The sequence below is a fragment of the Gossypium raimondii genome, chromosome 6 (genome assembly GCF_025698545.1).
Source record: "Gossypium raimondii isolate GPD5lz chromosome 6, ASM2569854v1, whole genome shotgun sequence".
NCBI lineage: Eukaryota > Viridiplantae > Streptophyta > Magnoliopsida > Malvales > Malvaceae > Gossypium > Gossypium raimondii.
In genome coordinates, this window is record NC_068570.1 from 53,636,277 (window position 1) to 53,697,224 (window position 60,948).

Here is a 60,948-nt window from a genome sequence, read left to right on the forward strand (position 1 = left end):
GTCGTTTTGAAGTTTTGTATTGAATTTTCAAGACCATTTTTAAATATGTAGAGATATTTTAAGAGTAGATTTCTTTTAAAAGTATGATCTTTTTATTGAAGGAAATTCGATCATGCCAAAAGCTTTTAAAAAGAAATTTTGCTCGAGTGATATTTAATGTGATTTAATCCAGTAAATTAATCCTTAAAAAATAATCCAGTAATTGTCGATCAAAAGTACGACAACAAATATGGAAAGTTGCATAATGTTTTACTTATAAAATAAGTTGCAACTGAAGTTACATACAAGATGCGCAACGGGGACTAACACTATACTTGTTGACAACATTGACTTCTTGCAAGCAGTGCGATAACTGTGTTTTCTGAAAATATTTATTTATATTTTGAATTTAAAATTAATGTAATGTGATGAAAATTATTTAATTATATTTTTTACAAAAAATATTCAATTAATTTATCAAAATATGATTTTTCCCCAATTTTTTTATCATATAATTATGATTTAATAATATATGCCACGTGCATAGCAGATGTGTATATATAATGCATTCAAAATTATATTTGTAAAATGTCTTTTGGTAAGAGAAAATCATAAGGTTTCAATGCTAATTTAGAATATAGACTTAGCAAACAACAAAATTCAGGCAAAACAAGAAGACTCAGATTCAATGAGGCGACCGGAAACTATCTTTTACTGTTAGAATTGCTAGAACTTATGGCAGTTGTGAAGGCAAATAAACTCTGTTAACCGAGACAACCTTAATTTAAACCGAGTGAGGCACATTTTTAAATTATTTTGATGTAAGTATATGTGAGAAGGTAGTGAATAAATTTTGATGTACCAAATGAGTCAAACATATATCCAAAATCTCAATCACTATAAATTTGACCAGAGAGAACTTTTTAGATGATTTAATCAATGTTTGTATAGATGTTAAAATCTCAATCACTATAAATTGGGTGGGCAGTTGTTGAGTTCCAGGCCGATTGTGAAGAACAGGCTTTCATCTATATCGGTTGGGACTTCGGCCTTTTCTCGACTTCTAAAGCTTTGGCTGAAGGCGGTGACAGTGTTGGTGTCGTTGTAGGCTGGTAAAGAAGGCATGATTGGAGTGGGTCCATTGCATTTTTTGGCAGCGCAAGAGGCAAACTTGTATTCGAGAATGGCAGTAGTGGCCGTGTTGTCAAATGGTGCGTTTTGTGCTCTTTGGTAGTCTCGAGCTGCCATATAATGTCGAGATGGTGGCTGATCACCTTGGATAAGAACATCAGTGGTTTGGCCGGGGCCTAACATGAGGACGGAAGTGGTGAAGGGTTTGGTATAGGACGCATCAGCTCCAACAACAGTGAGCTTATGGTTGGCTACTTTGAAGAAAAGCGGCTGGTTCAAGGCGGCATTGATCACTCTGAGGAGATTCGTCTCCCCGGAGTCGATGGGAACTACTGTCGTCTCTGCAAAAAAGAAAACATTAGTTAATAACATCGGCTTTGTCACCCGAATGTGCGGTACGAATTCAATTGGTTCGGAGCAAATTACCTTTGGAGGAGCATTTGTAGAGATCACCAGATTGAGCATTGATGGTATATGCATCAGAGACATTTGGAGCTGCCCCTGTTCTTGTTGCTTCCCTCACCACATCAATGGGATTTGTATCCCACCATTCACCAAATCATAATCATATTCATCAACATAACATTTCACTTTGATCATCATAATCATTTGTATTCGTAACCGAAAAGGATTCCTTACCGAGAAGAATCGATGTTTCGTGTTTCAGCTTAGGGACGGATGACGAGAGCTCCATAAACAGTGGCTCTAAGCCATGAACTGTGAGCATGCCACCACAATGTTCCTTCTTGTCCTTGAACTGTAAATCTGTAAGTGCAACTTCCTCCCGGTCTAATCGGACACCGAGTCACGAAATCCGGTCCATCTGCCCATCCGGTTCTCATTTGCCGCACACCATGCCTGTATATCAAAGTGGTTAGGGTAATTCAAACGTGCAAATGACAACTAGAAATGAATGAAAGCTGATGACATGCGTGCATGGCATGCATGCATGCGTGCATGAATGAATTTGTGGTTATTAAATTACCAGTGGATGGTGACATTATATCGGGCTTTGTTGACAACTTGAACTTCAAGGGTGTCGCCATTCTTGATCTCCAAGGTAGGTCCAGGAAACATGCCATTAACGGTGATGATGTTGTGAGTCTTGCACAGCCTCTTCACTTTTGTTGCTTGAATCTGTTTCATTCACCAACCAACATCAAGTTTTTTATTTAAATGTCTAATGAAAACCAATTTATCAGAAAGATATATGTATCAAAAGAAACAAGTAAAAGAACATACAACAAATCGATGTCGTTGAACTTCAGCATTTGCAGACAATGCAAGGAAAATGACGAGAAAAATGAAGGAAAACTTGTTGAAAATCCCCATTTAATCAAAGCTTAGATAGCAAAAAGCTTTGCTTGAGAAGTGATATGAGACAGAGCTAGAGAAAAGGGGTTTTATAGGAAAGATAAGAGTTGCTGTTTAGAGGTTGTCAGATTAGGTTTTGATTGGGCCAAAATGGTGATTTTTTCACTTAGTTCAAACCTGCAACAGAGTTGTTGCACCCACTAGCCTATTAATACTGAATTATGTCTTCAATGCTTGCTTCACAAGGATTTTTCTTTTTCCTTTTGCTCTTTCTAGACCAACAAATTTTCTTATAATTCCTTTTAAATTTTTTTTTCAAATGAGTTAGATGATAAACTTGTTGTTTGAAAAGTAATCATACCCTATTCGTGTACATGTACTTAAAATTAATTAGATTGTTAGTTAAAAGCCAAATTAACCAAGTGAGCATGCTATCTTCTTGAGAACCAAATTAACCATTGCCCTTTTCATGTGCAATCTCAACCCTCAATATGTTATACCATCTTTCAACGTTTGACGTTAAATCGAGGTTTTTCAATAATATTTAAATATACTAAAATATAAAAGCTCAATTAATTTCTTGAGTTATTCAAGTTATGTATATAAGCATATATTAAGATGTTTGGATGTTAGATTTTATTAAAGTTTGAAGTCAAGCATTAAAATCTTGAACGATAGTATTTTAGTTTTTTTTAATTATTAAAATAATAATAAAAATATGCATATAACGGGATTTGAACTTAACTAATTATATTGAAAATTTTCAAGTTGACCACTCAACTATAACTTTATTTGAATTTATTTAAACATTTTAGTTTTATTATGGACATATATGTAAATAATTGGTTTCTACACGCATCTGTCACGGGGCTAGATCTTTCGTCTCGCGATCTATGCAGCCTTAGGCGATCCGTTCGCTCCAAACTCGCCTAAGTCAGCCTTTACACCAAAAAATGAGGATTCTTTTAGAATTCCTCTAAGGCACTAATTTGTATAGCGGAAGCAATTGTGCCAAAAGAAGCTACAAATGAATAACAGAAAGCCAAAGAAAGAATGCACACAGAGTGTTTGAGTAAATGCTCCAAGAATTATATTACTCTTAAGAATTCAACATACAATGGATGATCTACAAGTGAGGGGGAGACTCTCTATTTATAGTTGAGCTCCCCCAAAACCGACGGATAAGATTAAGTTACATCAACGGATGAGATTAACCATATCCCTTGATTTTAGGGATTTACAAGATATGTCATATCAAATCTAATCTAATCTTTACAAGATATGATTCCTATCAATCTTCTAAGATTAGTACCAAAATAGCCTAAGTTGTCATATCTTCATTATCGGGCCAACCAGGCTTCAATCTGACAGGCTTCTCCAACAGTTCCTTGCATCGAGCCAATTCTCGTGGGCTAAATGATCCCTATCTTATCGACAGACCTTCATGGGGCGCATCTTGTGCCATGTTCACGGGCTTTGCACTTTGGCCCGTGACACATACGCGAGTGATAGAATTTCTAATATTAATAAAAGATTTGATTAAATTAGTATCACAAGTTAACTCAACACTGACTCAAGATTGATGACAACACAATAATAAACAATTTAATCTATATTTTTCATTTTAATATTGTATATATTTTAATATTATTATTAATTAATTTCAAACCATACGATATTTTTAACACAAATTATTTATACCCTACTCATATACGTGTAGTCTTCATTTATACTTAAAATTAACTAGATTGATAGCTACATGCCAAATTAACTAAGTGAACACTTTATTTTCTTGAGAAACCAACTTTTAATTTGAAATTTTAACTCTATGTTATAGCTAAAAAATTCAAATTTAACTTGATTTTTTCAAGTTAAGTAACTCAAATTTAAATCAAGATTTTCCAATATCATTAAAGAATAAAATGCATATTAAAAGTATAAAATTTCAATTAGGTTGTTTAATTATTCAAATTAAATATATATAGGATGTTGGTATATTAGGGTTGATCAAAGTTTGAAGTCAAGCATGCTTAATTTTGATCAAGTCAACTCGCTTAATGTTAGAATTAAGTGACCGAATCCTTATTTAAATAAAATCGTGGTAAAATAAAATAAAAGTAAAATCCCTATAGAATTATACTTCTTTTATTTTATTTTAGAATAAAGTTTTTTAAACCTTATTGAACTTCATCTATTTGATATTGATTAGAATAAGGTGTTTCACTCCTATTAGAATATGGTTTTACAAGCCTATAAATAGACATAGTCTACTTCTCTTGTAATTAATCCGAATTCGACATAGTGAATTTTCTTCTCCTCTGCCCGTGGTTTTTTTCCCGAAAGGGTTTCCACGTAAAATTTGTGTGTTCTTTATTTTTATTTCTCTTTTCTTAGTGATATATTGTCATTATCAAAGTTATATTTCTACAAATTGGTATCAGAGCTTCTGGGTTGTTCATCTCAATTACGGTAATGTCATCTTTGAAGTATGAAATTTCGTTGTTGGATCGCAACACCAGATTTGCATTATGGCAGATAAAGATGCAGGCAGTTCTTGCACAGATGGAATTAGAGGAAGCCCTGCTAGGGGTAGATAAGATGCCTTCAACATTGACGGAGGGGTAGAAAAAACATAAGGATCGAAAGGCATTAACATAGTTACATCTGCATTTGTCTAACAAAATTTTGCAGGATGTGATGAATGAAAAGACCGCCGCTGGATTATGGAAGAGGTTGGAACAAATATGTATGTCAAAAACTCTAACTAGTAAGCTACATATGAAGCAGCGTCTTTATGCTCATCGTTTGGAGGAAGGTGCATCTGTGCACGAACACTTGACAATGTTTAAAGAAATTCTCTCAAATTTAGAGGCTATGGAGGTTCAGTATGATAAGATAGATCTAGGGTTGATTCTACTTTGTTCGTTGCTCCCGTCTTATTCAACCTTTAGAGATACAATTTTATATAGCTGAGAGTCTCTCGCAGTTGATGAGGTTTATGATTCTTTAACCTCGTATGATAAGATGAAGCATCTTGTGGTTAAAATCGACCCTCAAGGAGAGGGTCTCATTGTTAGTGAAAGACAATATCAGAATGTTGATGATGATCATGGAAGGACATAGGAACAGAATCCTCGTGGTAAATCTAAGGGTAGATCGAAGTCTTCAAACAGAGGTAAAACTTGTAACTTCTGCAAGAAGAAAGGGCACATTAAATCTGAGTGCTATAAGCTACAAAACAAGATCAAAAGGGAGGCTGCGAATCAAATGGAAAACAACCAGAAAATTTTGGTAAGGCTGATGTTGTAGAAGACTATAGCGATGGTGAACTTCTAGTCGCTTCTGTCAATAATTTTAAAATGAGTGAGGAGTGGATCCTTGATTCGGGCTGCACCTTTCACATGAGTCCCAATCGGGATTGGTTTACAACTTATGAAATAGTGTCTGAAGGTGTTGTTCTAATGGGAAATAATGCTTCATGTAGAATTACAAGTGTTGGAACAATTAAAGTTAAGATGTTTGATGGAGTTTTCAGAACACTTAGAGACGTACGGCATGTTCCAGAATTGAAGAGAAACTTAATTTCGTTGAGTACTCTTGATTTAAAAGTGTACAAATACACAGCTGAAAGTGGGGTTTTGAAGATTTCTAAATGTTCCCTCATTGTGATGAAAGGGCAGAAAAAGATTGCCAAGTTATATGTTTTGCAGGGTTCTACTGTTACTGGTGATGTAACTGTCGCATCCTCTTTCTTGTCAGGTGATGATATAACTAAACTTTGGCATATGCGCCTAGGGCATATGAGTGAGAATGGCATGGCAGAATTGAGCAAAAGAGGACTTTTTGATGAGCAAGGAATTTGCAAACTGAAGTTTTATGAGCATTACGTTTTTGGGAAGCAAAAGAGAGTTTGATTCACCAGAGGAATCCATAACACGAAAGGAACATTGGAGTATATTCATTCTGATCTGTGGGGACCATCTAGAGGGCCTTCGAGAGGTGGAGCTAATTATATGCTAACTTTTATTGATGATTTTTCCAGAAAAGTGTGGCCGTTCTTCCTAAAGCAGAAAAGTGATTTGTTTTTCGCATTTAAATCTTGGAAAACCATGATTGAAAAATAGACGGGAAAGTAAATAAAATATCTCTGCAAAGACAATGGCTTAGAGTTCAGTTCTGATGAGTTTAATAAATTGTACAAGTTAGAAGGGATCGTGAGACACTTGACAGTTCGTCATACTCCACAGCAAAACGGTGTTGCAGAACGAATGAACAGAACGATCATGGAGAAGGTTCGATGTATGTTGTCAAATGCCAACTTGCCAAAGTCATTTTGGGCCGAAGCAGCCTCTGCTGCATTTTTTTGATCAATTGATCTCTATCCGTTACCATTGAGAAAAAGAATCCACAAGAGGTATGGTCTAGTAATCTTGCTGACTATTCTGATTTAAAGATCTTTGGTTGTCCTGCGTATACTCATGTTGATAATGGAAAATTAGAACTGAGATTCATTAAATGTGTTTTTCTTAGTTATAAAGCTGGTGTAAAAGGGTATAAGTTATGGTGTCCTGAAAATAGAAAAGTTGTGATTATCAGATATGTTGTTTTTTATGAAACTTCTATGCTACCTAACTTATCTCTTAAAGACTCTTCTGATAAAGAAAATCAAAAGCAGGTGGAGCATCAGATTAATACAGAATCTACAACAGAGTCGACTACTGAAGCCAGTACAAAAATTCAAAATAGATTTGCTTCTTCACCATAATACTCTATCGCCAAAAATAGAACTAGAAGAGAAATTAAACCTCTAAAGAAGTATGTTGAGGCTGATCTAGTTGCTTATACTTTAAATGTGGCTGAAGATATAGATGCAAATCAAGAGCCATCTAATTATTCTGAGGCGGTTAGTTGTGAAGACTCAGAAAAGTGAATGTTTGCTATGCAAGAGGAGATGGAACCATTACACAAAAATAAAACATGGGATCTTGTGAAACTTCCTAAAGGTAAAAAGGTTGTTCGTTGTAAATGGGTGTTTAAGAAGAAAGAGGGGACTCCAAGAGTTGAAGAACCCATATATAAAGTAATGCCTGTTGCAAAGGGTTACAGTCAAATTCCAGGAGTGGACTTCACAGATGTGTTCTCTCCAGTTGTGAAGCATAGTTAGATTCGAGCTTTGCTTGGTATTGTGGCCATGCATGATTTGGAGCTTAAGTAGTTAAATGTAAAAACTGCATTTTTACATGGAGAACTTGAGGAGGATATTTACATGCAACAGCCAGAGGGTTTTACAGTCTCAGAAAAAAAGGACTATGTTTGCTTGTTGAAACAGTCCCTTTACAGTTTGAAACAGTCACTAAGACAGTGGTATAAGAGGTTTGATTCATTTATAACTTTTTATGATTTTAAAAGAAGTAGCTTTTACAGTTTTGTTTACTTTAAGAAAAACAGTGATGGTTCTTTTGTGTATCTACTCCTTTATGTTGATGACATGTTGATAGCAGCGAAAGATAAAGGAGAGATAAGAAAGGTCAAAGCCCAACTAAGTGAAGAATTTGAGATGAAAGATTTGGGACCAGCAAAGAATATACTTGGTATGGAGATTTTCAAAGATAGAAAAGCAAGTAAATTGTACCTAAGTCAAAAGGGGTACATTGAGAAAGTTCTTTGCAGATTCAATATACAGAATGCTAAGCTTATTAGTACTCCTTTAGCAGCCCATTTCAGACCTTCATCTGCTTTGTCTCCACAATCAGATGATGAGATTGAGTACATGTCACATGTTCCATACTCTAGTGCAGTGGGATCTCTCATGTATGCCATGGTTTGTTCACGTCCAGATTTATCATATGCAGTTAGTGCAATTAGCAGATACATGGCGAATCTCGATAAAGAACATTGGAAAGCAGTTCAGTGGGTTTTAAGATACTTACGAGGTATTACCGATGTTTGCTTACAGTTTGGAAGAACTAGAGATGGAGTCATTGGGTATGTTGATGCGGATTTTGCTGGAGACCTCGATAGAAGAAGATATCTTACAGGTTATGTCTTTACAATCGGAGATTGTGCAATCAGTTGGAAAGCCACTTTGCAAACTACAGTCGCTTTGTCTATGACTGAAGCTGAGTACATGGCGATTACTGAGGCTTGTAAAGAAGCTATTTGGTTGAAGGGACTCTTTAGTGAACTCAATGAAGACCTTCAAATCAATACAATATTTTGTGACAGTCAGAGTGTCATATTCCTTACAAAAGATCAAATGTTTCATGAGAGAACAAAACACATTGATGTTCGGTATCATTTTGTTCGTGATATTATTGCTCGTGGTGATATTGTTGTGAGCAAAACTAGTACTCATGAAAATCCTGCAGATATGATGACTAAGTCACTTCCTATAACCAAGTTTGAGCATTGCTTAAACTTGGTTGGTGTTCATTGTTGAAAATAAACCCTTAAGGGGTTTTATGGAAGAGGTGGAGAACTTGTTCGTTAAAAGTTCGCAATGAAGAGCTTGTTCATTAAGAATCCGTGTTAAGGTAGAGATTGTTAGAATTAAGTGACCCGAATCCTTATTTAAATAAAATACTCTGGTAAAATAAAATAAAAGTAAAATCCCTATAGAATTATACTTCTTTTATTTTATTTTAGAATAAGATTTTTTAAACCTTATTAAACTCCATCTATTTAATATTGATTAGAATAAGGTGTTTCACTCCTATTAGAATATGGTTTTTCAAGCTTATAAATAGACATAGTCTACTACTCTTGTAATTAATTCGAATTTGACATAGTGAATTTTCTTCTCCTCTGCCCGTGGTTTTTTTCCCGAAAGGGTTTCCACGTAAAATCTGTGTGTTCTTTATTTTTATTTCTCTTTTATTTGTGATATATTGTCATTATCAAAGTTATATTTCTACACTTAATAAAGATTAATCGAGCTAGTTTGAGCAGTTTAACTCTTATCTTCAATAAGTCTAAGTTTAAAACTAAAAATTGAACCACATTTTACATCTCAAATTGAGTTCATTTATATTGGGTTTTAAAATTGTTAATAAGTTGAATGGAAGTGTCAGACTACAATGGTCATTAACAAAAAAATCAAGATTCGTTTATGCAATTTGATTTCCCTACATCTGTGAAGTCTATCTCAATGAGTAATTTCATTATCTTTAATTCACAATAAGATAAGCGAATCACACTCTACCACCTCCAATATAGAAATCTCACATTTGCACTTAAATACTAGAATACTCACCTCTAAATTTCTCCCCTAAGAATTTAGATAGTAAACACTAAAGGTTTAAACTTCAGTTGCACTTACACAATAAGTTCCTTAATGAACAAACAAAGTGTTCTTAATAAGCTCTCATAATACAAGGCTCGTAATATATATATGTTGCCAAGTGTATTAATATGGTAGTGATTGAATACAAAACAACTCTTTAAAAACAACGGCTATAAAATAGCAAAAACAATATACTAATAAAATCCAACCAAACGTGAAGCAATGGAGATTTAGTCTAATTCCACAATGCAATCCCAAACGATTTTCCATAATCGAAAGGTTGTAATTATTCAATCTAATTCAATCTCCACAAAGCTAACGTATTGGTTTCTAAAGTAGATTTTTCAAAATATTATCATAGTCAAAAACTCAAAATTTTAATTTATTAAATTGCAAATCATAAATTTTGCTGCACTATCACAAGAATGAATGATAGTGACGATTACCGAGTGTCACTCCTAATGCTACATCAAATCTTATCTCAACAATTTTAATAAACTCAACTCCACCATATTATTATAATTTATCAAAGTCATTCAACGTCAGCCCCGTGAAAATGTAAAAGGGAAGATATATTGTCGACACGTGAGATTAAGCAAAGTCTGTTGAAAGTGTAGACTTAAAATCTAAAAGACTTGAATGTATTTTTTCAAAGAAAAGACAGATTGAATAAATAAATCAATAAATCGGTCCACTTTTGTTAGGTGGCAATTATTATTAAAATAAAGAGATTTTGATTGAGTCTAACAGTTGATTTCTTACCGACATGTCGGGTGGATACTTCAAATAGTCATTTGGAATTTTTATTATCATTGAATTTAGTTAGCTTGTCCTAAAAACAGTTAATAGGAAATGTTTTACACGCATGCTATCATGTTTGCTGAACTAGAAAAGTTCATACCAGTCTTGCTAGCTCAAAATTGTGTTTGTCACATTAATACACAAGTTGAAGTGTGTTTTCGATACTGATACTTGTAACTCTTTTTTAGCTTTTTTTTTTTTTTTTTGAATGATTGAAACTTTGAAAACGTTTAGTTGATCTAATTGAAAGAGGAATGTTGTTTCAATTTATGTTGTAACAATGCTTGTAATAATGTAGGATAAAAAAATAATAAATTAGATGTTGATATGTTGGGATTAATCAAAAACTTCAAGGCTAATAACTTTGCCATTCTCTTTTAAGGTTCTATTTATTTCCACCTATATTTTTGTGTTGTAACACCCCATCCCCGACTCGATCGTCGGATCCGAGCTACAATGTGTCACATTCGTTGTCCGACCCAAAAATTATTTTCTTGCATAGAAAAAAACAAATATTTTAAAAATTGAACCGGTTTGTGATATTTATAGCAATAATTTTTTTCTCGAAATATTATATGTGCTTTGAGTGAGACAAATGCTAGACATTCCCGACTTTCAACCAAATGACCTTCTCAACTATTCTCGTATCACGAACTGCCTCGAATTTGGGCTCAACCAATTTCGAATCAAATACAAAATTAAAAATATTTTTCTTACTTTCAATAGGAAAGTGATCTCTCTCTTATTCAAACAAGTAGAATTGTTATTCCTAGAAAATAGAATTTATACTTAGAAATAAATTCTAACTTATTTTTCAGCAAAATAACAATATTTTAAAGTTGTGTAAAACTTATACTTTTAGCCCGACCAATATCATCTATTTATAAGGAGAGGTAGTGAAACCCTAGTTGAATTAGTAGAATACAAATTATATTTATTTAATAGAAAAACAATCTCTTAGTTGAATTAGGAGAGAGAGGAGCGGCTAACCCTAGATATTTTACTAGGGTTGTCGCCCCTTATGCTTGTTATGAGGGGGTTTGGGGTCTTTCATGTATCGGATCCAATTATGTGTACTTTTTGAACTTTTAACCCGGCATTTTATAATTTAATCCAATCCAATACATATTTTTTATTTCTCAAAATAAATATTATTTATTAAATTAATTTAAATAAACCAATTTTTTAATTAAATAATTTTCTCAATCCAATTTTAATTTCGTTAAGATTATTACAACTTTACTATAAAAGAATCTATGATGAATATATTTAATTTCTACATTCAACAGATTCACAATAGTCAATTAATTTAATTCTATTTTCATGCTTCAATTAATTAAATAATAATTCAAAAAACTTAAATTAGTTCTCAGGTCATTTTCATACTTAGTGAGAAACCACATTCATTTTCGAGTGTAACACATTTCTCTAACTTTATCATTTCTATTCATTTGATTCAACATGCAATTTATTTTTTATTTCAACGAACTAGCGGAGGGACCGATTAGACATATAATTAGAGCTCAAATGATTATAATTAAGTTCCAACTTTTGGCCTCTTAATTATAAACTCATTTAGTCACAAAGTCATTCTACTATAGTATCGTGACTGAGCTCTCCCTAATAACATATCATTACAAAAGTTACTCGATTAGTGCTTGTTCAATGACATTGTCATAAGTGTGTTACATTCATAGGATATCCTTAATCTGTTTGAGATAGATTTATTCTCCCAATATTGTCATATTTTATCTCATGGTAATCATTAACTCTTCCTTCATGAAAAGTCAATTATTGTCAAATAATATTTAAGTCGGGCAAATTCCATATAAAAGCCCATTTTTTTAAAAATTTACCAAAATGGGCTCGGTAAATAATTATTTACCGGAATGGCCCTATTTCCCTGAAAGCGCATCCACGTCAGCGCGTTGTCAGGTGACGAAGCAGGAAAACGCTTCCTTAAGGACGTGTTTTGCCCGTGTCTCCTGCGGTTAGGGTTTTGGGTTATTGGATTAGGGTTAGGGTTAGGGTTTTGGTGTTTTTAGGTTTAGGGTTTTAGAGAAAAAATTAAATAAATAAGGGATTAGGGTTTAAGGTTTGTCAATTAAATTAATTATAATTTTTTTAAAATTGGATTAGGTTTCGTGTTTATTATTTTTTAAGAAAAAATCAATTAAATTAAGGTTTATGGTTTCTTGAGTAATTTAATTAAAAAAATTTAAAAATCAAATTAGGGTTTAGAGTTAAGGGTTTTTATGGAAAAATCAAATAAATTAGGGTTCAGGGTTACTTGAGTAAATTAATTATAAATTTTTAAAAATTTTAGATTAGGGTTTAAGGTTTAGGGTTTTAAGTAAAAACTTAAATAAATTAGGGTTTAGGGTTTACGGTTACTTAATTAAATTATTTGTTAATTTAAAGAATCTCTCACGTGGACGCGCTTTTGCTACAGTAGCTCCTGAAAAAAATAATTTCGAGTAGACGTTTCTGAGCAAATAGTGTCAAAAACGCTTTAAGTAGGATGCTTTGTCAGCAGTAGTACTGAAAGAAGCTCCCACGTGGTCGCGCTTTTGCTATAGTAGCTCCTGAAAAAATAATTTTGAGTTGACGTTTCTGAGCAAATATTGTCAAAAACGTTTTAAGCAGGGCACTTTGTCAGCAATAGTACTAAAAGAAGCTCCCACGTGGACGCGCTTTTGCTACAATAGCTCTTGAAAAAATAATTTCGAGTTGACGTTTCTAAGAAAATAGTGTCAAAAACGCTTTAAGTAGATGCTTTGTTAGCAGAAGTACTGAAAGAAGCTCCCACGTGGACGCGCTTTTGCTACAATAGCGCATGTTTGGCCTGAGGCTATAAATGAGGCAAAATTTTTTCTCAGATTGCATAAGTTACAACCAAAAAAATTTAGAGAGGCTAAGAAGGATAGAAATTGAAAATGAGTGAACGTATTATTGTTGTTATTTACTATGATGGTGAAGTTTGCCACACCAAGAACGGTGTTGTTTTTTTATCGGAGAATACAGTGCAACTGGTTTTTAACCAGAATATAGATTTGACAAAACTTCATAAAAGAATTAGGCATAAAATATTTGGAACGACGCCAATGAAAGTTCTGTCTATTACGTATCGATTTTGTTCTTTTGTTGATCCGGTGACATATGACTTGTTCAACATAAAAGGTGCTCGTAGCTTGGAAGCAATGGTGCAGACTCATCTCGCTAGTGGAGCATCCTATATTGAGTTATATGTACAATTTACATCGCCAAATGATACACTTGCGACTGGTGTTCGAGAGGTATAAGCGACCCCTGCCCAACACTCGATTAGTGGGTTACAAAACACGGAATAGCCCATGTTTTGTAGCGGTATGGAATACACATCCCCTGCACGACACTTTGTCGGTGGATGGGACATGTACCTCGGTGGGTCGATGTTTGATGCTAAAAATACATACTGGGGAACTGCATCAACTTCTAGTTGTTGGCAATCTACATCCAATTGGGGACGTTATGAAACGCCCAGAAGAAGGGATGATGTACTCCCTACGACGTCCACCAGTGAGGGGACCTCGTACATTGCATATGATGGTGGGTTAGAAGATGACTCCGATGTGGATCCACCTCGAGAGCCCGGGCCCGATGGTACAGAAGTTGTATTATTTTCTGAACCGAAGCCTATTCCAACCGAACCTGAAGATGTTGAAGGGGTTCAGATAAAAAAGAAGATCCACGATTCAAGGCATACTCACCTCTAGCCCACATACATAATGTCGATTTGTCTCCAGATGATGCATTGGAGTTTCCAAATCTACCACACTGATTGCGTGATCGTACAAGTTCGGTACTAGATTTGGGTGAATTTGAAGTTGGTAATCAATTTTCCAACAAGGATAGTTTTATTGGTGCTTTGAAACAACATAGCATCAATAACGGTGTTAACCACCACGTCGTTAAGTCTAAAGCTGATAAGTTTGAGGCAAAGTGTGCAGTGCAAGACGGTACATGTTCATGGAAAATTTACGCCTCGTTGAGGAAAAGGACAAGGTTGTGGGAGATAAAAAAAAGTACAAAGGTCCACATATAGATGCTACAAGTACAATATTTAGGGTTTCTAAGTAATATTGTTATTATGTAATGTTGCATTATTTAATGTACTCCATTTATAGGTATTTCACAAGATCATCACAAGATGGATTCAGCTTTGTTAGTTAGCTTGATACTACCCACGATGAAGGCAGATCCCAGGACTTCAGTGTCGGTCTTAATTGCCAATATTCGTAGCCAAATGATGTACACACCCTCTAATCGCAAGGCTTGGATAGCTAAGCAGAAGGCGTTGGAGAAGATGCATAGTGGGTGGGACGTTTCATATAATGAAATATGGCAGTGGTGTCAAGTGCTAGAGAGATACGTCTCAGGTTGCATAATAGACCTTGAAACGGAACATGCATACTACAACAGCCGATTGCTACGTGGATGCCAAGTGTTCAAACGCCTGTTTTGAACCTTTAAGCAATGCCGAGATGCATTTCCATACTGCAAGCCATTGGTACAAATTGACAGTACCTTTATGTTTGGTAAATATACCCATCGGCTATTGCTAGTAGTGGCACAGGATGGCAGTGGGAGAATTCTTCCAATTGCGTTTGCAATAACACCAGGGGAGTCAACTGATGACTGGGATTTCTTTCTATCTAGGTTAAAGAGGCATGTGTTCCCCCAACCTGATATCTGTGTTATTTCGGATCGGTGGACCGGCATACTAGCTGCAATTGATCGACAGGAAAACTTATGGCAGCACACACACCATCAGTATTGCCTAAGGCATGTTGCTTCCAACTACTACAGGCAATATCCATCTAAGAGTGAACGGCGACAAGTGACCAACATGGGTATTTAGTCTCTATTAATATAATTTTGTTTGTCATATTAAATTTATTCTAATTGAAAGAGTGGTATGTAATATTCACTATGAACTTATATTGGCAGGGTATGAAATAAATAAAGATCGTTTTCATGAGATGTTGGCAGTTTTGTGTTCAATTAACGGCAAAGGCAAGGACTACCTTTGTAACACACCTTTCGAACAGTGGTCACAATCATACGACGGTGGCCTACGATCTGGTCATATGACCTCAAACCTGGTTGAATGTATAAATTTTGTTCTAAAAGGAATGTGCCATCTACCGATAACATCGGTTGTGCGAGAAATATATTTTTGTTTAGCGGCGCTATTTCCAAAGCGAGCAGGGAGTTATGCAGGCCAGAAGCAAGGAGGCCATGTATGGTGCAGTAAGGTAGTGTAAGAAATGAATAAGGCCAATGCACGGACGAACACCATACACACAGTCTATCACGATCGAGACAACTTATGGTTTCGCGTGACAGAGTTTGATAGACCGCACCAATGTGTTCTTGGCGGGCAATACCCTGTACACTTGCGAAATAGGATTTGCGACTGTGGGATGTTTAACGCACTTCGTTATCCATGCGCTCAAGTAATTACAGCTTGTCAGAATCTCCGTCTGGATCCAATGAGCTATGTCGATGAAATGTACAAATTAGAAAACATGTACAACGTCTAGAGACACGTATTCCAACCGGTCCCAGATGAACGTAAATGGTAATCTGTATCGCTTGCTCCCTTTAAGCTATTACAGGATAGAGAACTATGTCACAAACTAAAGGGTCGACCTTGCTCGACTAGAATACGTAACAATATGGATATCCGAGAAACAACCAGCCAACAAAAGTTGTGCGGATGGTGTAGGAACCCAAGCCATACAAGCCGGTCATGCCCAAATCGCAATAGTTGAACGTTATTGTAAAAAAATCTGTATTATTAAAAAAATATAACATATAAATATGTGATCTATATAATAAAGAAAAGAATTGGGGGCACAACGAATGAAGGACTTACAAACTTGCGCAGAAATGTCAATTGGAACTTGAACAATTAAACCATTGCTAAGTCTAAGAATATAAAAGGATCTTACCTTCTCAAATGGACTCCCCATGTTCGGCGGTAGAAAATGCAAAGGATTCAAGCTCAATTTACATCCACAAGACATGAAAAGTTTATTCAATCGATCATGAACCCTTGGACTCATTCGGTCAAAACTTGCAAATCTCAAATTGTCAATCAGTCTCGTCTTGCCATTATTACAACTAAGCAAACTCAATTGATTCAAATGATAGTCAATCAAATATCTTCACACACAATCAGAATCAAAAATACACTTCCATACCTTTTCAACATGTTCAGTTAGAATGAACAATTTATACGGGCTTTCATCTTGAACATTCAAAACATGCATTTCATTGCAAGTTAAGGACAAACAACCAATACCATCAGGAAAATAATATTTTTCAAAGATCAAAGCATCAACAAAGTGTTCATCAACATGCGAATAAGACAAGGATGTCTTAGCATTTTCCAAAGTCATTTCTTGTTTACCTTTAAAAATAGGAAGAAAAAATTCGATATCACCTTTTTCTATCAACACAAACCTTCTCTCCTCCGCAATATAATGTAATCGTAATTCCTTGCTTGGTTTAACCTGAAAGGATGAAGAAACATGAAGACAACGGTTAATCAAAACATTTTTCTTTCTCTCACTCAAGTTTCTTTCACTTTCTTTTTCTTTCCCTCCACTCTTGTTTGCTTCACTACTAGACTTCTTTTCACTCAATTTTTCCTCCGTTCTCTCTTTTGATTCTGTACTCTCTTTTTTTAACCTCTCCATGGATTGTTTAATTCTTTGCTGGTCCTCCATCACTTGTTGTGACGATAGTTGTGCTAGAGTTACATTCCTACCATGGTTCTTGAAAGTATATTGATTTGTGAATCCGTCGTGTTTGACTCTCCGATCAAATTGCCATGGTCTTCCTAATAACAAATGTCCCGCGTGCATGGGTACTACATCGCAGAGGACTTCATCACGGTACTTTCCAATGGAAAATGCAACAAGGGCTTGTTTGGTTACCTTTAGTTCGATACCCTCATTGAGCCATTGCAGCTTGTAGGGACTCGGGTGTTTAGTAGTTGACAAGGCAAGTTTATCCACCAAGAGCGTGCTTGCTACATTTGTACAGTTTCTCTTCGCCCTTCCTCTCCCTCAGATTCGATGTCACCATTGGAAAGCACGATCATCGTGTTACGATTCGGGCATTGAATCGCTATGTGCCCTCTCCCTTGGCACTTAAAACACTTAATATCGTGGGATCGAGTTTGATTATTTTCAATGACCTTCACTTTGCTAGATTCGGACAAAGACTTGGTAGACTTCACAGGCACCACGGGTTCTTTCTCTTGATTTTCAGAGGCATTCTTGTTTGAGCCTTGATTCCACTTTGGTGCATTCGAAGTTGAATAGCCACGAACAACACCTTTTTCTTTTGAGTTGCTTCTCGACTTTGATCGCCATATGCACCATGTCGACGATCTCTACATAGTGTTGCAACTTGACGATGTTGGCTATTTCTCAGTTAATTCTGGCCAAAAATCGTGCCATAGTCGCCTCTCGATCTTCCTCCACGTCCGCACGTATCATAGTTATCTTCATTTCTTTAAAATAATCCTCCACACTTCAATTTCCTTGCGTAAGATTCTGCAATTTTTGGTAAAGTTCACGATGATAATAAGAAGGTATAAATCTCTTACGCATTACGGCCTTCATTTCGGCTCATGTTTGGATAGGACGTTCACTATTTCGTCGTCGACTAGTGACAAATTGATCCCACCAAATCATGGCATAATCTGAGAATTCAATAGCCGCCAACTTGACTTTCTTGGCCTCGGAATAGTTGTGGCATTCGAACACTAATTCAATTTTCTTCTCCAATTCCAAATAAGCTTCTGGATCTGAACGGCTATAGAAAGGTGGAATAGTTAGTTTAATGTTCTTCAAGTCATCATCCACACGTCCTCGTTCCCAGTTGCCTCGATTTCTTGGACCTCTTTGCCTGTCGCTTTGGTTTGACCCTTGATCACTTTCGGCTTCACTTAGGTCATAGAGGTCTTTTTGATTGATCTCCGGTTGGCCTCGTTCTCTTTATGGCCCTTGTGGGGTACGTTCTTGTTGAGTCCTCTCCTCGACTCGTTCCAATCGCACGTTAAATGATTCCATCTCGTTTTGGAGCATGCGTTGAAATTCTTGCAACATGGCTTGTTGAGCTCAATCTGGCACTCCGCCTCCTCCGGGTGCAATGTTTCTAATTGGTTGTCTTCCACCTCCTTTTGCCATGTTTTGTTCAGGGGTTTGAGACATGAAATAGAAAACCTCACAGCAAAAAACCTCACGGTTCTCTCGAAAAGAAAAAGTTGGTGTCACTCACACTCGTGTTTGCGCTCGTTTTTCGGCTTTTACCTCCACTCTAATGTGCTCACACACTCGTGCCTTTTTCCACTCAATTTCCTCTCGTGATTTCGTAAGCGACTCGTTGTGACTTATCTTAGTCCAGAGGGTCGATTTCAAAGGGGTTTACAACGGATTGATGTTAGGGTTATAGGTAGGCTAAAGAAAACAAAGTTGGGTTTCAACTAAGTGTGGCGTAAAAAGAAAGAAGAATATTAGGGAATGATCGGTCTTACAAAGAAACGAACAACTTCTCAATGCACAACACTTGAAACACAAACACTCCTTTTTTTTTAATTCACGAATTGTTTTTTTTTTCAATTCACTTTTTTTTAAAAATTCGTATGTATATATTTTTTTAAATTTCAAAAATTCCTTTTTTTTCGAACTTTTTTTTATGTACCTATTCCGGAATGACTTTGAGTGCTCGTACTTCTCATTTTAACTAGCTCTAATACCAAATGATATGACCTCGATTTAGTGGATGATTCCGAGTCGTTTAGTTGCCCGATCGATAAATGAAGAAGTATGCTTTGTTCTTAGAGTTAAAAGAAAATAGGCTAGGTTCGAGTTTACAGAAAGAAAGTTGATTCGTATATAAGAAAGGAATAATGTGTAAGGTTAGGATAGAAAGGATGCAGTTTGAATTTGGTTGTTTACAATTTAGATTTTCAAATGGAATGGTTTTGGTATATATACGAAATGGTATGGTTTAAAAATGAAATAGACCAAATTGGCTCAAAAAGGTCAATGATGAACCAACACTAAAGAAGAGTGTTGACCCGAAACTTATAGTACCTAAAAGAGTCAGAATTGGCCATTTGGAAACCTTGACCCGATACTTAAGAAAGTATGAACCAAAGGTATTAAGGTTGAATGCCACACTCGGGTTTAGGGAGTGATAAGTTCAGAAAAGACTCGGAAAGACGCCACTAGAAGCTAGATAAGTCTCATGGGTCTCGAACGAAATTTGAGAGAAAAATGCCTCACAAATTCGGCAGCAATTCATTAACAAATATCCCAAAAAGTCCCTTACAAAATGAAATTTTCAACTATTTATAAGTAGGGCCTAAGCTAGCCGAATAGTCACATGCATCCTTAAAAACTAAGCAAATGAATCTATTTAATTAAGCTAACAAGATTTAGCTGAATATGAGCTTGAATGGACATCTTTTAGAATGAACAATGGACTTGGAAGCTTGGAGAGGTGCATGGCAGTAGCTAGGTTCATTTAATAGGCTTAAATAAGCTCATTTATATTGCAACTATTGCTGGAAAGTGACCAACAATTAAGGAGTTACTGATCAGCCTTTTTGAGGTGTAAGCTTTGAACCGAACAGCCATTATGTGTGAACATTTGCCCAGCAATGTGAAAAGAATTAAATTTCGCTGAATGGGCAGCTTGGAAGTAGGAAACAGCAGCTCCTTTGGCCGAATGGTCACTTAGGAGACTTCAAACAGAAGCCAACTTTAATTTCCCAAACATACATGTGTTGTCCCTTTCATGTACCTTCTTTTAATTCTTTCATGCACCAAGGACGTCCAAGTATGATGTACTTGCAGCAAATTCATCCAATAAATTAGATTCATTTTAGACACATTAATTTGGCATCCCTTAGGACACAATTAAAACATGTTTGAAACAACTTAATTATTAAACTTAAATTCGGCTGGACTTGGACATAATAAATCAGCAATAAGACACATTAATTAATTGTAATAAAGCAAACACATTTATGCTGTGTAATAATTTGAACAAATTAAAAACATGCATTGACATAAGACATAATTAACACACTTAATTAAAATGTCCAGATTTTAAACTAATTAAATACTAACAATTATTTTGAACTGAATAAACTAATTAAACTATTTTATTTAACTTAGTCCAGCAACTAATAATTGCATAAAATAAAAACCAAGCCAAGTTTGAGCTTATTCGAGCTCTTGGAGCTAGAAATGAGTTAAATGGAGCTCAACGAAATAAAATTGAGCTAATTCAGCTCGCATGGGGTTGCTTGCGATGCGAAGCTGGTCCAAAAGTGCGCTTGGGGTGTGGTCGTATCAAAAGTATACGAGTCATGCATACACAGTCTATCATCCACCCAGTATTAAGGTATGTCACACTATGAATGTCACAAGTGAATAATCCATAATCGGATTCAGAATATATTCTACTTGGGTCCTATCTGATGTACTGTCAGTTCAATCAGTCACATCTATTTTTCTATCTTCTGGGAATCATCTACTCCAATGCTCAAGACAAAGCATCTCTCCAATTAGACTTGATAGAAGGCATATTATTTTTTCAACCAATTTGCTCATTTCTGATTAAACTAATGACATGTTCAGGTTCATCTACTAATATAAATTGTCTTTTTGTCGTACGATCTGACCACATAATATCATTTTGTATTAGTTAAACATTAGATAACCAATGAGCTTGTAACACCCCTAACCCGTATCCATCGCCAGAATAGGGTTATAGAGCATTACCGAAATTTACAGATTAATTTTCAGACATTTCATTTCATCTAGTATTCATATTTGAAACCAACCAAAATCAAAATATTAATGAGCCAATGTTGGCTAAATTAACTTATACATGCCATTATAACTAGAATCAAATCATCGAAAATTACCGATAAAACCAATGGGTAGTGTGATATATCTCCGACAAGTTTCCAACCCAATCGAGCTTCCGATAATCTGTAGGGTAAATAAAAAAATACGTAAGCAATAAATGCTTAGTAAGCTCGTGTAGTCTTTAATCATATTAGTTCTTTTAAAATATGAAATCTATACATATCAAGGGTAACCCAATATTGATACCACAATATCCATGAAGCTATATTCATCAACTTACAAGGTGAATAAATCCACAGTATCACTTAAACATATTATCCCAAGCTTAGTAGGATTTTATATAACTTTAACTCTTGATAATTTATTTATTTTCATTTGCATTTCTTTACTTTCCACGCTTGTTCCATATGCATGTCACACAAGTCATAAACATATCATTCAACCATGGTCACAAGCTAGTGCATTTACCCAAAGCCTTTGCCAAACTGATCACATGATAAGTCATTTTATAAGAAAATTGTTTAATTTAAACCTTAATACTTTTTCATGAGAAGTAGCATATTTTCACTTAAATACTTACCAATTCAATGCATCATATAAATAATTATATTACCATTCAAGACAACTCCCGATATTTTACCTTTCGAAGAACAACTTATGGATATGAGTACATCATTTTCAGAAGCCCGAAGGCTGAACTTAAGCTCATGAGAGCTAAACAGATAGTAAACATGAAAGTCCGCAACAAATGCTGAACCTCGGTTTACTTGGGTAATTTGCCGTCAATTCATCCTTTGGCATAGAACGATTGTACTCAATCCCGCGTTCAATCCAAACTGGGTATTAAATTCGATAATATATTTCCAATAATAATTCAATTCCATGTTTTCTATTACCCTTATTATTTTCCATATTTATCCCGTTGAATTTCGTGGAAATTTCGATGGATTTTCAGAGGTACACTTTTAGTGTACAAATCTGGGTCCGTCAATTCATATTCATGTGTGCACATTTCCATTTCAGAGAGCACACTCCCACGAACCTCATCCTTACAGCGGGATTACTAGTCTAGGCTAAATCCCCTGTAATATAAACTCATAGAGTATTGTCGAGATTACCAGTCCAGGCTAAATCCCCTGCAATGACAATTACTCTAATAAGCTTGGATCTGTATTACTAGTCCAGGCAAAATCCAGACCCTAATTCGAATTACTCGTCCGAGCTAAATCCATTTTCCACATATTCTTCGAGAGGCCTATATCAGAATAGGATCACCCGTCCGGGCTAAATTCCTTTTCAGAGATCCATCGAATTTTCCTTCCATTCAACCGGGATTTCTTCCCCTTTTTATCAAATATACCAATGTTTCATCAATTTCCATACAATGAACATTCAAACCATATTTACATCAATAACAAACATCTCAAGCATTTAAGAATATAATTCAAGTTACACGAACTTACCGGGCTAAATTATAGAAATACCAAAATTCAGGGACATTTTGGTAATTTCTCATTTTCCTCGAATTTCCACCCAATCTTGATCTAAACTAATATTTCATTAAATTTATTAATTTAAATAATAAAAATTCATTTCATGCAATTTGGTCATTTTGACATTTTACAAAATTACCCTTAAAATTTTACTTTTATTCAATTTAGTCTCTGAACCTAAAACATGTAAATTAGCTATTCTAAAATAAACTCATATTAGCTGAATATTCACATATATATTTTCCTCCTCCTCCACTCCATTCCACATCCTTGATATATACATAATACCACTATTTACTTATTTACTCATAACAAGCTATTCACTTGAGTCATAGTCACTAAATTAATTATATCTTAAGCTACAGAACTCCGAATTGAGATCTGAGAATTTTCTCTAAAACTAGACTCACATATCTTCTTACCATAAAATTTTCAGAATTTTTGGTTTATCCAATAAGTACATTTTATTCTTTAAAGTTTCTCATGTTTCACTGTTTGACACTTCCGACCCCTCTTCACTAAAAATTAATTATCTCTTTGTACAGAATTCGAATGATGTTCCCATTTGTTTCTATTGAAAATAGACTCATTCAGGATTTTAAAAATATAAATTTAAGTCTCTAATTATTTTTATTCAATTTTTATTATTTTCCAAAGTCGAACAGGGAACCCGAATTCATTCTGACCTTATCTCACAAAATTTATTATATATCATGATTTAAAATTCCATTACTTACACTATTTCTTCTATGAGAAGCTATACTTAATAATATTTAATTCCATATTTTTTCATCCTCTAATTCGATTTCCATAATTTATGGTGATTTTTCAAATTTAGCCTATTGTTTCATCCAAAACTGTTTTAGTGCAAGATGTTTATTACCATGTTTATAACACCCTTATTTTCTTTCTCTACACTATTTCTCATCACTTTCTCTTATTTTCTCTTCACTAACATATCAAGAACATAGGACCATATATCTGAAAACTTTACATTAACATCATTTCCATACTTTTTCAATAATATCAAACTTAAAAATATATTAAAATCTTGATGTTCTTACCTTGTCATATTGATTTCAATCTTTAACTTAATTTTCTCTCTCCTCCAGCTTCTATTTCTTGAATCTAACTTGATATTCTAACTCCCCATAGTCTCCTTGTTATCTTTCTCTCTTGATGGACATGGAAATTTTTTTGATTTCTAGATGAAAATGGTGAATTTTTGGTGGAATGACCAAATTGTAAAGAAAGCAAAACTTTCTTTCTTTCTCTCTTTTTCTCACATTGGTGCATGGGAAAAATGGTGGGTTGGATGATTCTTCATCTTCCTTTTCTTATATATATACTAAATAAAATAACAAAATATCATTTAAAAAAATCAAATTAAAATATGAATAAACTAATATTTATTTATTTATTTAATCTAAAATATCTCCAACATCATCATTATCTTCTAGATTTCTCTCTCTTCTAATTGACCATTTTTCCCTTTATGATCTTTTAAAATTTCATCCTTAAGTCATCATTTAATTTGGTAAAATTACGATTTAGTCCCTCAAAATTCTTCACCTTTTTCAATTTGGTCCTAATCCATCCATTTTCCTTAGTTTCTATATCATTCCACCCTTAAAATATTTACACCATTGGTCCTTCAACTTTTTCATATTTACACTTTAACCCCTCAAATTTTGAGTATTTACTCTTGAGCAACAAATTTTTTTCTCACTTTTGCGATTTAATCCTTTCTTGAACTAATATGTCATAATATACTTCCCAATGTTGACATAACTCCAAAATTTCCCTTTTGTCGTTTTATTTTTTAATTTATTATATTAAAGATAATATCTTATGTAAAAATTTTTGGGGTATTACAGAGCTAATACGTGCTTCCATTTTGCTTTGCATGTAAAAATCATTGAGGACAATATACAAAGAGTATTAATGTAGTTCAAGAGTAATTTTATTAAACTAATTTATTTAAAAAATACAAGTGTACATAGATGAAAATATTATAGTTAGGACACCGGACCCAACATATAGGCATCTCAATATTTTTCTAATGTATATATTGATATAATATATAAAAGTTGATGGCTAAATTTAGTGATAATTTATTAAAAAATTAACCCTTAAAAGTTGCTTACCTCCTCCCCACTTGGGGAAGCCAACTTAGATAAAAAGAAAAGAAATCCTGGCAAACACTAGACTTTGCTAAATTAAGAAAAAAAATAAAGTATTACAACTAATGAGATGCCCAATATAGTAGAGTAAAAAATTGGACTAAATCGATGGTAAAGTTTGAGACATCCAATTCGATTTTGTCATAATTCTTAGCTGAAACCGTTTCACACCCTTCACTAGTTTCATTTCTTCGAGGCAATTCAACAAATTCTTTCCTTTCCAGCTTATCGTCATTACTAACTCGTAAACTTCGATTCCTATTATTGCCATTGTTGTGGTTACGGTAATTATTGCAGTGGTCGTCATACCAGCTAATCGTTTCAGCATTAGAATAAAAGCTTTGCCCTTTTTCTTGAACAATGTTACCCACAAATATCACTGATTATCAGGAATCACCCTAACATGCTGCTGATGCTATTCAGTGTTGATATTGTTACCTGAAGCGGTTCCAAGAGACATCTGTTGGAAGATGCTGTGCTTGAGACGGCTAAAGAAGTTGACTCCGGTTGAGCTTGATCAGGAGGTATAAGGATGCTAACAAGTGATTTAGCCTCCTGAACTTTATCTTTCAGGATGGAGAGATTGTAGAGGAGAGTGATTGAATGAGACTGATCTGGTCCTGAAACTAAACCAGCTTCGAGGGAAGATGGAACCAATGTTTTCTTCAGCCAAAGGATAAATTGGCAAACCTTGTGATGCACTGGGGAAACATGAACCGGACCCTGAAATCATTTTCAACAAATTATTGGGTGATCTTATCTTTACTCCACGATGTAAATTATTGGGGGAAGTGAAAGAGGACGGTAAATTTTGGTAATTAGATTGAGATTATTTATAAAATCTAAGGGTTAATTTTTTTAATTTATAATTAAATTGATATAATATGTCAAAGTTGATGACTAAATTTATTATTATATTAATTTTCTAACTATCACACCATTCTCCCATTAAAAACTTAATGACACTTAACATATATAATACAAAAAATTAATTATTGATTAGTTCATCAAAATAAAGATTTAACAAAATGATATTAAAATGAAAAACAAAATAATAGATTGAACAGAATTCCGTAATTTATCCCATAAATAAATAAAGGGGTAGGAGTGTGTTTTATGAATGGGGAAGCACATCTACAGAGCCTACATATTATTATTTTTAGAGAACGCCCATATTTTTCTACTTGATATATATTAGATTGTCAAATACAGCATGTGCAAGTTATTAACAAGTATAGTTTCCATTGCAGTGCACGCTAAGCCTCTTTTCAGTCAACTAGTTGCAGTACATGGAGTGAAGATGTTAATTTTGGAACAATTAATTTAAATATATAAACAATCAATTTAAAAGAAGTAGTATTCCAACACAACAATTGATTTAAACATGTAAACAATCTATTCAAAAGAACAATATTCCAACATGATAATCGATTTAAACATATAAACAATCAATTCAAAAGAAACAGTATTCTAACATGACAATCGGTTTAAACATAAAAATAATCGATTCAAAAGAAATAATATTCCAGCATGACAATCAATTAAGTGCAACCAATTCATGGTCATCCAAAATCAACCAAATTTGATCATCCAAATACAAGTATATTTTTCACAATTAAGTCCCAAACTTTAAAAATGAATTCATTCTCATCCAAATACACACCGATGCCGCCTGACACAGTGGGGACACAAAAAAATTTGTATTTCTTTTAAAAGATAGTGATGGATGAATGATGTGCTGAAACTTTGGGTTTCTGCTTGACACGTCAACGATACCGGCTGGGTACAGTAAATTTTGCCCATTTTCCTAAATAATTTGTGTGGTGCCTTTTGGTAATTAATTATTTTTTTCACATTATTTGGGTAAAAAACCTATTTAAAATGAACAATTAAGAAAAAATAGCATATCATTACTTAAAATTGTGCACAATATTCTTTCAAGGAAATAAAATCCCTAAATATAGATTATAAATTAAAAGTTTGAGCAATCTCTCTCTCAATATAAACAATAAGATCATCTGTAAAAAAAAAAAAAATTCATCCTCCATTTTGTTGCAAAGCATTGTTTGGGTAAAAAAATGTGAAATTCACATTACTCTCGACTCAGTTAACCATTTTTTATTTCGTTTTCACCAAAATGCTCACTGTTTCACAAGCTATCATTTGACGTAATTTTAAACAAAGTGACCAAAGTTTTCTTCCTTCCCTTCACTTTGGCCGAAACTTACTATAACATTATTTAGCTATTTTGTTTCGTTTTTACACTTCTAACAAGTTAGAAACTGTCTCTTAATCATTTTTTATCCAAAAACATACATATTTCACTTAATTTTATAAGCTTTTGAGTTTTATCAATATCATTTAATGACAACTTTTAATGCACTTGCTAAAATAAAAACTATTAATACATATTCAAAATCTATGACAAAATTTGAAAAAAAATACCCTAACTTAATATTTGGAGGAAAATTATGAAGAAATTTTTTCTTCTTTTTGCTAGGCATGAATATGTTCATCTTTTCTTTTCTTTTTACATATATTATTATATTACTTATAAATATTATTTTTAAAAATATTAAATAAATATTATTTTTATTATTTAACAAAATGTCATTCAAAAGTTATCATAAATAGTTTAATTTTTTCAAGAAAATTTTCTTTATTTTTATCATGAATAATTTTTATATTATTTTTAATACTATAAAAATATTGGAGGGACTACTTATATTTTTGGAGGGCTATAATAAATAAATAAATAAAAAGAAAATTGCAAAATTTTGAACTACTTATATTTTTGGAAAAAATATAATATATTTACAAAAAATTAAATGGTAACAATTTTAGACCTTGGGCAATGGCCCCTAGTACTCTACTGGGCCCCACTATTGAATAGTAGTAATGGAAAATAGAAATTATTATTTAATATTAAGATATCACAATATTTGAAAGTTTTACCGTGTGAGGCGGCGAATTACAATGAACGAAGCTCCATTAGAACGTGAATCGAAGCTGACCAAATTAATTAGCTTAATTTCAAATCCCATCATCCAATCTATCCATAAAATTCCACCCCCCATATTCTCTATCTCAAGTCCTTTGAAGAAATCAAAATCAAGGAGCAGCAGCATGGGAAGTGAAGCTGATCACTATCCAAGAAAGCAATTTTTTCACAACAACAATCTCTACTTCATGCTTAAAATGCTTTTCCTTCTCATATTTACCAACCTTGTCTCCATCTTTATCTTTTCTAGCCTTCCTTTCAGCTTATCATCATCTAACACCCCCCATACCCATCTCTTTCTTCACCAGGAAACCATTTCTCATCTCTTGCAGGAGCTCAACTCTACAAAGTCCAAACTCTTTGACAGCTACTCTCTTATTGCTGACTTGCACCACAAGATCAATTCCACCAACTTTCTTGTGCGAGATCTCGTTATTGAGATCACCCGTGAACGCAAGCCTTCATTACCAGTCGACGAAGAAACTAATGTTTTCGGCATTCCTCCTCCTACTGCTTCCTTGTCTGATGAACTCAAGCTTGCCATTCTCCCTCACAAGCTCCCATTAGGATACTCCCCAAGGATGGCATCTGATGAGATCTATCCGCCTGTTGGAGCAGCCTGCTTGAGGTTTCAAAAGGAGCTGGCTCAGTACATGACATATGATATTGGTGGCGAATGTCCTATGGATGACGTTTTTGCTCAAAAGCTTTTGCTCAAGGGGTGTGAACCACTCCCTCGCCGTAGATGCCACCCCAAATCCCCCATCGGTTATGTTGAGCCAACACCATTTCCTGATAGCCTTTGGGCAACCCCACCAGATACCAGCATCATTTGGGATACCTACACTTGCAAAAGTTACCAATGCCTCATTGACCGTAAAAACTTTCCAGGGACCGTCGACTGCAAGGACTGCTTTGACTTGCAAGGCCGAGAAAAACGAAGATGGCTTTACGATCGAGGATTAGATTATGGACTCGATCAAGTTCTTCAAACGAAACCAGCGGGGAGTATTCGAATCGGACTTGACATTGGAGGTGGGAGTGGCACTTTCGCAGCAAGGATGAGAGAGCGGAACATCACCATCATCACTAGTTCAATGAACCTGGATGGACCATTCAATAGTTTCATTGCATCCAGGGGCTTGATCCCAATACATGTTAGCATTTCGCAGAGGCTTCCATTCTTTGAGAACACATTGGATATAGTGCATTCGATGCATATTTTAAGCAATTGGATCCCAGATGCAATGTTGGAGTTCGCCTTGTATGACATATACAGAGTGTTGAGACCAGGGGGGCTATTCTGGCTTGACCATTTTTTCTGTCAGGGATCGCAGCTCAATCAAACCTATGCTCCAATGTTTGATCGAATTGGGTTTACGAAACTAAGGTGGAATGTTGGGAAAAAGGTAGATCGTGGAGTTGACAAGAATGAGTGGTATTTGTCAGCGTTGTTGGAAAAACCAATGACCTAACTCGATTTCTTTTTCGTTTTACTCGAGGATATTGTTGTAAAATGTGCAGGATTTCACCTGAAAAACAATTGTATTTGCTGGAAGCAATAAATCAAAGACATCCAGACGCAGCAAGGTTAAACATATCCATATTTGTCACTCAGACGAATGAATAAAAATAAATGCAATTTATAATCTTACTAGGATTTCTTATTTGGACGCCTTTATTATTTGTTACATCCATAAACTTTAATTTCATGTGATTGATTTTATTCAATTTTCACAAATCACTAACAACATAATCTAATTAACATAATTTTACGTTGATATATCACATACATAAACAATTATATTAATTTCATATATACATATGAACCACAATTCAAGTTGTGTATAATTACACTAAGTCAAAATTTATGTATAAATTTAATATTTATCTCAATCTTTTAATATTCCACTAAGACCAAGAAAACTTGGGTGGCCTTGTGTCAAGTATAAACTGTTGATGTGTCAAAGAAAATGATGATGTTATTATTATAAATTAGATTAAATTACTTAAGAGATAATCAAGAAATTAAACTATTCTAATTAAAATACATCAACCTTGATAGATAATTAATAATGATTATTGTATTTCTAATTAAATAAACTATTTTTGAGATAAATAATAAATAAAATAGATAGTCCATATAAATCACTCATTTGAAGAGATTATATTAAGTTAGAGGCAGTTTTGGTTTTTAGCTACTAGTTAAGCTAGACGAACGAGAGCATCTATTGTAAAGGAAATCGAAGCCACTTATGAAGCAAGAAAGAATGTTGGAGAAGGAGAGGAGCCTTTGTTCCTTGATGCTTCTAATAGGAAAAGGAATATTATGAGAAACATTTTTGAATCTTGAGTCTAAAGATAATGAAGAAACTAACCCAGAGGATATGTCCCCATTGTAGAACTACTTGCTCAAATGAGGACCAAATGTACCTTCTTCATCAAAGAAGAAAACAAAAGGTTCAAGGAAGTAGGTGTCCTTAAGATGCTTCATATAATGCCCTAAAATTTTCAGTTTGACTTATGGCACTCTTCCGAGATTAGATATAATGAAATTTTGAAAAAAAATTTTAAATGAGTCAATTAGAGAATTTTCATGCAAGATATCGGAAATGAAAACCGATGGAAAAAATTATGGGTGTGAGAATGTGGAAAATGGATCAAATTGCAAATTTTGAAAAATCGGAGGACTAAAGTACAAATTTGACCAAAAAGAGAATATGTGAATTTTTCTTTTGTTTATAAAAAATATGTGAATTATTATTGATTACTTGGCATGGAATTAATTTTTAATGTGTATTGGTGTGGTGAATTTCACTTTTGGGACCAAACTAGAAAGATGTGAAAGTATTAGAACTAAATTGTAAAATTTTATTTTCACCAAGAAAAGGGTAAAATGTAACTTCCACCATCCAAGGATTATTAATAAGATTTAAACATGATTTATGAGAATTTAGTTGATAAATATCTATTTGATGTGAAAAACTTGTGCAAAGAGATTAAAAAAAGAGTAAAATGGTATTTTGCTGTGAAAGAGATTTTTGGTTATTTCTTAAAAATTATATATTGGAAATATTATTTTTTATAAGATAAATTATATTTGGAATTACTTTGAACAATTGGATGTGACTTATGTGAAGATATTGATCATGGATCACAAGTTTTAAATAAATTAAAAAGAAAAGAAAGAGGAAAAATCCCCTTCCTCCAACCTTGTTAGTTGATCCATGGAAGAAGAGAGAAAAACTTTCTTTTCCTTGCCACTTTTCTTCAAATCTCTCAAAATCTAGCAACCCCAACCTTGAGTTTTTGCTAAAATCAATTAGGAAACTAATAAGTGCTAAAAGTAACATATTTTAACATCGTTCTTAATACGTTTTTGAGTGATTATTCAATGTAATTGTGAATTTTATGCTCCTAGTCCTTTAAATTCATGTTTTTATGCTTAATAGAGCATTTGAGAGTAAAAGGAGTGAAAAAAAATGAAAATTGGAAATCAGAGCAAGCTACAAGAGCCACACAAACTGACCCCTTCAACACAGCCTTGTCGATTTCGCAAATTTGTACCATAAACTGTGGAAAATCACGTTTTTTAGGTTTTTCAGGCATTCTAAGACGTATATATGACAAAAATAAGAAGATAATAGTGGGTCGTCATAGAATATTGAAGAAAACAACTCGAAAAACACTATTGAAGCGGATTTTGAAGCAAATTTTCGTCAAGATTGAAGATTCGCATTTGATTTCTTAGGAGATTATCATGAGTTTCTTTATTTCTTTCGGTTATACTGTATTTTGGATGTTTTTATTTTCAAGCATGAACTAATTTTCTAAATGCTTAGGGAGATTAACCCTATGATGAATTTTGTCGTTTGATTTTTATTTTACACAATAAATACTTAGATCTTGTTCTCAATTATGTGTGCTTAATTCTTGGTTTGATATTTCTAGATTATTGATCAATGTTTGATGTGCTTAAATCAGAGGAGGAATGGACATTGTTTAAGAGTAGATCTTGCGTAATTAAGTGGAGTTGCATGCAATCCTAGAAATAGGACGTTATAAATCTACTAAATTAGAGTCAAATCTAATAGGGGAATCTATAGATCGGGCTAATGCGATAATAGGGGTTCTAATTAGAAAGAAATTTCAATTAATCAACCTAGAGTCAGTTGCTTTTACTCTCGAAAGAGATATTAGTATAATTTAAGGATTTCTACGGATCAAGATATTATGTAAAGAAATTACATAATTTAGATTGATAATGACAGATGAAATCTAGGTGGATTTTTTCTTGGGTATTATTTTGCTTCTTGGTTGTTACTCGATTATTTTCGTATTTTGTTCTTTGTCGCATTCGTAGTTAATTAATTTAGTTAATTTTAGTTTTTAATCAATCACTCGAATTATTCGGTTAAATAATAGAAAAACAGTGATTACTAGTACTTTTAGTCTTCATGGGAACAATATCTTTTTTCACCATAGCTATACTATTAATTGATAGGTGCACTTGCCTTAGTCAAATTTTTAATTAGTTTTGCAACGCATCAGAAACTCATCTCTAAGCTTGAATCCACCTTCAAATATTCTATTTTCAGCAATGATTTCGTGGGTTCTTGAGAGAGAATGTTGAAGCTAGAGAGAAAAGGCTCCAATAAGGTTAGTAATGGTGTTTTTCACTCCTAGCTTGATATTTGAGTTTGGTTGTTATGAGAAAGTTTGGAAAGCTTATATGTTGATTTTTATTATATTTTTGTGTAGAGAAATATGAGGAAATAACTTGTTTAAGGATGGATTCAAGTGCTGGAAGCTTGATTTTGAATATTTTTACATCCAAGAGGTAAGTACCTTTGGATGCTCATACTTCTCTTATACTAATATGTTTAAGAATTTGGTGAAAAGGATGTATAAAATATGAGATTGTTCTTGAATGCCAATATGTTTAGTTTCCATGGCTTAATAATGTTAGAAATAAGTGGTTTGAAAAATTGTGGCTTGGTGAACCTTAGCCATATGTGTCATATTAACTAAAAATGTGTTATGAGAATTTGGTTGTCAAGGAATCGTTAATAAATGTGATTTGATACATGTGAAATTTGTGAAATATGGTATTAATGTGCATGTAAATATGACATCATGGTAAATTTGGTGATTAATTTGCTAATTTTACCAGTTGTCGATAGAATTGACATACCATTCAAAATGTCAACTTAATAATTGGAAATATGTGTATGTTGTTACAAAAATGGAGATTTAGTTATATGTATACACTAATATCACATGAACCCTTTTTCAAAGTTGGCTATATGCTTGATAATAAAAAGAAAGTGATTACTTTATGTCCCTTTATTTGTTTGAACTTTTAATAATATAAAGAATTTAAATATATGGCTTATGGTAATATATGAGTAAGAACATGGGTGTGCGTGGAAGCACTTATCATGCTGACTGCCCCTCGGTGTGTGTGTGTCACGGGGCTAGACCTTTCGTCTAGCAATCCGTGTGGCCTTAGGCGATCCGTTCGTCTAAACTCGCCTAAGTCAGCCTTAACTCAAGTGAGGATTCTTTTAGAACTCCTCCAAGGCACCAAATTGAAGAGCGAAAGCGATTTATGCCAAAAGAAGCTAACCCAAGGACAACAAAAAGCCACAGAAAAGATTGCACACAAGGTGTCTGAGTAAATGCTCTCAGAATTCTATTACTCTTAAGAATTCAGAATACAATGGAATGAGTACAAATGAGGGGGAGGCTCTCTATTTATAGTTGAGCTCCCCCAAAACCGACGGTCAAGATACATTTACATCGACGGATGAGATTTAACCATATCCCTTAATTTTAGGGATTTACAAGATAAGTCTTATCAAATCTAATCTAATCTTTACAAGATATGATTCCCTCTATCTTCTAAGATTAGTTACCATATTAGCCTAAGTTGCCATCTCTTCATTATTGGGCCAACTAGGCTTCAATCTAACAGGCTTGTCCAATAGCTCTTTGAATCGGGCCAGTTCTTGTGGGCCAAATGATCCCCATCTGAGCAATAGACATCTATTGGATGCATTTGGTGCGATGGTCACGGGCTTTGAACTTTGGCCCATGACATGTGCACCGAGGTAGATAAACAATGCAATTAAATATGAATAAATGGGGTGTACTGCAAGTATACATGTCAAATTGTCATATAATTTAATTACGATGAAATACAGAAGTATTCCAAAGATCGTATCCAATGGAGGTAGAGACTAAAATCAAATTAATAGTATCCAAGAACATGCAAAGCTAAGTTTAAACACCTACTTTTCTAATTATTGTAGTATGACGAATCCCAAAATCTGGTAAAAACTTACTATTAACTAAAAAAGATCTAATTGTAAAATGATAAAATATCAAACTAATCATGCAAGAATGAAAAATAAGAGTTGATCAATTTTCATGGTCATAATTAATCAAAACTTAGTGATTTTTATTAAAAATTTCTTAAATTAATACCTTTCGGCCTATAATTTTACCAAGTTATGATTTAGTCCACTTGATCTTTCGACCTAATGAATCTAAACGGGACAATTGAATTAATATCAGGTAAAGTCTCCATTCGGTATCATTTACCTAAAATTTCACCTAAAGTTATCAATTCTAGGTTTTTAATCTTATTCAGTTTAGTCATATTATTCAATTTAAACCCTAATTTCAATTAACAATTGTCACTTCAATTAACCAACTTCCCAATGAATTTAGCCACGACTTATCACAACTCTACCATACCCACTTAATTCGTAAGCCATTTGATAAATTTAATAACAAAGAATTAAAGGGTTTAGAAATGCTCAGTAATTCGAAAATTCTGATTGTAGAGATCATGTTGGGGTGGCAACTAAAACTCTCATAGATGGAATTGATTGATCACTCTTAACAACAATTAATCTGCAACAAACGAAAATAAGAAAAATAACTATTGAAAACCAATGAATGAAATTGCAAGTATATGAAATTGTTGTAAAACTAGAATGGAAAATAACAATTGTTTTTGAAAATCCTTAAACTAAACTACTTAACTACTAATAATCGTAAAAAGCTTCCCTTAATCATGTGTAAAAAGTAATATTTATACTACTTTTCGTGTTTGACCTAATTTGGACAACTCTACCTTGAGTATTAAATTTTGATTGTATGAACTAAAACACCCATTCAAATTTTAGGTCCATCAAGCTTCAATATCGCAACACCACAGGTCCGGTGTCACGACTTTTCTGGTAGTTTGCTCGAGTCTTTATAGGGTGACTTGGGTGTCGCGACTTTTCTTCCCAATTTCACGTCTTCGCTGCAACGTTGTGATTGACTTTCACCTCTGGCTACTATCATGGATGTCGTAACTTGTCAATATCACAACTCCTATCTTCCAATGTCGCAACTGATCTGCTATAATTTGATATGTCAAATTAGGCTCATCATTACACTTTACGAGCTTGTTTCCGAGTAATTTATATGTTTTTTTCATGTTTTTATGTAGTTTTTGTTTTTTTTTTTACTTTAATAAATGAAATGTTGAGTTTTTACTCCTTTTGAGACCTGAAATATTCAAATGCGCCATTTGGACCCTAATGATTGATTGAGTGTTGTAGAAGCTTGTTGGTGGCCCAAATTTGAGTGAAAACATTTCCACAAGAAGAGGTATCATAACATCAGACCACAAATATTGCAACACCTGCAACAAACCTGAAATGAAGAGGAATGAGAGCCACCTATAGCGGTGTTGCGATACCCACCACTGAGCATCGTGACATCCACCATTGAAGACACCCCTTAAGTAGACTATCGGCATTGTTGCGATACCCTTGTCATATGAAGACAAAAAATAAAATATGGGTAATCTTTATCCACCCAAAGCACCAATCAAATAAAAGACCGAGATGGGCATTTTGGGCAACATTTTGGAGTCAGAATTAGCTTTAAAAGCCAAAAATTAGCTGAAGAAAGAAGAGGTTGTAGTTTAGGTTAGAAAGCTTTATAGTTTAGGGTTTATCTCCATCTTTTAGTTTAGGTTTAGGGTAGTTTTCTTCTTCATAGTTTAGGGTTTTAATTCTCTATTTGTTTCTTTATTTTTCTTGTATTTCCTTAGTTAGTTTAGTTTTTACTGTAGTTAGTTGTTATTTGTTTAGTAACCCTTTAAACTTTCTTGTAGTTACATTTTAATCTCACTTTAATGTTATTCAGTTTCCTTTAATTTCTTCTATTAAAAATCATTTCTTTAGCATTTTCGTTTATTGTTCTTGTTCCATTGTTGTGTTATCCAAGCTTTTGCAATAAAGCTTGGATTTTTATTCACATTTAGTTAAGTTTAAGTTAATGCTTTTTAAAATTTTATTGCGCAAACAAAAATAACCCTCATATACTTGGGTAGGAAGTTCACCTGTGTTGCACCACACAATGTTTATGGCACGACACGACATGCAATTTCTGCCTCCTTGGTTCCGTTTCATGCATTGACAGCTCAGGAAACTTATGCATCATTCGTCCCTTGCTTCCATGTCAATTGGGCCTTTAATTCTTTATCCTATACACTCAATTAAACATATTAGTACTACCTAAGGCTTGTGTCGGCCTATTAGGTCACAACACTTATAAAATGTGTTAAAAAATACTTATTTTATTAATATTTAATCCTAAGTCCTAAATACCGAAAATGTAATATAAAATCCTAAATTACATGGAAAATAAGCTACTTAAGTGGCAGAATTGACCCGTATTAACTACTTCATTTGACGACAAGTCACCTCATTGTAAGAGAAAGAATAGCTTCATTTACAGAAGCATCTACCACCATTCTTGTGTGTACATTGAGACCATTATAGAATGTCTCCAATTGGATACAATGTGGAATACCATGATGAGGGCATTTTTGTAATAATTTCTTAAATCTCTCCCATGCCTCATATAAGGATCCATCACTCAATTGTTGAAATGTAGTGATCTCGTTTCACAACTTAGTATTCTTGCTAGGTGGAAAGTACTTCATCGTTCTGCTAATTCTGCCATGTAGATATAGAATCAATTGTCAACGGATCTAGCTATGCTCGTTCTCTATCCCTCAAGGAGAAGGGGAACAACTTTAGCCACAATGTATCTTTAGACACTTCAACTAGCTTGAAGGAATCACTCACCTCCATGAATAATTAGAGATGAAGGTGTGGATCTTCAATAGGCATCCCACTAAACTGGTCCACAATTTGAAGCATTTAGAACATTACAGGCTTCAACTCAAACTGATGTGCCTCGATCTCGAGTCTCACAATTCCTAGATTAAGCTCATTGAAAAGGGGTACGACATATTGTCTTATGGCTCGATCTTTTTCATCAGTAACAATGATCGGATTGCGAGTATTAGAAACTCCATTTCTTTTATCTTGATTCTAATTTTCAAGATTCATTTCTTCCGCTCGTATTTGGGCTTGTCTTTCTCTTCTTCTTTGTCTAAAAGTTCATTCGATTTTAGGGTCAACAGGGAGTAAGTCAATAATTCAATCTATGCTCATAAATACTTGAAAGAAAAATCACAAAAATTACTAAGTTAAAATTAATAGAAAAGTAAATCAAATTGCAAAAATAATTAACTTCACAAATAATTTCTTAAAACAGTCCCTAGTAACGGCGCCAAAAACTTGTCATGAAATATTCGAATGATATGCAAGTGTACACAGTCGTCAATATGTAACAAAGTAGTAAATAAAAGTATCGTCTTCATAGGAATTGTATAGACAAATATTGTGAAAATAAAAACTTAGAAAATTGATGAAGGAAATAATTGTGAGTACTTTGAATTAACTAATTAACTTAACAAAAATAAGTATGCAAAAACTAATGGAATGTAAACATAGAATAAAAACAACAATTCACAAGTTTAATTATTATGACATGAAAGAGCTAGATTAATTGTCTTCTTTAACTTAAGATTATCAAAACAATGTTAATGAAGTTACGAAAGAAAACCATGACAATTCGCTATTTATTAACCCAACATGAATAAATTATGAAGTCATGCATATTTAATTATTAAATTTCTCTAGCATATTTCTATGTTCAATCAACTTAACAATTTCATAAGCAGACATCACAAAAGGATTATGTAAGGTAACAATATTGTTTAATATTATTACTAATTTAATCATTAAATGATCAAACATGCACCATTCAAATATTGTGTCAATTAATAACAATCTTGTTTGGATTAAATAATTAATTCAATTGATTCCCCACATTCATAATGCATGAGTAACATGTTCATGTTTTTATTTGAATGCATAAACAATCGAAGCACATAACATCATTAACATAATAAAACAATCTAAGCTAAGAAGAATGCAATCAATCTAACAATAACATAATTAAGTCATTTTAATTAAATTAAAAGCAGAAAAACACTTAGCAATCATGTTCATCAATTTAGAACAAAATAAAAAGATTAAAGGGAAAGAAACTAGAAAACAAATCTAGTCTTTCTCTGTAGCTAACTTGTGCTTCCTTTTATCATTTCTTCTGCTTTGCTCCTTTGCACAATTGCTCCTTAAGGTGTCGAATTTTACTACGCAAAAGAACTTCTGAAATGCTCCTCTCAAACTCTTGTGTTACTCTCTCAAATGGGAAGTGAAAGAATGGAGAATGGGAGAAGAGATGATGAAGGAGGGATGAGTGAAATTAGTGAATAACGAGCCTCTATTTATATGTGTAGAGGCCGACTATTTTTAAAAAATTGGAGCCTTGAATTTCTCTTCACATGTGGTCGACCCTTGCTTTAAGGAGAATGATTGGATGTCTTTGAAAGTTTGCTTGATTTATGCTTAATTCAAGGGGGAGAGGACTTGAAATGAAGAGGGGAGGTGGACGGTCACTTGTGGGGATTTCTTTGCTGATTTTTAAGTTGGGCCAAGGATGTTGCCAAAGTCCAATTAATCTCATTTGGGGCATCCAAATATGACCATTCAACAACCCACTCTATATGGCTTATGCTGTAGAAATGCTACAGCATTGAGCATCAATAGGTGAGCTTCAAAACTGCCTTTTCTTCTAGTGTATCAGTTGTCTCTAAAACTACAAAAATCATGTGTTTTATTATATAAAATGATCAATTTAGCAAATTTATTTTAGCATCATCCAACAGGACAAAATTATAAGAAAAAAAACTCCAAATTTTTTTATTAACCACTCAAACTTTACATGAATTATTAGTTTAGAAGTGCTGAAGATAACTCTATATTATCACTATCACTTTGTTCTTTCGATCCTTTAGGATTCGAATACCAAGAAAAAAAATTAGTTCTCCCAAGTCTTTCATGCTAAATTGTTGGGTTAACCAACGTTTAACTGATGACAATGTCCATACATCATTCCCAATAAGTAGAATGCCATCGACATATAGAACAAGAAAGACCACATTTTGATCCCCAATACATATATAAACACTAAGCTCATCTACATTTTTCTCAACTCCAAAAGTTTTAATCGTTTGATCAAATCTCTAATTTCATGAGCAGGATGCTTGCTTAAGTCCAAATATGAATCTAAGCAGTTTGCAAATTTTATACTCATTTCCTTTAGCTATATATTCAATGGGTTGCATCATATAGATGCTCTCTTCAAGATAGTTGTTCCAAAAACATTATCTTGACATCCAGTTTCCAGATCTCGTAATTGAGAGCCGCCACAATGGACAACAATATGCGGATTTACTTGAGCATGGCAACCGAAGAAAAGGTTTATTTGTAATTGATACCTTCTTTCTGAGTATAACCTTTTGCTACAAGCCTGGCCTTATAAGTTTCTACTTTTCCATCTGTATTTTTTTTTCTTTTTGTAGATCCAGTTACACCCTATAGGTTTTATCCCTTTCGGTAAGTCTACAAGTTCTCACACTGAGTTGGAATCTATGGAATCCATCTCAGCTTTCATAGCTATTTCGCAGAGCTTGGAATCAACACTCTGCATCACTTCATCATACGTGAGTAGGTCATCATCTTCCTGTTTGGTAGACTTAGTGTTTAAAATACTTCCGCCAGATTGGAAGAACTCAGACCTACGAGAGACACTCTCATTACGACAAAACACCCTATGCTGATAATCATTTGCAGGTTTACTATTAGGAGTTGGTTCTGGAATCGTTTCTGTAGGGTTTTGTGTGTTTCCCGAAAGTTCCTCGAGTACTTCTTTTCTTTGAGGTTTGAAGTCATTCGTGTAACTTTCTTCAAGGAAAGTAACATGTGTAAAACTCTTTTGGATTATAAAACAAACCACCCTTTGTTCCCTTTGGATATCCTATAAAAATGCGCAATTTTGCCCGTGAATCCAACTTCCTCACATCTTTATCCAATACGTGGGCTGGGCATCAAAAGTGTATTTGAAAATAATATACAATAAATAATAAATTGCGTCGTTTGAAATTAATTAATAATGTAAATATTATGTTAAGATAAAGCTTTAGGTTAGTGGTAGAATTAATGTTTTATTGATATAAATAGCATATGATCAAATCCAATCACATGTAAAAAATTTATTAGTTTTTATAGAAATAAAAAGACTAAAATAACCTCAAATAGTATAACTTATTTTAATTGCGTAGGATATTTTTGAAATTTCCTTAACCGAGTTAGTGTCCAGTTGGCTTGTGACATCAACTTAGTCAATAGCTTAAATAATAATATAGATATATACAGTTGATAAGGTAATAAAATCTACATATTAAAATAAAATTGTATAAAATATTAAAATAAAATTTTATTGAATGGTAAACTTGAAGTTTTACTATTGCAATTATCATGGGTTCCAATCTTACCATATGCATTTTTTAAAAATAAAAGATTAATATACCCTCAAATAATAAAACATTTTTTTAATTACATAAGGACATTTTCATAATTTTCTTTATCGAGTTGGTACTCAATTAACTCGTGACACCAACTTAATTAAGAGCTTAAATAATAGTATATTAAAATTATTTAGTTGGATAAACAATATGATTTTCAACATAAAAATTAATAGGTTAGAGACTAAAATCTTATCAATCACAAACAAAATTTTGAAAGAATAATATGATTAAAATGGTTCTACTCTAAATTTTGATATTTGACTCATTCGTCAAAAGTGTTCATCCTCAATTTCATGTTAGAGCCGGATGCTTGTAATAGAAGAGACCAACCGTTGTCAGTTAAGCTAGTTTTCGGCCTTTGTTTGTTGTTTCTCAGTTGCCGCCATTCATGCCATATGAACCAATTAACAAACCTAGTCCTTGAAGTTAAATCATTTTTTCTTCTTTTGCAAGACATTTTCTAAATAAATAAAAAATCTTTATTAATTTATAACATACACCAACAGAATAAAATAAAATAAAACCACAACCTAGTGGTAAAATTAAATTTAAATATAACATCAACATATTTAAATCAATCATTACTTTTTCAATACAGAAATTTTAATCCAATCATTTCAATGAAGACAGTTTAATCAACATTTCAAATATATGTTGGAATTTAAGTTCACGCTAGTGAAACTAGATATAAATCCGATGAATTTGTTTTTGGTTAAATGTCTAAGTTATATGAAAACGTTTTCTTACGTACATATATTATAACAAGGAAGAAAAAAAAAGACAAGCATATGGCAATTTTAATCTATAGAAGATTGATGACAGGAGAAAGAAAAAACACAGTTGGGACTGTTAATATGACGAATACAAATTGAAATGAAAACGTGAGGTAATAACTTTTCTAGTTCAGCAAACATGATAGAACAGCATTTCTTACATGGATCTTCTCTTAACTGTTTTTAAGACAATCTAACTAATTCCATACGACTGGTTGAATCACCCACCCGACATGTCGTTAAGAAATCAGTTGTTAGATTCAATCAAAATCTCTTTATTTAATAATAATTCCCACCTAACAAAACTGGACTTATTTACTTTCTTTTCTTTGAAAAATACATTCAAATCTTTTACATTTTAAGTCTACACTTAACCTACACTAATTTCCTTTCAACAGACTTTGCTTCATCTCCCACGTCTCGACAATATATCTTCCATTTACATTTTCATGAAGGTTAGCCATTTCACGGAATTTATTATAATAATATGATGGAGTTGAGTCAAGATTTGGAAATCAATTTGTTGCATTGTGATGAAAAATCGTTCGAGATTGTATTATGGATTATCAAGAAACTGAATCTCCATTAATTCACGTTTTATTGGATTTTATTAGTATATCACTTTTGCTATTTTGTTTTGTAAAGGTTGCTTTATATTCAATCATTGTATAGGTTTTGTATTAGAGTATACTGAGAGCAATTTGCTTGTTCATTAAGGAACTTAGTGTGTAAGTGTAATTGAAGAGTAAACCTCTAATGTTTAAAATCAAGGAGAGAATTTAGAGGTGAGTATTTGTCTTTGGGTACAATGGTGTGATTTTTATACTTGGCAATAATAGAGTATGATTCACTCGTTATATTTTGAATTAAAGATAGTGGAATTACTCATTGAATAAGATTCCACAGATATGGAAAAACCAAACTACGTAAACAAACATTAGTGTTCTTTGTTATTTTGTTTACACAGTTTTTACAATGTCAAGTCACTGTGACTATTATAATGAGACACTTCCATTCAACTTACTCTTTTTGAGCAAATGATAATTTTAGGTCCCAACATAGATTAAATCAATTTGAAATTCAAGGTTTAAAGTGTGATTTAGTTTTCAGTTTTAACTTTGAACTTGGTTCGAGATAAAAGTTAAACTACTCAAACTAGCTCGATTAGGCTGCATTAAACTCATTTACTTGGTAAATATTAAGCTTAATTTCAAACTTTCACCAGCCCTAAAATCATAGCATCCTAATATATACATACTTGAATAACTCACGAACCTAATGATCTTTTGTACCTTTAATAAATATATACAAATATATATTAAAATTCTCAGATTCAAATTATTGAAAACTCGAATTATTTTATAGTTAAAATGAAAATGAAAAGGGCAATAGTTAATTTAGTTCTAAAAAATAGTGCTGACTTGGTTAATTTATCTTCAATCTAATTACTTTGAAGTATAAATCAAGACTACTACATGTAGTATGATTAATTTTCAAAGGAAGAGTTTATCATCTAACTTATTTAAAAAAAGAAAAGAAGAATTAAAAGGAATTATAAGAAAATTTGTTGCTCTAGAAAGAGAAAAGAGAAAAAAGAAAAAGAAAATTCTTGTGAAGCAAGCATTGAAGACATAATTCAGTATTAATGGGCTAGTGGGTGCAACGACTCTGTTGCAGGTTTGAACTAAGTGAAAAAATCACCATTTTAGCCCAATCAAAACCTAATCTGACAACCTCTAAACAACAACTCTTATCTTTCCTATAAAACCCCTTTTCTCTAGCTGTGTCCCATATCACTCTCAAGCAAAGCTTTTTGCTATCTAAGCTTTGATTAAATGGGGATTTTCAACAAGTTTTCCTTCATTTTCCTTGTCATTTTCCTTTCATTGTCTGCAAATGCAGAAGTTCAACGACATCGATTTGTTGTATGTCCTTTTACTTCTTTCTTTTGAGATATATATATCTTTCTGATAAATTGGTTTTCATTAGACATTTAAATAAAAAACTTGATGTTGGTTGGTGAATGAAACAGATTCAAGCAACAAAAGTGAAGAGGCTGTGCAAGACTCACAACACCATCACTGTTAATGGCATGTTTCCTGGACCTACCTTGGAGATCAAGAATGGCGACACCCTTGAAGTTCAAGTTGTCAACAAAGCCCGATATAATGTCACCATCCACTGGTAATTTAATAACTGCAAATTCGTTCATGCATGCATGCCATGCACGCATGTCATCAGCTTCATTCATTTCTAGTTGCCATTTGCACGTTTGAATTACCCTAACCACTTTGATATACAGGCATGGTGTGCGGCAAATGAGAACCGGATGGGCAGATGGACCGGAATTCGTGACTCAGTGTCCGATTAGACCGGGAGGAAGTTACACTTACAGATTTACAGTTCAAGGACAAGAAGGAACATTGTGGTGGCATGCTCACAGTTCATGGCTTAGAGCCACTGTTTATGGAGCTCTCATCATCCGTCCCAGAGAAGGCAAATCCTACCCTTTCCCTAAGCCGAAACGAGAAACACCGATTCTTCTCGGTAAAGAATCCTTTTCGGTTACGAGTACAAATGATTATGATAATCAGAATGAAATGTTATGTTGATGAATATGATTATGATTAGGTGAATGGTGGGATACAAATCCCATTGATGTGGTGAGGGAAGCAAAAAGAACAGGGGCAGCTCCAAATGTCTCTGATGCATATACCATCAATGCTCAACCTGGTGCTCTCTATAAATGCTCCTCCAAAGGTATTTTGCTCCGAACCAATTGAATTCGTACCGCACATTCGGGTGACAAAGCCGATGTTATTAACTAATGTTTTCTTTTTTGCAGAGACTACAATAGTTCCCATCGACTCCGGGGAGACGAATCTCCTCAGAGTGATCAATGCCGCCTTGAACCAGCCGCTTTTCTTCAAAGTAGCCAACCATAAGCTCACTGTTGTTGGAGCTGATGCTTCCTATACCAAACCCTTCACCACTTCCGTCCTCATGTTAGGCCCCGGCCAAACCACTGATGTTCTTATCCGAGGTGATCAGCCACCATCTCGATATTACATGGCAGCTCGAGCCTACCAAAGTGCACAAAACGCACCATTTGACAACACGACCACCACCGCCATTCTCGAATACAAGTCTGCGTCTTGCGCTGCCAAAAAATGCAATGCACCCACTCCAATCATGCCTTCTTTACCAGCCTACAATGACACCAACACTGTCACGGCCATCAGCCAAAGCTTTAGAAGTCGAGAAAAGGCCGAAGTCCCAACCGATATAGATGAAAGCCTGTTCTTCACAATCGGCCTCGGACTCAACAACTGCCCACCCAATTTCCGGAAACGTCGTTGCCAAGGACCCAACGGTACACGTTTCACAGCGAGCATGAACAACGTCTCATTCGTGCTCCCGCGCAACTTCTCTCTGTTGCAAGCTCACCAACAAGGAATTCCAGGCGTTTTCACCACAGATTTCCCAGCAAACCCTCCATTGAAATTTGACTACACCGGAAACGTGAGCCGATCGCTCTTTCAACCTGTTCCGGGAACCAAGTTGTACAAATTGAAGTATGGTTCAAGGGTACAAATTGTGCTCCAAGACACAAGCATAGTGACACCTGAGAATCATCCAATTCATCTTCATGGATACGATTTCTATATCATTGCAGAAGGTTTCGGGAACTTCGATCCTAAAAGGATACTTCTAAATTCAACCTTGTTGATCCACCTATGAGGAACACTGTTGGAGTGCCTGTGAATGGATGGGCAGTCATTAGATTCGTCGCTGATAATCCAGGTAAACACTCTTCTTCATCATTTCAATTACTACTACTTTTTCGTTTATGAAATAACCATTCGTTTTGATTTTTGTTAATAGGAGTGTGGATAATGCACTGTCACCTGGATGTTCATATCAGTTGGGGTTTGGCAATGGCTTTCCTTGTCGAAAATGGAGTTGGTGAATTGCAGACCATCCAACCGCCGCCGCCAGATTTGCCCATATGTTAAGAGAGTTCATCAGTTATCAGGCCGTAGTCAATGAAATTCATAAGCCCAATAGCAAGGGTGATTCCATTACCATTTTTTTGTTATTAGTATTTTTCTTAATCATTTTTATGGTATTGTAGCATACCAATTCTTCCCTGCATTTGGGAAACTAGTTTAATCCTCTGTTTCATTGGATAGCTTTGTTCTATTCTTTTATTACAGAGAAACTTCTAATCATAAATTTCGAATCTTTAATTCTTATTTTGCTTGTTTTTTCGATAGTGTTTACGAAGTCAATAATCTAAAGTGTTACCAAAATCTAATTATTTTTGAAACGAAGTACGGACTTCTTTATTGAAGCAATACAATAATTTTGTATGAATGGAAATAAAAATAAAAACAGTTAAATAAAATATAAAGCTTAGGAGTTAAAAAAAAACATAAAATGAAAAATTTTAAAAAAAAAAACATAAAATGAAAAGTATAGATTCCAATTGCAATTCAGCTTTCTTCGACTAAAAATCATAATACCAAAAAATTGTAAAGCTCCCAAATTCACCGTTGCCCATATTTGTTGTTAGTTGCAAACGGTGGTAGAAGCATCTGACAGTAAACAAGCAGATTGCAAGCACCCTGATCGTTGAGACCCATTTCGATCCTCCGTCTCTCGCCACCATCACTCTCAGACTTGACCCATCCACCACACCACCTCCATAGACACTTTTTGTCGTTCGTCTTCTACAAGAAGATAATATCAGGATCCCCTTCGCGGACTAGCATTTTGTCAAAAAGAAGATCCATATGCATCCAGTCGCTATTTGAGCTGCCCCTCGTGCAAACCGACATTTTCACTTTCATACATATAAAGCTCTCTTGATACCATAGTCTCCGGTGACAAATGAATGATGAGAGACCCTGACTTCAGAAAGATCTACAACCATCTGTTCACCACCAATCTGCCTTCATTCCACTACAAAACGATATCATTCAGTATGTGTCCACTCCTCGATCCAGTAGCAACATTCTTGACGATTAGAAGTTCACCCAACCCACCACGACACTTAATGACAAGGCTTTTCCTGTAACCCATCCCCTGTTGTCCGACGCTGCCCCTCACCTACTTGCCCCTTGCCCGATTTACTCCTCCCCCTCGTCGAAATCGATATACCACTTTTTAACTTCCCCACCCTCTATGGATAGCGTTGCCAAAACCGCCACCATAACCACTCAACAAATCGCCCAATCACAACTTTACCCTCTTTCTCCCATACGCTTGAAAAATCAAAAAAAATTAAACAGAAATCCAAACTATCATGCTATATAAGCAGACATAACTGTGCCATAAAAGCAGATAAAACCGTCATGAAAAAACATTTCTTCCATGAGCGAAAGTTCATGAAAACCTAAAAACAGGAAAAAATTGATTCTTCATTTGAAAACGTGTAAAGAAACTATAAGCAAAAGAGGGTTAACGGTTTATAAATGTGTATAAAAAAGGGTTAATATTAGGGCATCTCAATTTTTGGATACAAGTAAAAAAAGATTTTATTACCAAAAAGATAGCAGAAAAAACCTGAAACTACACAAATACGTGATCTTGGAAGTGAGAAAAATAAGATCCGAAATCGCTTCTCTTTAACAAAAAGATTATTTATTAATCATTGAGCAAATGTTTCAAATTAAGGAACCATCCAATTAAATATGCCATTTTATAATAATTAGAGTTCTCTCTAGTAATAATATTTACCTTAATAACATTCACTATGAAAAGTTAACTTGCAGTTGCATGCAATTCTGCATCATTTGCAGTTTAATAAAACCCTAAACCTCAAAACACCCTAAAACAAGCAAAAAAAGTCAGAAGTTTTCTTTTTTTCCCTGAGAATCAGTATCAATGGCTAAAAAGTCTAAAACCCAAGGTGATGAATGAAACAGAGTGACTGAACCAATCCCGAAAGAGAGAGGTGAAAGCCAAAAGAAAAAAGTGGGGCTTTAACTTTTTGGTAATGAAGTAAATAGATTTCCATATAAACTCCATCCCTGCTGTTTTTTGATTTGTTCATCTTACACGTGCTTCTAACCTACCCTCAAAAATATATATATAAATAATAATAAAAATCTCATTTTTTATTATCAGCAAAATCCAGCAGTTTCTGGTGGCCCCTATATTCTGCAAAACTCAACTACCAATGATCATCAATCACCGCCGTTCATTCACAAACACACCTTCCCATCACTACCCTTTTCTTGTTTCTCTTATTTACTTAACTTGCCATCCCTTGCCTGCAACAGCAGGGGCCACTGCTTAACTTTTGAGTCATGCAAATTGCAACATAAAGTCATCAACCCAAAACCCAAGATTCTCAGACATATATTTTATTTATAGAACTCCTCGCCCCCACTGTCCTTGTCTATCTTTTCACCTTTTTTTCTTCCCTTTTCTCTTCCTTTGTTTCAGTCACTCACTCATTTCTTCACTTCATTCAGTGTTAATGGTTGTCTCTCTGGAATCTGATTTTGTTTAATACCCAGATTCAGTTTTCAGGTAAATGTTAAGTAAAGACTTCTTTTTCCCCTTTCATTTCTGGTTTTTTAGATTATAATCATATGGTTTTCTTTCATTGATCTTCATCTTTTTCAGCTATGTTATAATTTTATTTCTTTTGTTTTCTCTGCTGATCATTGCATGAAATGGGTGGTCATATTCTGTCAAATTATATCCTGTTTTTTTATGGTAAAGCCTGATCTTTCTTTTGCATTTTTTTACCCTCCCCTTTCCTTGTCCGTGATAATTGTATAGGATTTTTTCTTTATTCGGAAATATATGATTGATCCTGCAATTTTTCAGGTAAAGTAGGATCTTTACTGGATACTGTTAATAGTTTTACTGAATTTTTATGTCATTCTTAAACCTGGACACAGATGTTTGTTAGATTACATATTCAATTAATGTACTTTTTACCCTTCTTTTCCTTATAACCATGAATTTGATTTCCAGAACGTGAAAATTGCTGCTTTTTTTCCAAGCTTTGCAGTTATATGTGATTCTGATATATTCATTTTTACTGCAGAACATATAACACAATGAGGAAAAGGCATTTATATCATTCCGAGCATCCGTTTGATGAATATCGTAAGCATTATTACCTCCTAACAATCTGCACTTTCGGTGTATTTATTTTGTCTGTTCGAATGGGAATCCGACTGCTTGTGTGGTTTCCTAGTAGTTTATCATGTAACTTGGATAACAGTAGTGTTATGTCTCTCCATTTCTTTGGTTTGTATTACCCTGCTGATTTCTCGTGTATCAGCTTTCGAGGTCTTCGTCCAAGACTCATGGCAAGCTGTGGAACTCATAAGAATTAAGAATGGATTCATGACTTTGCATCTGATAGATGGTCAATATCTGATTGAGAAGAAACCCTTCTCTGATTTACGTGTTAAGTCTCGGAAGGCAACTTTGCCCGATTGCACTTGCTTTTTGAGGCCTGGTATTGATATATGCATCCTTTCTCGCCCTCAGGAGACAGAAAGTCTAGATGAAGAGACTCCGGAACCTGTAAGCTATGCTTTCTTAGACTGAGCAATCCAAGCATCCTAATTTGAAAATTTATTAATTCATTTAAATATTGCAGCTTTTGCTGATATCTGTCATTTGGAATTCCTACATGACTCGAACTCTGTTGTGAGTGTCGGGCATTGTTATGTCTGACACAGGTATATATTTGGGGAATCCTTGGAGGATCATATCCCCGTACCTATGTCCAGAGTAGTTAAAGAAAAATGAAGAGTCGGACCAACATAACTCTATTCTCTATTTCTCATCCCTTGCCAAGCTCACTGGTATAATGTCGGACAACGAAGTAAATTAATTGCCCTTCACAAATTAACCATAAGAGGCTCACTGTGGGCAAAGTTGAATGCTGATAGGTTGTGTGGTTATCCAAATATTTTAATCTTCTAATTTCTTGCTAAAAGAACTATCATTTAATGCTTTACTTAGCTTTTTTAGACATAGATGATTCCTATGGAAAGTTGTGATTTCGGCATTCGGTTTTGACCTAACGGTTCTGTTTATGTTTAGGTGTGGGTTGATGCTAAAATAAGTTCCATTGAGAGGAAGCCTCATGACTCTGAATGCTCGTGCCAGTTTTACATAAACTTGTATGATAACCGTGCTCCTCTCGGTTCTGAGAAAGGAACTCTTAGCAAAGAGACTGAAGTAATAGGAATCAATGATATTTGTATCCTCCAAAAGCTTGAAAAGAATGCATGCGAGGATCAGCACTATAGGTGGAATTTCTCGGAGGACTGCTCGACATTGAAACGAACTAAGATATTTTTGGGGAAATTCTCATCTGATATATCATGGCTGCTTGTTACATCTGTTTTGAAGCAGATTGCATTTGATGTGAGATCGGTGCAGAACAAGATTGTCTATCAAATTCTGGATCAAGATGATGATAGTCCCTTAAAATATAATAATTATTTCCATGCTGTAAATATCAAATCGGATAATGGTATTTCGGTATCCAATGTGGTCCAATTTGACCCCCTTGGAAATAATGAAGCTGACGCAGTTTATAGTGTTGATGAAACCAATCAATGGCCAGTTTATGATGCTATGAACTTGCGACGCTCTAAACGCAGGTTTGTACAACCTGAGCGTTTTGTTGGTTGTGATCATCCTGGAGGGACAGATACTAGTTGGCATCTTACAGCTGCTTGTAGAACTAGCAACTGGAGAGAAGAGGGAGAGGTACAAGAAGCTGATATGAACATGCCGCTATCACACTTGTTATGCATCAATGCAAGTCCAACGGAAGAGCTTACCCTGTCTGAAAAAAGAGATACCATGTCCAAAAGTAAGAATGTATCAAAGGAGGTAAAATCAGATGTGACGACTCCGAGGAAACCAAGTGTGGGAAATCCGAGCAGATCAGGTGTGAAATATCCCAGGAGACCAAGAGTGAAAAATCCAAGGAAAGATGAAAATACTCTTGCTATTGTTCCTGTGTCTTCGGAAACAGGTGATCCAGCCTTTGGAAACTGTCATATGCAGAGAACTCCAACGAATTTATCAGAAGAGATTGAACAACTCTCTTTGCATTATTATAACATGAAACGCTACACTGCAAACAAGAAGAAGAAAATTCCTGCTTTAGAGTATCTAGATTATGGAACTGGGTGGAAGGGAAGACCTCAACCAACGAAAGCACAGAGTAAAAGTTATAGGTCTTCTCAAACACGAATGGAAGATTTTGATGAACTGAAAACTTACAAAAAGACAACTCTGAGTGCAGGTGCATACAATAAACTTATAAATTCGTATATGAAGAACATCGATTCTACATCCGTAAAAGATGAGTCGCACATCATTGACCGGTGGAATCAGTTTAAGGAAGCAACGTCCGCGGAAATGAATAAGAAAACAGAACCAGAAGAACCACCAGTTGAGGAGGAGGAAGAAATGTCTGAAACTGAAATGCTGTGGAGAGAAATGGAAATATGTATGGCATCATCATACTTTGATGACGATGAGGTAAGAGTAACTGAAATTTATACAAACACCCTTTCGCCCCACCCCAACCTGAAGTATGTAGGTTTAATTGTTGTTGATGCATTTATACCTTTATACCAAATGAGGAAATTTTGTTTCCCAGTTAAGTTTCTCTTCTCCATGGTTAATTTGTTTAAATGATTTTCAGGCTAGAGTATCTGCTGAGTCTCTCCGGAAAGCTAGTGAAAATTGTCAGCATGAATTCAAATTGGATGATGAAGTCGGGGTTCTATGTCGTATCTGTGGCTTTGTTAGCACTGAAATAAAACATGTTTCCGCACCATTCGTAAGTCCAAAACTCAAGACTGCAAGCTTTTCCAGTTACTGCTTTTTTCTTTTTTAATGTTGTTTCCCCTATAAGCACCGACAACATCTTATCACATTGCATTGCCACAATTTTTTTCTTTTTTCTTTCTCATAATTGTCAAATATGTGGTTGTGCCGGTGTTGGTGTTGGCCACATGGATGCTTTGCCAATATTAGGATGTACCATCTTTGTTGGCATCTTTTTTAAGCTTACTTGGGGAACTAGTTTTCCTGCTCGCTTAACTTTAGACCGTTGTCTCTGTTTTGCTCAGTTTATCAGACTGTGGCGGTCTATTAATTTATATTGCTCTACTAGATGTGTGATTAAATTGTTCTCCATTTTTCTAGCTGGAACATAAAACCTGGGTAGCAGATGGTAATTCGTGCTACAGAGATGAGACAGAGAATAAAGCAGACGGAGAAGAGGGCCTGAATCTTTTCTGTGATTACACTACCATACAGGCACGATTATCTGAAGAAAGTGACAATGTATGGGCACTAATCCCTGAACTTAGGAAGAAGTTACATTTCCACCAGAAAAGGGCCTTTGAATTCCTATGGCTAAATATCGCGGGTTCTTTGATACCTGCACTAATGGAGCCATTATCGAAAAAAACAGGTGGTTGTGTAGTTTCTCATTCACCGGGATCTGGGAAAACCTTTCTCATTATTGCATTTCTTGCTAGCTACTTGAAGTTATTCCCGGGAAAGCGGCCTTTGGTCCTTGCTCCAAAGACAACTCTATATACTTGGTACAAGGAATTTATCAAGTGGGAAATCCCTGTGCCCGTTCATTTAATTCATGGCCGTAGAAGTTATAGAGTCTTCAAGAAGAATGCAGTGAAGTTTCATGGAGTTCCGAGACCTAGTCAAGATGTTATGCATGTTTTGGATTGTCTAGATAAAATACAAAAGTGGCATGCTCAACCAAGTGTTCTTGTCATGGGCTACACTTCGTTCTTGACGTTAATGCGAGAAGATTCGAAGTTTGAGCACAGAAAATTTATGGCTAAGGTTCTGCGTGAAAGTCCGGGGCTCCTGGTATTGGACGAAGGGCACAACCCTCGAAGTACTAAATCGAGATTGAGAAAGGTTTTGATGAAAGTTGAGACAGATCTGAGGATATTGCTTTCAGGTACATTGTTTCAGAACAACTTCTGTGAATATTTTAACACCCTGTGCCTCGCAAGACCGAAATTCGTGTTTGAAGTTTTGCGGCGATTAGACCCTAAATACAAGAGAAAGAAGCGGTTCGACAAAGCTCGCAATTTGTTAGAAAACCGAGCAAGAAAACTCTTCCTAGACAAAATTGCCAGGAAGATCGATGCTAGCGTCGGAGAAGAGAGGATGGAAGGTCTTAACATGTTGAGGAAAATCACCAACGGGTTTATTGACGTGTACGAAGGTGGGAATTTTGACTGCCTCCCTGGTTTACAAATTTACACCTTAATGATGAACTCAACAGACATACAACATGAGATTTTGGTAAAACTCCACAAAATAATGTCTACATATACTGGCTATCCATTGGAATTGGAGCTTTTGATAACGCTAGCATCGATACATCCTAGTTTGGTCCGGACTTCAAACTGTAGTGCTAAATTTTTCAGTACAGAAGAGTTGCTGGAACTTGAGAAGATCAAATTCGATTTTAGAAAAGGTTCCAAGGTGATGTTTGTTTTGAACCTTGTTTATCGAATCATCAAGAATGAAAAGGTTCTCATTTTCTGCCACAATATTGCCCCCATTTATTTGCTTGCGGAAATGTTTGAGAGAATCTTCCGATGGCGAAAGGGTAGAGAAATATTGGTCCTTACAGGAGACTTGGAGCTATTCGAGAGAGGAAGAGTGATGGACAAGTTTGAGGAACCAGGTGGTGCTTCAAGGGTACTTCTCGCTTCAATTACCGCATGTGCTGAAGGCATTAGTTTGACAGCTGCATCTCGGGTGATTTTATTGGATTCGGAATGGAATCCTTCCAAGACAAAGCAGGCTATTGCACGGGCTTTCCGGCCTGGTCAGCAAAAGGTTGTTTATGTGTATCAGCTGTTGGCAACTGGCACGCTCGAAGAGGACAAGTATCGTAGGACCACATGGAAAGAATGGGTATCCAGTATGATTTTTAGCGAAGCATTCGTGGAAGATCCGTCTCAGTGGCAAGCAGAAAAGATCGAAGATGATGTATTGAGAGAGATAGTTGCAGAGGACAAAGTTAAGTCATTTCATATGATAATGAAAAACGAAAAGGCTTCTACAGGTTGATGATCAGAGACTAGCTTCCGACCACAGTAATAACTGTAAGAAACTTGTCATCTTCTGTTACAAATTAATTACTCCCTGCATGCATGCATGCATGCATATGTATATATCTATTTTTTATGCATGAATATGTACACTGGATTCATGGAAAGACTGTACAGTGAATCAAAACTGCAACCTGTTCTACAGCTTAATTAATTGGTTTTTTTTTTTTTTCGTTTTCGTAGATAGCAAGTCTAGGGAGGAGGAACTCAGACCTCGAGACTTGATGTTTAAGGAGAGAGAGTAACAGGTAGGCCAAACTTGGATTGTTTTCTCTTCAGCTTGCTTGTATTATGTTTTATAATTGTGCTTTCTACAGGTAACAACTTTTTAACTTGTAAAATGGCACAACTTTCCTGCTGTTTCATAGTTCCCTTCTTTCAAAGATAACTTTTTTGCTTTGGTATTTTTTTTTCTTAAAGCATCCATGTATTCTATAGATAAACATGGACGTGGAGATATGATCTTTTAAATGCCATCTAACAATAATGTTTGTAAAGTGAGAGTAGTACTAGGAATGCCACTATAAAAAGGTTTTCTTGCACTCTACTTAATCATATAGAAAGAGATTAAGAAATGTTAAATGTCAAAAACAATGGGTAGGCATGGGGGATTGGAGCTTGAAACCAGGGATATATATTGTAACCCTTTTTCAATAAAATTAACTACAAAACCATGTCCTCAATAATTAAGTGATGGTATCTTTAGTAGGTATGGGTTTTGAATCCCGGTTTGGGGATTGAAACTAGGCATGCTACAATTCTTTTTCTCAAAATTTAGAAAAACTATTTGGTATGACTCCACAAGCAAGGTTGGGTTGATGACAAGTATGTATAGGATATAGTAAAACAAAATAAAAAATAGTATATAAAAATAAATAGGACACGTGGCAAATTTATAACTTTGCTTGTGGAGTTAAAAATAACATTGTCAATGTACTATAGAGTTTTAAACTCTATAAGTAAAGCTAGGAGTTGACAAATGTCTTATAAAATTTAGTAAATTTTTAAAATAAATATTTAAAAAGACACACATGCTAATTTTTTAATGTTGCTTGTAGAATAAAAAAATACATTGTCGTATTCCTAATACTAACCTAATAGGGTAACCATTTGATACATTGTCGTGAAATTTTGTAGACTCCACAAATAGATTGAGAGTGTGACAAGTGTTGCATTTATTTATATATTTATTTCTTTTAAAAACTCCACTAGGAAAGTATCAAATAACTTTTTACTTAATACATAAAACTATCATAAAATGAAAGGATAAAATTGATCAAAATTATAATTAAAAAAAATAAAGGTTATCCTGAAATTTTACAATGAAATTGATAGTGAAATTACTTTTAATTGTAAAAAATGTAAGATTATCAATTCAAAATAATATTTATCATCCAAGGTGTTTTATTATTTCAAAATGTAAAATTACTTGAATCACTTAATTGATTGAATACGTTTAAGTTTAATTCAACTAATTATACATATAAATGAACTAATTCATATAATTTTCCTTTATAACATTGTACATTTAGTATATTTGGGTTTTTCCAACATTTACAATTCAGTCCATCACAAAATCAAAATTTAACGTGCAATTACATTTATGGTATAGTATTTAGTATATTTGGATTATTTCTTTTGGTGATAAACAAATAACGAGGTTACCTCAAATTAAATTGTCCAAAAACACCACTAATTTTATCTTGCTGTAGAATTTTTAAGACTTCATTAAGGGCGTCATTATAAACCTGTAAGCTTGTCTTCCAAATAGTCAGCAACTAGATTAGCCTTCCTAAAAACACATCTAATCCATCACAGTCCTTCAATTCTCATAATCCGTCGGACATCACACGACCTTATAAAGTTTTGGCCATCTCCAAATTATCGGCATGAATGAGTATAATAATATATTTGGATTTTATTCTTAAATTGTGATGTGTTTTAGTAAAGCAAAAGAATTGAAAAATTAATTTCTCATAAACTAATAACAATTCCATGTAATCTAGGGATTAAATGATGAAAGAAAAAGAAAAAAAAAAGTTGTCTGGAGAAGCTTCCATGACCAAACAACTTTAATGACAAATTGGCAACCTTAAATAAATTTAAAATACATAGACCCAGTTAGTTATTTATATTTCCCTCATCAGTCAACTTGGCTACTAGAATTTAATTATTACCTTATCTACCCAACATTTTTATTAATTCCACAAAGAGTATATGCTTTCTTGTTCTTAACTTCTTCTTGAATTAGGTTTAGGTATATGATCTTTCGCCATATTCTCTTCTCAAAAAGCCTTCATTTACGATGAAGACAATGACATTCTCATTAATTAACAAATTTCTCTACGAGTGAGAGGAGAATTCAATCCCTGTATTATTAGAATGTGAGAAAAAATGCATTTGATGACTACATTAATTACAAAGTAAAAAAAAAGTTAAATTTATAAGTGTGATAAAAAAGTCGAAATTCATCTACTTTTAGCTTTAGAAGTTTAAATTATCTAAATCTCCTCATTTATATGAACTACTTCAAAGGTATATGAAAAATTAGGTTAGTTTATATATTATTATTTAAATATTTCATGTATGATTATATTAAATTTCTCAAATATCATGTAACTTAACTAAATTTTTACTTTTTATTATCATTTTTAAATAGATATTTTAACTTTTAATCATAATTTTTAGTGGCAATGAAAATAATAAAATTTAACAACCACGCTTTTCCATGGCATTTTTCTACCATTGATAAACGATAAAAGTAACATATTTTAATCTCATTTTTAATGAGTTTTTGGATGATTATTTATGCAAATTGGTGAATTAGATGCTCCTAATCCTTTAAATTCATGCTTCTATACTTAGGAGAGCATTTTAGTGCGAAAGGAGCGAAAAATGAGCCAAAATCGGATAAATAGAGCTGTTTCCAAGAGTCACACTGCCTGGGCTTTCCACACGAGCTAGACACACGATCATGTGCCAGACTGTGTCGATTTCGTAACTTGAATCCCAAATGCACGAAAAAAACACAATTTTTAAGCTTTTTGTGCATTCTAAAGTCTATAAATACTAATTAGAAGAAGAGAAGAGGAAGCCATCAAAGAATATCGAAAAAACAACTCGAAGAACACCATTGGAGCCAACTCCAAAGCAGATTTTCATCAAGATCAAAGACCTTCTTTCCATTTCTTTTGAAAATTTTATGAGTTTCTTTGTTTCTTGTGGTTTCTCTAACTTTGAGATGTTTTTATTCAAAATTATGAACTAATTCCCTAGATACCTAGGGGGGATGAAACCTATGATGAATTCTATTATTTAATTTCTATTTTACACGATAAATACTTGATTCTTGTTCTCAGTTATGTGTGCTCATTTCTTGTTTTAATATTTTTGAGATATTAATTCATGTTTAATGTGCTTAATCAGATAAGCAAAAGTCCTTGTTTAAGAGTAGATCTAGCATAATTGAGTGGAGTTGCATGCAATCCTAAAAATAGGACAACATAAATCTATCGGATTAGAGTCAAATCTAATAGGGGAATCCATAGATCGAGTTAATGCGACAAATAGGGGTTTTAATTAGAAAGAGATTTCAATTAATCAACCTAGTGTCAGTTGCTCTTACTCTCGAAAGAGATATGAGCATAATTTAGAGATTTCTACGAAGCAAGACACCAAGTGAATAAATTATTTAAATCAGACTCATAATAATAGATAAAGTCTAGGCGGATTCTTTCCTAGGTATTGTCTCTCTCATTGGTTATCTTTCAATTACTTTTCTGATTCATTCTCTGTTGAGTTCTTAGCTAAATTAGTTTAGTAATTTTAGCTTAAAACTCATCACTCCAATTTGTTGGCTAAATAATAAGAAAATGGTAATTACTAATACTTTTAGTCCTTGTGAATACGATATCTTTACTCACCGTAGCTATACTACTTATCGATAGGTGCACTTGCCTTTGTTGTTTTTTTAGTTAGTCACGGAAAACACACATCAACCACACTTTTCAAAATTTTCAAAAATTCTTTTGAAAAGCAATTTCAACTGTAACATTAATGGAGAATTGGCCCTTAATCTCTTTCAAATTAAACGAGAACAATTTAACCCATATACTATTCAAATGTAAGCAATAAAGATGATTTTACATGGTATTTTTCGAAACCATTTTTTGCAAACAAGGTCGACGTTGGTTTGAAAACGAAAATTAGAAACGGGAGTCGCGACCAATCCTTTTTATGAGGTGTGATTGGGTCACCTCGCAATGTAACCATTTTAATAAAAGTTTAACTTTATTAAAATGATCATTTTTGGTCTACAAAATCCAAAAAAAGGGTTCGGGAGTCGGTTACGCCCGAGGAAGGGTTAGCACCCTCGACGTGCCCAATATCGGTACCTAGCTGATTACTTAATGTCTTAATGTCGAAAGTTAAAAATTCAAAGGGAAATTTAAAAATACGATCCTCTTTTATTAAAGTTAATACAAACACTCGAATAAACCAAAAAGAGAGTTAACGACTCATTCGTCTCAAGGTAATTAAATATCACATCCCATGAGTTAAAACACGATATCTGGAACCTTCGAGAATGAACTTGCCTTTAATTTTATTGAAATTTCGTATTTTGAGATTTAAAAGGATATATCACTATTTAGGTTTAATGAGAAAATCGAAACCCCGTAAGTTAGGATACGATTTCTCGAGTTTCTAAATCCTGAAACATTACCTTATTTTGAGATCTTTCTTCTTTTTTTTACAATTAGGGTAAAAGGGAAAAGAAGTGTTTATAAAAATGCGATAAATTTATTATGTTTTTAAAGAAGTTGTTGAATACGTAAAAGGAGCTATTCATGGTTAACAACGATAGTAACATACATTTGCAATAATCATGACATAATATGCATCACAAAATACACATAAATCTTGATGCTAACATGCATGAATGATAATAATGCAAGTAACAATATAATAATAACAATAATAACAATAACGATAAAGATAATACTAAGAAATTTAAAATTTGAAAACATTTGAAAATTAACAAGTAACTAGATAATGAAATGATAGTAATAATAATGACATAAATAAAATACACAAACCAATACATATATATAAAATGAATAATAAATAAAATAAATAATGGTGTAAGTTTGATTAAAATTGAAGATGAGTAAATAAATAAATCTTAATTGAAAGATTTAATGAAACTATTTTTTTTAAAATATATGTATAAAAAATTAATTAAATAGGTTGAGGACCGAATTGAAATCAGGCTAAAAATCAAGGTTTAAATTACAAATAAATAAAATAGGGTTGCTAGGGGACTAAAATGAAACGCGCTCAAAGAGCGAGGGACGTCGAGGCAAATATTTCCCAGTCCTAAAGCGCGGCGTTTTAACCATGGGCTAAACTAGAACAGTCAACAAATTTAACCGCCAAAATTAAATAAGAAAAAAAAGTGAGGACTAAATTGTGAAATGCCACAAAAGCGGAGGGGCTGAAACGGGTATTGGCCCCATTTCTGAAAACGTGCGGATCCCTAGCGGGTCGGGTCGCGCGCGCGAGTAGGGGGAAAACGACGTCGTTTTAGGGCTATGTAATTAGCCCTAAACGACGCCATTTAGTCAGCCTTTATAAATCAGATTTTTTTAAAAAAATTTCATTTCTCTCCTTTTTCAAAAAAAAATGGAGAGTTTTCTTTCAACCCCTCCCTCTTTGGCCTAAGACGCCGGCAAGCTCTCATGGTGGCTCCATCGCAGCTCCGCCGTAGCGCCGCCACGCCGAAAGGCCAAAAATGACCAAAAACCCAAAATTTTTTAAAGATCCCCTTTTTAAAACGTTTATGCCCGATTTGGGTGTTTTTAAATCAAAAATGGAATAAGAAAAAAAAAAAGAAAAAAAGAATGGCCTTTCGGCCTCACTGTCTCCTTTTTTATCGCATCCCAAAGGGTTTCCGCGGCCTTGGCGAACTGAGGAGACCTCCGACGGTGGCGCACGGCTCGGCCACAGGTACGTTCAACTTCCTTTTGTTTTATTCTATTTTTTTATTTTTTTAAAAAATAAATAAATCTATGATAACTGAAAATAATAATAAAAACATTATATAATATTCTAAAAATATAAAGTTCAAAAATATATGTTAAAAATAAGGGTAAATTACACTACAGGTCACTCTAAAATAGCATTATTCCAATTTTGGTCACTTCAAATTTTGTTTTGTCAATTTATTCACTCTAATTAAGACAATTGCTCGAATTGATCACTATCGTTAAAAATTCCCTTAATCCACTAACAAATTGTTGATGTGGCATTTCTTTTTACTTTTGGCTAAAGCTAGCAACCTTCTATAATTAGTCCAAAATATCTTTTTTGGTTATTTGCAACATAAGACTAAAGTTTGTAAGTTTTCTCTTTTTCCTCCTTCTCCTTGTTTGTTTTTAGAGAAAAGTAATAGAATAAAATGAGGATAATTTTGACTATTTTAAAACAACACAACCCCACTCTCATGGATGCCAGCTAGTAAAATTAGTATTACACGCATAGGAAACAAAAATTAAAATACTAAAACATTAAAATTTTCTTTAATTAATATTTTGACAATAAAAGTAGAGAAAAACTCTCTCGATTTATCTTCAAAAAAAAAGTTGAGAATGTGGTTGGAGACCATCTGCGGAATTATCATTTACCAATGGTTCTGACGCTTCTCCCATGGCAGCAATGACATTTTAGATTTTAAAACCTCTGATTTTAATGCTATTTTCTCTATTGTCAATCAGTACTTTTTTTTTTTACAATTTCAATATTTTAAAAAATTTATAGTAAAATTATTGATTTTGGTACAACCTATTGCTAAGATGAAATTATTTGTGTAAATATTACTAGATTGTTAAGATTTGGTTGATTTCTTGGAAATTGAATTCACAAGATGAGTGTGATTACCAATGGCTAAGAGAAACTACAATAAGGATGTTAAGTTGAGGGTGAGAATGGGATTAGGTTGTTTTAAAAGAGTCAAAATTATCATCATTTTTCTC

General features: G+C 34.0%; 3 protein-coding genes, 1 non-coding gene and 1 pseudogene across 4 annotated transcripts; 4 read left to right on the top strand and 1 right to left on the bottom strand.

Moving 5' to 3' along the window:
• Positions 1-830: 830 nt before the first annotated feature.
• Positions 831-2,473, bottom strand: LOC105772297 (laccase-5-like; annotated as a pseudogene).
• Positions 2,474-28,204: 25,731 nt separating this feature from the next.
• Positions 28,205-29,781, top strand: LOC105772264 (probable methyltransferase At1g29790). Its single transcript, XM_012593570.2, has one exon. It carries the CDS (start codon positions 28,253-28,255, stop codon positions 29,600-29,602), a length of 1,350 nt encoding a protein of 449 aa, XP_012449024.1. The 5' UTR covers positions 28,205-28,252; the 3' UTR covers positions 29,603-29,781.
• A 7,222-nt stretch (positions 29,782-37,003) lies between these two features.
• LOC128042054 (small nucleolar RNA R71) lies at positions 37,004-37,115 on the top strand. The gene has a single exon (XR_008197262.1). It is a non-coding gene; the product is annotated as a small nucleolar RNA R71 (small nucleolar RNA).
• Positions 37,116-43,545: 6,430 nt separating this feature from the next.
• LOC105774786 (laccase-5) lies at positions 43,546-46,009 on the top strand. The gene is given in 7 exon segments (XM_012597362.2): positions 43,546-43,678; positions 43,786-43,937; positions 44,056-44,300; positions 44,385-44,513; positions 44,599-45,450; positions 45,453-45,557; positions 45,639-46,009. Coding segments are annotated over 7 exon segments (1,704 nt in total). The 5' UTR covers positions 43,546-43,588; the 3' UTR covers positions 45,770-46,009.
• A 1,935-nt stretch (positions 46,010-47,944) lies between these two features.
• On the top strand, positions 47,945-54,321 carry LOC105773251 (SNF2 domain-containing protein CLASSY 1). The gene is made up of 7 exons (XM_012594977.2): positions 47,945-48,293; positions 48,820-48,881; positions 49,060-49,307; positions 49,833-51,290; positions 51,457-51,594; positions 51,963-53,911; positions 54,101-54,321. Exons 2-6 carry the CDS (start codon positions 48,833-48,835, stop codon positions 53,874-53,876), a joined length of 3,807 nt encoding a protein of 1,268 aa, XP_012450431.1. The 5' UTR covers positions 47,945-48,293; positions 48,820-48,832; the 3' UTR covers positions 53,877-53,911; positions 54,101-54,321.
• The last annotated feature ends 6,627 nt before the right edge of the window (positions 54,322-60,948 follow it).

Coding starts and splice junctions, on each gene's coding strand:
- LOC105773251 (XM_012594977.2), top strand. CDS start 48,833: ATGAGGAAAAGGCATTTATATCATTCCGAGCATCCGTTTGATGAATAT. Junction 49,308..49,832: donor ATGAAGAGACTCCGGAACCT/GTAAGCTATGCT, acceptor GTTTATGTTTAG/GTGTGGGTTGATGCTAAAAT. Junction 51,291..51,456: donor CATACTTTGATGACGATGAG/GTAAGAGTAACT, acceptor AATGATTTTCAG/GCTAGAGTATCTGCTGAGTC.
- LOC105772264 (XM_012593570.2), top strand. CDS start 28,253: ATGGGAAGTGAAGCTGATCACTATCCAAGAAAGCAATTTTTTCACAAC.